We start from the raw sequence: 72,089 nt of genomic DNA, 5'->3' as shown, positions 1-72,089 counted from the left end.
GCTTCCAATCGAACCAGATTAGGATATGATTTCTCTTCTCCTAGTATTACTACTACTAGTTCTACTATTTTTTTTTCCTCCTACTAATAATGTTGAAATTGAGAACACTAATGTCAAAATTGATTTAGCTAATGAGAACATAAACAAGGGTAAATCTATCTTAGGAGCACCTCCTAAGCAAGATAAGAAAGAAGTTAAAAACCCTAGAGCTAAGAAGGCTAACTCTCAAAAGTCTAAATAGAAGAAGCAGCATCTATGTCATCACTGTGGAGCAACCGATCATACTCGACCTAATTGCTATAAGTGGTTAGCCACTCAATAGAGCAACGACGTGATAGCATCGGGAATCCAAAATCAGTTTTCATCCTTTTTTGCTCCTCTTGGAGATCTTCTCAAAGCCCTCATGTTCCTTCGAACTTAAACGGTTTTAATTCTTCCTCCTTACCATCGGATCAAGGGTTTGCTAAACGGAAAGGTTCTTCCAAGGTGTGGAAGGAAAAGGACTCCAAGTGATTTTGTCACTTCTTCTCTCTCTCCTTTCTTGTTTTTGTTTACATTACTTGTGTGTTTTGCTTTACCTTTTTGAGTCAATCTAGTTTTTATGTTTTGCTTTGTTTAACATGTTTTTGTTTGTTTTCAGTTTTTTTTTTCATATAAAAATTTAAAAAAATATATTGAAAAATCAAAAAAATACAAAAATAGTGTCTTTTGTGTACATTGGTACTTGTGTACCTTAGATGACCATTGAAACAAAATTTTCTAAATTTTGTATCTTTTGTAACTTAGATGAACATCTCTATGCACAACTAAGCAAGTGAGCTTTGTAGCTTGTGTTTGTATGAGTAAGATTAAGTTATCTCTTGTACTTAACACTCGTATCACTTTTTTTGATGGGAGAGACTAGAAAATCCTAAGAGAAAGGCATAAATAACCATTTCACCACTATTGCCCGCCAATCATGAATGACATTTGTGTGCTTCGGCATAGCAAAATTGGAATGTCAAATGCTTAACATCATTGGGTATTTCTTTTCTATCTCTTATATGCCCATGCATGATTTTCTTAAAAGAAAAATAAAATATGTAAAGAAAAATAAAAAGCAAAAAGATCAAAATGCTTTATATATGATTGCAAGCGTGTATTCTAGGAGATGTGGGAATTATAGGATGTACCTCGAAGGTAATAGTCTCCATCAAACAATTATGATTGTGTGTGAGTTGAAGTGATTTTCTCATATCTCAAATTGTCATAACATGTATACACTTATGCAATCTTGCGATGTTTTTCACACACAACACGTAATATTCTTTGCTACTCTTGATACATGTGTAGGTACAATGTGATTTGGTCATCACAAGGTTTACATGTGTTAATGTATGCTCACTAAACTGTCTTGACTTATTTTGAAATATAAAATTGATTAGACTTGTTTAGTGTGTGTGTGTGTGTGTGTGTGTGTGTGTGTGTGTGTGTGTGTGTTTTTGGGATCTATGTGCTTAAAATTTATATTGAGAGATGATTTTAAGAGTTCAAAATGTTGATTGGATCCTTGGTTGAGTTGCATGCTTAATTGCATTCATATCTTGTTTTTCCATTCTTGAAAAACTATTTTTAAGCAATCTTTACACCTCCTCAACACCTCTCAATACCTGGCTTATCTATCGAGCTCATCTATTGTTTTTCATCGCAATCTCAACACCTCTCGATAGCTAGGTGGATCGATCAAGAAATCTCCTATCTCCTCGATAGCTCCTCGATCCATCGAGCTTATTTTACTGTGGACACCTCTTGATAGCTACATCTATCGAAGCTTTTAAATCTCGACACCTATCTCGATACCTCTCGACACCTATCTCGATACCTCTCGACACCTCTATCTGTCAAGAATTACTAAACACCTATATAAAGTTTCAAACATGATCCGATCCTCATTTTCTCGATCTCTCTCAATCTGTCCGCGTCTTTTCACCTTCCAAACCTCTCTCACTCACTCCTAACCTCTTCCTCAAGCGATTTTCAAGCTTATTCAAGTTTTTCTTTACTTGGTAAGTCTCTAATCCCTCATTTTCATGCATTTCATGCTTTGTAACCCAAGTTTTTCGGTTTTCTACAAAAATTGGGGTTTTTCAAAATCAAAGAGGTTTTTGTGAAATTTTTGGGATAGGTTTTGAAGATTTAATCTTAAAAACTTCATACATTGCATTCCATGTGCATTACAACTATATTTTCATGCATTTAGATGTGTGTTATATATGTTAAATTGTTTGTGTGTTGGTAGGTTTGGATTGGCTGAGCCCATGATGATATTACTGATGCATATCACATGCGCATGCATATTCATGCATACGTCCTTTCCACTCAAAATATTTCTGTATATTTGAACTGTTTGAGACTTTTCTGAGTGTTTTTTTCTTCCCCCTCACTCTCTAGTTTACGTTAGTGCGTCAATGGCACCAAAACGTAAGTCTGCTCCATCCCAGAACCTTCTTCGTTTCAGAGCATCGTCTTCTTCTGATGCTACCCCCTCTTCTGTTTGGTTCTGTGATGAGGATGCCAGAAAGGACTTCTCGGAGAACTTTTCTCAACGAGATGTTCATTCGAAATACCGAGTCATCTTGTTGGACTTCTCCAACACTGACCTACCTATTGTCATTCACTGTCGAGGTTGGTAGTCACTATGTGACATCCCGGTCACCTATCCATCTGTGCTAATCCAGGAGTTTTACTCCAACATGCATGGACTTGATTCTTCAATACCTCTCTTTCATACTTGCATTCAAGGTATGTGCATAGTTGTCACACTGGAGTTAGTATCCAATGTGCTCCGTGTCCCTAGGGTAGAGCATCCTAACTACCCCGGTTGTGAGCATCTGTAGACTGTGTCCAAAGATGAGATGATTCTGTTTTCTGCGAGCGCCCTTCTGATTGGGGTAATCGTCAGTTACACCATGTTCAACATTTTCTAAAGGTCCTAGATTCATGAACATGGTGATGAATTTTATTTTGCACCCTCTTTCTCACTATAACTCTATCAGAAAGCCTCGTGCTCGATTTTTGCTTTCCCTTCTTGAGCATCTCACTATAGATTTTCCTTCATATTTTATTCTTTCTATTATATATGTGTATAGGGATACAGTGACCTGTGATAAGCTCATCTACCCTTCAGCATCACGCGGATTTTATGCCATTTTTTTGTTCCTTTACCTCGTCCAACCACTTCCCCATTATGTGTGCCATTGACTACGCTACCATTAAAAGAAGTGAGGTGCAGTTTCAATTGAGACGGTCTAGTACGAAAAATCCGCCCACTCCTTCTGCTCCATCCACATCCGCTCCCTCCTCTTCTACAAGCGGTGTGACACTCAAAGACATCATGGGGCAGTTTCAACACATGGATGCTCGCCTCAACACTCTCATTGATGAGTTGTGTCAGGCGAACACTCATGTTGGCCGTATTGCTTGACACTAGGCTGAGATGGGCGGCTACACCATGCCTTCCACTCCTGTGGCCTCTATGAATGAGAGTGATGGTTTCGACGGTGCTGATGATGCTGGTGATGATGATGCTACTGCTTCTGATGATGAGGGTGATGGAGATGCTAGCTCTTCCAGCTCTAACGAGATATCTACTTGACACTCTTACCCTTTGTCACTCATGACAAAAAGGGGGAGAAGTTTTGGTTATGAGAGTAGTCATAGTTAAAGGGAAGGTTAGTATAGGAGATTTTTGTTAGGAAGGAGTGTACATTGAGGGATGTAGTGAGGATTTTATATATCTTTTCTTTTCTTTCTATTTTAGGGACATTGTTCATGTACCTTAGATCTTGTAATCATATTGTGATAGCAAACCTTGTACTTGTTTATATATATACATTTGAGGTTGTTATTACAATTCTTTCATCTATCTCTCCATGTGTTATTCCTTTTCTTTCTTTATACACATGTTTCTTATACTTGTATGCAATCTATTATTTCTGTTTCACACAATGATGCCTTGATGAGTTTTGTTTAAAGTGTTTTAGAAATACAGGTTGTCAAAGTCATTCTTGCCATAGACTCTCTTCTTGCAAAGTTTTTCAAGAGATTGTGTTAGGATAGATTTTATTGTATTCAACAAGTGAATATAAGTTAAGTGATTTATGACTTCTCTCATATCTCATTTGTTTGTTGTGGTTTTGTCATGGATTGCCAAAGGGGGAGATTGTTAGGACATATGTGATTCACTTGTTAGGAACATATGTAACTACTTTATGTAATTGGCTAATCTTTGGACAAAATGCACTTTACTTGTATTTAGGTAGATCTAGGATGTGTTTAATACTTCAAGAAACCTTGTTTCAAGATCAAGTGTTAAAGCCATGCAAGTCTATCCAAGATTCAAGCTGAGAAAGTGTCTATCATTAAATCTCAACAACTAGCATCTGATGAGCTTTAAAAGCTATTCCAGCCCCGTGGCTTGATAGCATCTTAACAAATAGAGCATCTGTCAAGGTTTATGAAGTGTAGTTTTTCAGGACTGTTTTGACTCCAATCCATGATTGTATGTTTGGTTTTTCTTTTCTCACAACCCTAGACATATAAAAGGATTATTTTAAGAGTCGTCAAAGGTAACACAAGTTGCACAAGTGTCAAACAAAGTTTGTTTAAGCAAATTGTGATCAGAGACAAAATTTGCCCTAGTTCATCATTCTTATGAAGAAGTTGTTGTGTTTGTACACCGTTAGATTTTGTGACCAAGCATCTTCTTTATCTTCATAATTTGAAGAACTTTACAACCAATAACCTTCTCTAAGTGGTGATTGAAGTCACGTACTGGGATCCGCGCAATTGGTTAGTCACGTACTGGAAGCCGTGCATTACAAGGAGAAATTGTCACTACAGAACAAGTCCAATTGGGTATTGGGGTAAGGGTTCAACTGTAAGTTGGTATAAGGTACTGGGATTCCTTTACTTGTAACCGCTTGTTGTGATAATAGTGGATTCTCGGGATTGGTGACCTTAAAATCACCCGGTGGGGTTTTTGCCATGTTGGTTTTCCCCATTCGTAAACAAATCACTGTATCAATTTATTTTCCGCTGCATGCTTAGTTTAATTGGTGATTTATTTGTACTACCATGCTTTTGTATGTTAATTTGATTAATTATTAAACTTGGCTAATTAATCAATTAATTCATCATAAGGAGTCAATACATTTTCAGTCTATCAATTACATTTGCTCCCATTTAGACTGTCCTGCTTTCAGTCTAAACTGAATTCTACTACTACTCCACAGATCCACGACTGCTTCCAAACTGAATTGAAATTTCTATCACCTTAAGTAAAAAATCCATACTAGAATTTTATGGCAATGATATTTCCATTTGATATTGTACTGATTTTTTTTTTTTTTTTTTGGTTGAATGAGTGTTGGGTGAGTACATTGGTGTGATTTTGGTTGTTTGTTGTAGTAAATTTTAACAAATCATCATTGCTTAAATCTAAGAAGTCTAAAATATCTTTATCATCATCTAAAGTAGTAATTTCATTAATAGACTTGATGGCTCGCTCTTGCACCTTCCCTGATAGATATTTCCTAGCCTTTTGGACTGCATAAAAATGGTCTAGTTTCCTTTGCATTTGATTGTTCTCCCATTCAAGACAAGTAAGTATGTTGGTAGGTTCATCTCTAGGTAACTCAGCTGACCGTGCCTTAGGAACTCATAACCCATGCCATCAACAGTACACCTCCAACTCACACCTCTTCTTGTATAGCTCTGACCATGGTTGTTTTGCTGTGGTGAACTCTATTGTGGTGGTATCTGTACTCAGTTGTGCAGGTCTGCCAACCATGATGTGTTTGATGCTTCCTAGACTCTCGTATATGTATATTAGAATATTAACGAAATCTCTTTTCTTTCCAACCCATTTCCTTCCATAGTGGTTTGTGTATGTCTATGGTTGTTGCTCTGCTGGAACTTGTGACGATGCATTTGTTGAAGTAGATCCAAACTTGTTTCGCATCGTTGATTTTGAGATTGAGGCGTTGCGACTCATAGCTTAGTTAGTCGAAAAAGTTAGTGGGATAGAAATAATCCATTCAGTATTGTGGTGCATTTATAAGCTCATCTCATTGTCCAAATATCATTAAAAAAAAAAAATATATATATATATACAAGTATCAGGGTTTGTCATGTTAGTACAGGCTGGAAAAACAATACATGAATGGGAGTACCCATACTCCCATTGTTACAGTATATTTCCACATGTGTACAGTATTATAAGTCAATTATATTTGCATAGTTGCAGTGTGCTTGACTAAATCCTCATTTCTGATTCACACAATGCCATGCATTATTCGTCATTATACAATTATTCTTTTGTTTATGTTATGGACCATATGATAGATCTAGCATGTAAAACTACATCAATTTAGAATTATCTTAGTCATGTACCATGTTATACAGCTATACATTATTTACTAATAGTTGATGCACATTATTAACTCAATCTTTTGATGTTATTGTAGTCAGCGTCAATGGGTGACCCTTATCTCTACAGGCCATACGATGTGTTCACTGCGATGGGTCGTTGCTGGGTACTAGAAGATGAATTCAACTATCCAATAAATCCCAACCTATGAAATAGTGCACAGGTCCATGATACCATGAGGGCGGAGTGGGACTGGTTACTCCATGAACAGGAGATGTTTTATGATGAGATGGTTGGTTATAAGCTGTCAGTGCCTCGGCGACTCGCGTCGTAAATGCCAAGAGACACTATAGACGAACTTCATAGAGCATTGTGCCGCATAAGAGAATAAAATAATCAAATGAAGATACGTCTCAATCGATATCAGACTCAGGTGGAGATTCAAGAATTAGTGGAGTGTAAGTTGTATGAGCATGTACGATACATGCAATCACTTCTTGTAATAGACATTTATCAGCCGGACATGGAGATGTCAGATGAAAAGTAATCGTGTTATGGTCCACTCACACTTTGATGTATAACTATTATCCTTAATTATGTTTTAGATGTACGTGTGTCACTGTTTTTGTATTCCTACTTTGTAGGGAACAGTGTTTATGGTTAGGGGTTTATGTAAACCTCATTTGCACAAATATGCACGTCTGATGCATAATCCTGAATAACTACTTATAACAATTAGGCAAATTATTAGATGCATAACACATACAACATACATATTCTTACATAGGATACCATCAATATGCATGACCTGCATATCGACCAACTGGCATTACCAACATTGATAACATAATTCTAGAGATAGTACGCACCCCACATAGAACCTAGCTAGGCGATGTAGTACATAGATATTCATTCTGACAGGTAGTCCTCATAGTTGAGGACACTATTACATTCCGCTGAGGTAAGCTACCTATTGGTTGCAGCAACCTACTCTTCTGCAAGTTGCAGCAGGTGATACCTGCACCTACGAAGGAACATCAGGTTTTTTCCTTTTGGATTTTGGCCACGGCCTATCTACATTGCTCCTTGTTTCCCCTTGGCATTGTTAACGAGACTCAGTCCACCAAAGGTACCCCGAGTAGAAGGAGATCATTATGTAGAGAATTGGATTTGTTAATGCGGTACTCCCATTCTCACCGCAGTCCTGCATAATATTCCCTCTCATCGTTATCTCTCTCCCTCCTATAGTTATCAAGAAAATGGGGAAGAAGCTAGTTGTGCATCGTTATTACAAAAGGTGAATTTAACTGAGGTATATCTAGATGTGATGCTTACACAACTATATATAGAAGGCATGGGCAACTATATAACATGGTAGTGTCGGCCATGTGCAAGTTCAGCTAATAGTAATTGGTACATGAGTCAACTTAATTGATTGATATGACTACACTAAGTGCAGCAGTTCATAATTGGTATAGGAGTAAGTTCAACTGCATAATAGTAATTAGTACATGTAGGTTGTTCACTTGATATGACTAGACTTGGTGCAGCAATTCCGAGCTGATGTAGTGAAGTGCATCAGGTAATAGAAGTATACACGTGAGAACAATAGTAGGGCTTGTGTTTGATCTAACTAGATAGGGCGGAACAGTGATGGGATGTCAAACAGTACACACATAATTGAGAAAATGACTCGACTCAACCGTAACGTTTGTTGGCATGTGTGGTGTGTCTGATGTGATTGACATGACTGGTCTTGGTGCAACAATGATAGGTCCATGTAGTGTAGTGCAAAAGTATGCGTAATTAATCACGTGAATGTGTTTCTATCTCAATGAGCATGGTGAAACTGTCAGAAGCTGTCATGTAGTAGTGGAAAAGTTGGCTGCATTAGTCATTTGAACTATTCACGTGATTCGGTTTGATATAACTGGAATTAGGGCAATAATAACAGGCTAATAAGGGTACTGTGAGAAATTTTGCGTACATATTCACAACATGTAGAGATTACTCACGTGAAGCAGTTTGATAGGACTAGACTTGGTGCAAAAGTAGCTGGCGGATCAAGTTACTCTATTTTTTTTGGGGACTGATATTATTTCTGCTCTTTAAGTTCGGTGGGAATTTAAAGTTATCATGTGAGTTACCCCTTTGTAGTTATTATTACTATTATAGTTATTATGACTATTACTAGTTGCTAACCTGTGCGATGCATGGACCAATTGAACAACACGATGAAGAAATGATAGTGAATAGCATTATAAGACTTCTATAAGATTAACATTCATATACTCCATTCCAGTAGCGCGAAAGTAAAACAATCAATATTTCATAAAATAAATAAATAAATAAAACCCTTAGACCTAATGCGGGAGTGCATAAGGTCGTGCCAAGTGTCATTCTATTTTTTTTTTTTTTTTTTTTTTTTACAGTTACGCAAAGCATGACCTAAACATATTTTACTGTTATATCATTAATTGTGTAATTCGACCTAATGTGGGAGTGCATAAGGTCGTGTCAAGTGTCACTCTATTTTTATTATTATTATTTTTTTTTTTTTTTACTATTACACAAAGCATGACCTAAACATATTTTACTGTTATCTCATTAATTGTGTAAACTGACTGCACTGCAAGGGTTCATCAATAAATTTCGTAATGAAAATATGATGCATGAGGTATAGTCCATATGAGAACCAAATTCAGAATAATATAAATGTTGATTTAAGAGGGAAAATAATATCCAATATTAAACCCATACATAAAAAATGAGAGGTCAATCAGTAGAAAATACATGACTGAAAAGCAAAACCTGCAATAAATATAGTTGCCTGAACTTCCTTGGCTAGCTTGAGCCATTGCTCCAAGGAAAATCTCCTAGGTGGTTCATCGACAATATCAAACCCTGTAAACCAACTATGCTTTCACAAGCCTTCAATTTGTATTAATAATTACTATAATTTAATAACACGTAAACGCTATAAAGAATTATGAAATAAATCTTATTTACATTTTTGGATCTACTTAATATTATATAGAATCACATAATAACATAAAAAAAAAAAAAATTATAATACTAATAATAATAATGATGAGCATGAAACTAACCATCATATTAATATATTAAATTACTTTCTACAGATACCATGTTCTTCAAACTGCCACTAAAATAACAAAATATACAACTGGCTGAAAGTCACTACATAGAACTGTCATACAATTCTCCAAATATGCTACAGCAACTACAAAAACTTCGTCTCCCTCTTGGGTACAATGGCCAATGGAGATCATCAAGAGTCAAATGGTGGAAAAGGTGGAACAGGACGTCTATAGTTAGCTAAGTCCGCTCGCATAGCTGAAACCTTGGCAAGAAGACCATTTAGAAGCTGCCCATGGGCTACCTGAGTTGTCATAACGGTCTCCATCATAGCATGAAGAGAGGGAGGAGAAGGGCCTATATGCGCTGTAACAGCAATGTGAACATCTACCTCATCATCACCATCCTCAACAACAGCAACTATGGGATCCCCATGCATGTCCTCATCTAGAACATCTCCAGCAGTAGAACATACTCGTGGTCTCTTGGATGAACCAACACTGGGGTCGACAAACTTCTTTTGGGCACTTCGCTATTTCAGAATTTTGGCTCCTATAGGGGCAAGGATGTGGACCAACTCTTGGGAAGGAAAGTTTTGTAATCCTAAGTATTTGAGGACCCTATGGATGATAACTGGAAAGAACAGACCATGCCTCTTATACTTGCTCCTACGCACCTCCACAATGGTTTTAATGAAAAGGGAAGGAAAACAAATGGAACTATCGGTGACGAAGGCGTAAAGAAAGAAACACCTTTCTATAGGGATTGTATGGACATGAGAGATAGGGAAGATGTTGTGATAAGCTATCCTAAAGAAGATATAATTAAGCTCAATTAACTTACTTGAGCTAATACTTGGGTTAGAACCCCGAGTGACTGATCCTCCACAAAAAACATCCATAATATCATCAATACGAGGAGACTCAGAGTATGGATAAGTAGGTCTACAAACACAAGGTACATCAAGAGCATCGGATACGATGTCCCTAGTTATTGTAAACCTTACACCACATATCCACAATGTCAAGTAATGACCATTGCGAACATCCTCATACACCAAGAGATTCGAATAGAATTCTCTAATCAAGTCAGCTAAAGGGGGTTGTATATTTGTACACTGAGACAGCTAATGCCTGGACTGTAGATTCCCATAGACAAAAGGATGTGAGTCATCTAGATTGATTTGCCTTTCTCCCCAAATAGACTTATACTTAATCAAAATTTCAAAGGTTTGCTCATCTGCGTGCGTTTCAAACCTTAACTAATCAAACACCACTTCAGGTTTGGATGCAGCCCCATGTACTCTTCTGGCTTTGGATTTTCCCCTCTTAGCCGTCGTCGGAGTCATACCTAACTGGTGGTCAGCAATGGAAACACGATCAGCTCACAAAAAAAAAAACCAAAAACTGCATTACGAAGAGATAAACACAACACCCACATTCTAATCCTCCTACTGCATAAGATGCATAGACACGCATTATGCATTAAGTACTACTTCGGTAAACCCTAAATATATTCGGGAGTCATCTTGATTAGGAAACAATACTAATCAAAGTCTTAAACAATTATTAACAATAGCTTAAAGGGGGAAAACTACTTCCAAAAATACTCATCAAAGTAACAATGAATGTTTCAGCACTAAATACTCATTTCCCAACTTCGTTTAAATTTGTTCATACTTTCTCACCTACCAACACACAAACAGCCACAGGGACAAATATATACACGTACTCATTTCCCAACTGTACCTTCCTATATTATATTTTTTTTATTTTCGTCTTGATTTTCCTAATCCATCAACAGTACATAATATGCTGAAACAAACCCAACTATTAAATCCATGAAAGGTATAGAAACTATCAACAACTAAGTTTGCAATGATAGGTATGGAACAAAACACCCACGTTCATGAAAATCCCCAATTTCGCATGCAAACCCACATTCTAATCCTTCAACTTCTGTATTTCATTAGATACCATGACATTTTTCAATGAGATGTATAAAACTAGTTGACAAAATGCATACACAAGGGCCCATTAACCAGTTCTGACATTTGCACCCACAATCATAAATCCCCAAATTGCCAAGCATGCATTATTAGCTCTAGATTTTTAGTTTTCAACAAAACCTAATGTACTTTTTTCAACTACTGAGTATTAAACAGGCAAACAACATTCATACTACCTAATCCATTAAGCATTTCAGAGCCAAACACCCAATTTCATCACAATCTACATAGACAATGAAGTTTAAAATTGAGAACAAAACTCGGAGAATAACGCACCACCATGTGTAATTTTAAAGACAATAACGGTTAAAAGAGTCTTACTGCATAAAATCTTCGAAAAATTTTCACGGGAAATTGTCGATTCTAGCCAAATGTGTCGAGAGCAATCGAAAAGTTGCACCTCAATTGCTGCAAATTCTATAAAATGGTGAACTTATCATCGTAGGTTAGGGCATAACTCGATTTATAAGTCATCGAGTTGCTATAAGTAACTCGATTATTGAAGAATCGAGTTACTAAGTAACTCGATAACAACAAAATCGAGTAATGCCCTTTTGGATCCAGGTCCAGTCCAAAACTTTGGACTGATCCAGATGTAATCTAGGAGGAATCCAAGTGTCCAATGCGGTATTGTGCATAACTTGATTTCTCTATAATCAAGTTACATGCAATATAACTCAATAACTACAAAATCGAGTTATGCCCTATTGGATCCAGGTATTGTGCATAACTTTGGACCGATCCAGATGCAATCTAGGAAGAATCCAAGTGTCCAAGGGAGTATTGTGCATAACTCGATTTTGCTATAATCAAGTTACATGCAATGTAACTCGATAACAACAAAATCGAGTTATGCCCTTTTGGATCTAGGTATTATGCATAACTTTAGACTGATCTAGATGCAATCCAGGAGGAATCCAAGTGTCCAAGGGGGTATTGTGCATAACTCAATTTCTCTATAATCGAGTTACATGAAATGTAACTCAATAACAACAAAATCTAGTTATGCCCTTTTGGATCCAGGTGCATTCCAAAACTTCCAAATGCAATCCAAGAGGAATCCAAGTGTCCAGAGGGATATTGTACATAACTCGATTTCCCTATAATCAGGTTACGTGCAATGTAACTTGATAACTAGAATATCGAGTTATGCATGTGTTTGAAGCATGCATAACACCTTAAACTAAAAACTCATGCAACTGTTCACAACCATACAAATTAGCAAGTTTATTCATCATAAAATGTTTGGGAATTGATTCTAGAGTGCAATAAAGTTAATATAACATCTTAATAAAATAGTTTCAAGAACATGGAAAGAGTTCTACTTCCAAAATAAAAAAGGAAGAAAAAAAAAGAGAAAAATAAAACATCTTCAACAACATTAGCTGAAGACATGGGTAAAAACAACATCTTGTGATTAAGATAGCACATCAATGCTCCTAGACCTTAACTGCATGTTCTGGATGCATTTCACAATAAGAAGGCTCCTATCCGTATAATGCCAAGCACATTTTGTAAGGCAACTAGATTCACTGGAACTGAACTTGCTCCCTGGTGTACTAGTGATGCATTTGTCCCAACAGACATTTGTGATCTTTATCACCATCTCACCAACCTTGGATCTCTGCTCTTCTTGCTACAAAGGCATTACAAACTTATTCAGTCAAATCACATAAATTGAACATAAATCTTGCTACTAACACGACTTACTATTATCAACAAAATAATGACTACCACCCTATAATAGCTGTTACACCTTAAATTCCATGGTAAATTACCCCAGGAATCTTAATTACAATTTATATAATTTAATATCTACAAATGTAGGGGAACACTAAATTCGCCAATTAAAAATCAACTCCTTCGTCCATTAGGAAAACCAACAGATGAAGAGAAATAACAAGACTAATTGACAACATATGATGAGAATAACTTATGATATATCCTCCCTTGTTACTATGACTTGTAATTGTTACCTACTATGTAGCACCACGACTTGTCGATTCCACATTTTGAGTCAGACATGTATGATGGTTATGCCCCTCTTGGTGACACAACCCACACCTCAACTTCGGTCCGTTCTCAATCCACAAAGAGGTTGGCAACTCCCTATCCTGCTCATCCATCTCATTGCGAAGTCTCATGGATTTAGGCCAACCTTTCTCTTGGATCAACCATGGGTTTGGCATCACTGTTCTCCTTTCTTCCGGATCTAGCCATTCTAACCTATCTTTCAATGGTTGGAATATCGGCTCATAATTGTGGTATTGTTCAAACACGCGGTAGAAAGGATCCATAAACTTCGTCGCATCGTGTTTATACTTAGCACAAACTGCTATCATCGTAGTTAAATCCTCAAAGGTTTTTTTGCTATGAAACGGTTTGTTTTATCAGTTTTTCTAAGTCTCCATATTGTTTTTTTTCAGTTATTTATGCTGTAATTATTATTCTATTGCTTTATTAGTGACATATTTAATTTGTGGCAATTAACCTAGAAATTAATTTGAATTCCTAACTAATTAATTATTTGAAGTTAATTAATTTTGCCGCAAAATCAAACAAGAGGTCTAAAAACTCTAATACTTTTGCAATTTGACTTTTAAGAACTAATTATTTTTTGTTGGATGGATAATTAGTAATTACTCACTAAGAAAATATGAACATGTACATACCTAAAATGTGCAAATACAGCTCCAACACTACATTTTTATATCAACAATGACAATACAAACATACTAGCCAATTTGAATCTCATTAAGGAGTTTTTTTTTTTTTCTTCTTCTTCTTCTTCTTCTTCTTCTTCTTATAGGTCGAATTCGGGTAATGCTACCCAAACCAAAAATTCGGATTTTTGCCCAAACCCAACCCGATTCACTTTACCAATGATAGATCAAGTTATATCCGTAAATTTGGAATTGGGCTAGGTACCCGTTATCCATGGATTTGATCATCCGTATCCATAACTTGTCTATTTGCTTGAAGGTACTTGCTACACCTACTAAATTGCAAATGACTGTCCCAGAGCATACTGTTTTAATTGTTTCTACGCAAAACTTATGACATGTTTGGTGTTCATATTGGCATCGAACGGCAGTAATAGGGCAATGACAATGAATAGTCTTTAAAACAATTATATTTTGCTTAATTTTTAAGCCAGACAATTAATTTTTACGCAAAACTTATGACACCTTTCTAGATGCAAGGTGTTGCAAAGGAATAGGTTTCATGTATAGGTTGATGGAAATAGGAAGATAAAAGGAAAATGAGGTTCTGATCCTAGTCCAAAAGAAGAAAAGAGGTCTTTAACAAAAAGGCTTTGACCATCCCAGTTCAAAGGAACATGAAGTAAGTTTTCTTAGGGCCAAATTGGACTAATTATCCTCCAAGAAAATTATTTCAATCACTGGAAGTGGGGACAAGTTATCTCAATTCTTTTTAGAGTCTCGTAGCCATTCTAATTGCTTATGAGAACAAGGAAAATTACTTGGGTTGGAGAAAGATATTTCTTTTGCAACCACTGGTACCCATTCATTTAAATAATTATGGGGAAACTATACTTTATCCTCTAAACCATACCGGTATACTCCCTTTTATAATTACCCTACTAAACCAAGTTAAAACAACAATTAGCACAAACTGCTATTAAGTGTGAACAGGGGATCTTGTATGCTTCCCATTTCCTGCATGTGCACTCATCTTTCTAACGATATGGAGTTTCACCTTCTCTTGATTTGCCTTGAACTTGTCATAGGCTTATTTGCAACATTCTTGCCCCTTTTCCATATGCTCTAGGGTTTTGTTACGACGATCATTAAAGTACGAGTTTACCTTATAAAATGTGAACTTCACCATTTCAGTTAAGTATCCCATTGAAGCACTCTGACAGGTTGGTTGTCATTGCCCCATATCGATGCCCATGGTCATGTGCAAGTGTCCACTTTTCCTTCTCTTCAGCCTTAAGATAGTCGTACGCTGCCGGATTGACATTCTTGATTAAATCCATTGTGTTTTCAAACTTCCTAACTTGATTCGCAGTTTCTGCCTTCCATACCAAGTTCTTCAACGCCAGACTATTGAACCTAATGTTAACATTGCTTACTAAATGGCGGAGGCAATACCGGTGATGGGTTAAAGGTGCTTGCAAATAGCCCCTAGTGATGTCATCGAAGCATGATTTTATCCCACAATGCCTGTCAGAGATTATACACATATTGGTCTGATCCATAACATAGGTCAACAGGCATGCCAAGAACCATCCCCATGTCTCTGTGCTCTCGCTTTTAACAACGGCAAACGCGAATGGATAAACCTCATTGTTAACATATGTTGCCATTGCTATCAATAGCTTTCCTTTGTACTTTCCATAGAGGTGCATTGCATCTATGCTTATCACCAGTCTGCAATGCCTGAACCCTCTAATACACAGACCAAAAGCCCAAAATGCGGAGTTGAATATACAAGTCCCCAGGACATAAGGATTGCACTTTAACAAAGTTACAGTGTCTGGATCTGCATCGTCCAATGCCGAATTGACCACAGACATGCATCATGTATGCACCGCACTACCAGCCTATTGGAGTCAGATGATGTACTTGTATTACTTATTATTCTCCACAGAGTACAGGGTCAACACATATTGAACAGAGGCTTTGTTCTTGAATAGCATCCCCTTCGCCGGCTGGTCACCTTTATGCCAACTTGTAAGATGTCCTGTATCCATAAAAGGTGATGGGTCATTAATATTGTCCGATGTGTTTGATGTGAACCATTCTGGGATAGGAACTGTATTAAGGAAAGCCTTCTCATTGTGTTCGACATGTAGTTCATCTAAAACCTCCAAATTGTCCACCGGTCCATCATTATCAATGAACTCTTCGTACACATCTCAGCTGGCATCAATATCAAGTCTCCTATCCATATAGGCTTAAACATGTTCATATGCGCGACTAGACCCTCCCACGTCATGTGTCTGGGTGGCGCCCAACACTTCGGCTTCTTCAGTGTTATCCAAATCATCAACCGCATTACATGGTTGAGTGTTGTAGAGCAAAGGCATGGCATCGACAACGGAAGGATACACATCAAACGGAGATAAGTGTGGTTCTTCCACCCCACTAGCATGCTACAAACTTACACCAACATGGAACCCAATCACCTCAATAGTTACATATAAGTTGGACGCTATGAACTGGGGGGGTCTGCTTAATCATTGTCTACATCATGTCCACGTCATCATCGCAACACAATGGATTTGAGTTGTAAAAAACCTGAGTATTCACAAGTAGCTAAGGAGCACGATACACGATGGATATCTTATGTGACTCCCTGTCCAACCCTAGAGCTGCCATTATCTTCTGGTGCATTTTTCTCAAGTGTGTTCTGCATTTCAATTTAATGAAATTCTGCTTCTGTGACTGGCCTCTATAGGACAGCCCTTGCAAGTCACGGTAATATGCCTCACCATCATAGTAAACATAGAAGTAATGATGACCCATGGCAGACCTGGATAAGGATAATTAATTGTGATTCATTTAGAGTACCAATGAATAACCCTCATTGATTTGGGTATCAGAATACCAATAAGTAACCCCCATTGGTTTGGGTATCAAAATACTAATAAATAACCCCCATTGGCTGGGTATCAGAGTACCAATGAATAACTCTCATTGGTTTGGGTATCAAAGTACCAATGAATAACCCCCATTGGTTGGGTATCAGAATAAATTCATAATCATATATATGAAATCATAGTTTCTAACAAAAATATATCTTATTCAAATACATATATATATAATCATATATTCAATATTCAAATCTATTTGTGATATTTCTATAATTCTTTACTTTAAATCAATATAGCTAAAAAAAACAATTAAATAAAACACATCATACATTCAGTAATCAGATATATTTGTGATAATTCTTTACTTGAAATCAGTAATACAATAGAAATAAAATTGTAATAATTGTAAACAATTTTCAATAATTAAAATACGCAAAATAAAACTAATTAGGATAAAGTTACTTACCTCCAAAAGCTATTCCAAATGAAACTTTTCCCTAATACTTCCTCTAAAATTCTTAGATATCACCTAGAACAATTTTCAAATATTTTTACTCATTACTCAAATAATTTAAAATATATAATAACTTATAACGGTACCCGACCAACAGAGACTACTAAAATATCCAATAATTTCACTTTATTATCTCAAAATAAATAAATAAAAAATCAATGAATTCAATAAATATATATACATACTCTACTGCCACTAAAAAAGCCTAGGATAGCTAACATCATTTAGAGTCAAAAGCACTGCCTATACCATCTTCTATAGTTCTACACGTGTTCTTTTTTTTCTTTTTTTTCTACTGCCACTGCCGCCTCTAGTTTTCTCTTTGCATGAGGACAATTCTCTGACACAAGATTTTATTGAACTTTATAGTCTATTCTTCATCTACCAAGTCAATAAACAAATAATAATATATTAGAAAGAAATTGACATTCCTTCTCTACGTCAAGCATTTTTTTTTTTTTTTTCATCCATCCGATTCAATTCCTTTAAGAAAATTTCATAGAACACACCCATGCGGCCATGGCTAAAGAAAGTCTCACTATTGGCTAAAATACTCACATAAGAAAATATTCTAATACCTCATAAAGTCTAAATTTAACAAAAGAATAAGATTTCTTAAGCTCTTACCTCAAGAGTGTAGTCAATTCTTCTCTACTTCAGTCCTTTGAGAAGTCTTCTCTCTCAAAACATCTGTCAGTATACACTAACTTAAAATTAGACTATATAAACTAGGGTTTCAACCTTATTTTCTAAAAAACCCCTTAGTAATATTAATTATAAAAGTTGACCCCATAAATAAATTTACTTAAATACCCCTCCTTTTATTTTTATTTTTTTCCGGATATTACATTCTCCCCCCCCCCCCCCCCCCTTAAAAGAATTTTAGTCCTCTAAACTTGACATACCTGAGTCCTCAAAAAGATATAGGTATTTCTCCTTCATTTCATCTTCTAACTCCCATGTAGCCTCTCTCACAGACTGATTCCTCCATTGAACCTTGACATAATGTATGGTACGACGCTTCAACTCTTGCTCCCTCTTGTCCATAATTTTAACTGATTGCTCTTCATAAGTTAAATCATCTCTTAATTTTAGAGGCTCATAATCCACTACATGACTGAGGTCTAGAACATATTTCTTCAACATTGAGATATGGAAAAGATTATGTACCCCTGATAAAGAAGGTGGTAAGGCAAGCCTATAAGCAACTTTACCCATCCTCTCCAAGACTTCAAAAGGTCCTACAAAACGAGGGCTCAACTTACCTCGAAAGCCAAATCTCATAACTCCTTTGCTAGGTGAAATCCTCAAGAATACATGATCACCCACTTGGAACTCTAATTTCCTTCTTCTAACGTCTGCATAACTCTTTTGCCTACTCTAAGCTGTTTGGAGCGGCTCTTTAATCACTTGAATTTTATCTACTTTTTGCTGTACAATCTCAGGACTCAACAATCTTCTTTCTCCAACATCATCCCAACATATAGGAGACCTACACTTCCTACCATACAGAGCCTCATATGGTGCTGCTTTAATACTTGCTTGGTAGCTATTATTATATGCAAACTCCACCAAAGGTAGATGTTCATCCCATGAACCTTTGAAATCAATGACACAAGCTCTCAGCATATCTTCCAATGTTTGTATAGTTCTTTCTAAAAGTCCATCTGTTTAAGGGTGAAAGGTTGTGCTAAACTTCAAGTTAGTACCCATTGCCTTATGCACGCTCTCCCAAAATTGAGACACAAATCTTCGGTCTCTATCAGACACAATGGATACAGGTGCACCATGCAATCTCACTATTTCATTAATATACAATCTAGCTAACCTTTCGAGTGAGAAGTCCACCCTAATGGCCAAAAAGTGTGCAAATCTTGTCAACCGATCCGCAATCACCCAAATTGCATCTTTACCGGTAGGGGTTCTAGGCAGCCCCGTCACAAAGTCCATAGTAATTTCCTCCCACTTCCGTTCTGGAATGGGAAGAGGTTGCAAAAATCCAGTTGGTCTTTGATGCTCCATCTTGACTTGTTGACACACTAGGCATTGAGCAACATATTGAGCAATCTCCCTCTTCATGTTGTTCCACCAAAAAGTCTCCCTTAAATCCCGATACATCTTAGTGCCTCCTAGGTGTATCGTGTAACTCGTGTTATGAGCCTCCTTTAGAATTTCTGCCTTAAGGTCTGGATCATTTGGTACACAAAGCCGATTACCAAACCTCAAGGATCCATCCTCATGAATGCAAAACTCAGATTGAGAGCCTAGATTTATCAAATCTCTTATCTTTTGCAACTGTGGATCATTACTTTATGCAATCTTTATCCTTTCAATCAAGGTAGGCTGAACTCTAAGGTTTGCCAGATGTGCCTCTGCTTCATGAAACCGTACTTCTATCCTCATTTTCCTCAAATCTTCTAGGATGTGTTTTTTTGTAGTCAACAATGCTGCCAAATTTCCTACAAACTTCCTACTTAAGGCATCAGCTACCACATTGGCTTTTCCAGGCTGGTAACTAATAGTCAGGTCATAGTCCTTTAATAGCTCCAACCATCTTCTTTGTCTCATATTCAACTCTTTTTGAGTAAAAAGGTACTTGAGGCTCTTGTGGTCAGTGAATATCTCACACTGTTCTCCATACAAATAGTGCCTCCAAATTTTTAGAGCAAAAACCACTGCAGCTAACTCCAAGTCATGTGTGGGATAATTTTGCCCATAATGTTTCAACTGTCTAGAGGCATAAGCCACTACCTTCCCATGCTACGTAAGAACACACCCCAAGCCTTTCCTAGAGGCATCACTATAAATGGTGATACCCCCACTACCTAAAGGTATGGTAAGAATGGGTGCTGACACCAACCTTCTCTTCAATTCCTGGAAGATTTCTTCACACTTTCCGGTCCATTCAAACTTAGCTCCCTTTTGGGTCAAGCGAGTCAAAGGCATGGCTAAGTGAGAAAATCCTTCAACAAACCTCCTGTAATAACTAGCCAATCCCAAAAAGCTATGAACCTCTGTCACACTGTTCGGTCTATTCCATTCTACTACTGCTTCCATTTTCTTAGGGTCAACAGCAATCCCATCTTTAGATACAACATGCCCAAGGAATGCAACACTGTCTAGCCAAAATTCACATTTTTTAAGCTTTGCATACAACTTCTTCTCCTGCAATAGTTGTAGTACAAGCCTCAAGTGATTCTCATGCTCCTCCACACTCTTGGAATATATCAAGATATCATCAATAAAAACCACAACAAATTTATCTAAGAAGGGTTTAAACACCCTATTCATCAAGTCCATAAAGGCTACCGATGCATTGGTTAAGCCAAAAGGCATCACCAAAAATTCATAATGACCATATCTTGTACGGAAGGCTGTCTTGGGCACATCAACATTCTTAATCTTCAATTGATGGTAACCAGAACAAAGATCAATCTTAGAGAAAACTTGTGCTCCTTGGAGTTGATCAAACAAATCCTCTATCCTTGGTAAAGGGTGTTTATCCTCAATAAAACAATTCTCAAAAGATCTCCAAATAATAATCTTCTAACATAAAATAAAAATAAACTAAATCCTTTAAATCTAAAGGACTACACAAATGGTAATCTTAAACATAAAAGTTCAAATCTTATTCCATTGATTTCCTAAACTTCATTCATGCGCACATCCCAGCGGAAGCCCAAACATATGCTACTCTTCCTGATCAAAATCTGAAAGGAGGAAGAGGGGAGGTGAGTTGACAACTCAATAAGTAACCAAAATCCAAATAAGTTTTATCCAGCAATAGATTTGTAAAGTAATAAGATGTAATATGAATCTTCAAGTTATAATATGCTATTAGTTTTCAAAAATAGCTAAAGAAGTTTCATACTATGGAAATAATACTTTGCAAAAAGATCACAAATTTTAATCTTACAATTATATCATAGATGGTTCAGAAAGTAGTTAGTTTTCCATATATCAAAAGCTATAACTTACAATAGGTTCCAACAAATGCATAAGTAGTTTTAATGACTCAAAATAGTTAAATATTCAAACATAATTCATATTCTTAAAAATCTTATGACTATGGTCACGTTATATCCCCGTGACTGGGCATCAGAGTACCAATGAATAACCTCCATTAGTTTGGGTATTAGAATACCAATGAATAACCTCGATTGGCTGGGTATCAGAGTACCAATGAATAACCCCATTGATTTAGGTATCAGAGTACCAATGAATAACCCCCATTGACTGGGTATCAGAATAAATTCATAGTCAAATTGTTCATAATCATATATATGAAGTCATAGTTTCTAACAAAAATATATCTTATTCAAATACATATATATATATATAATCATATATTCAATATTCAAATCTATTTGTGATATTTCTATAATTCTTTACTTTAAATCAATATAGCTAAAAAAAAATTAAATAAAATACATCATACATTCAGTAATCAAATATATTTGTAATAATTCTTTACTTGAAATCAGTAATACAATAGAAATAAAATTGTAATAATTGTAAACAATTTTCAATAATTAAAATATGCAAAATAAAACTAATTAGGATAAGGTTACTTACCTCCAAAAGCTATTCCAAAAGAAACTTTTCCCTAACACTTCCTCTAAAATTCTTAGATATCACCTAGAACAATTTTCAAATATTTTTACTCAATAATCAAATAATTTTAAAAAAAAATAACTTATAACGGTACCCGACCAACAGAGACTACTAAAATATCCAATAATTTCACTTTATTATCTCAGAATAAAAAAATCCATGAATTCAATATATATATATACTCTACTGCCACTAAAAAAGCCTAGGATAGCTAAACATCATTTAGAGTCAAAAGCACTGCCTAGACCATCTTCTATAGTTCTACACGTGTTCTTTTTTTTTTTTTTTCTACTGCCACTGCCGCCTCTAGTTTTCTCTTTGCATGAGGACAATTCTCTGACACAAGATTTTATTGAACTCTATAGTCTATTCTTCATCTACCAAGTCAATAAACAAATAATAATATATTAGAAAGAAATTGGCATTCCTTCTCGTCAAGCGTTTTTTTTTTTCATCCATCCGATTCAATTCCTTTAAGAAAATTTCGTAGAACACACCCATGCGGCCATGGCTAAAGAAAGTCTCACTATTGGCTAAAATACTCATATAAGAAAATATTTTAACATCTCATAAAGTCTAAATTTGACAAAAGAATAAGATTTCTTAAGCTCTTACCTCAAGAGTGTAGTCAATTATTCTCTACTTCAGTCCTTTGAGAAGTCTTCTCTTTCAAAACATCTGTCAGTATACGCTGACTTAAAATTAGACTATATAAACTAGGGTTTCAACCTTATTTTCTAAAAAAACCCTTAGTAATATTAATTATAAAAGTTGACCCCATAAATAAATTTACTTAAATACCCCTCCTTTTATTTTTATTTTTTTTCAGGTATTACAATATTGTATCCTTGAATTTTTAACCACTCATTATTTTTCTATAATTTTGATGATTAGACCTTAATCATCAAAATATATGTTGGAATTAAACATGCATGTGGCATACACCCACACACACGTAGCATGATCTTCAATTAAAAAATGTTTACATAACTTTGAATTAGAATAAAATTGGAAAATAAATAATATAGATATTTGTATTATTTTGCTTTAAAGTGTGGCAAAAAATTATCGACTCAATAATTTATTTCACTTGTCCATATCCTAAACTAGTTGGATTGGACAATATCATACAAAAATATACTGAAATACATAAATATTCTATTAAATTAGAAAATCGCAAAAAGAAGGGTAAAATAACTTATATAGTCTTTCTTTTATTATCAATATTTCTTTTCTTTTTTCTTTTTTTTTTGAGAATCGTATCAATATTTCATTTAATTCAATGATGTACACAAACAGATTCCAATTTATGAGTTTTCATTTCCATTTTTATGCTAAATTTAATACATTTTTTAAAAGCCATAAACATATCCATTTTATGAATAATGATTCTATATAGAATATGTAGAACAACCCAATGGGGTTCTTAAAATTCTAACCATTTATAGCTAAATGAAGGGTTTAGATTTTACTAAAATTTCTTCTTCTTTTTAAATGGATCTAACTCAAAGAGTGGTAGGGCATGGATGTGACTACCATTAGATGTGCTTATTATAGCTTATGGAAGTCAACGGTTTCTAGTTCATTTAACTAGAATCATTACACATTCCATGACACTCACTACATGCCTATATATTGCCTTGTAATCAATGAAAGTTAGAAATCAAACCAGTAATAAAATCACCACTCTTAGTGTTCATTAGCCTACCTTGATAATGACCCATGCACATACAGATATTAGCTAAGATGGAAGGTTGTTTTATGACAAATAGTACTCATCAGAAATCATCATCATCAAAATGGAAATCATGCTAACAAATTTAAATGATGAGAAAGAGAGACACATCTGCACTTTGTGGAGAGTGAACTATGAAATTAGTTCTCATCTTACCTAACAGCCTGTCCCTCTTCCTTCTTAAACATCCAACTACTATGTAATTGTCATCCAAAGACTCTTTTCTTAGTTGCCTTTAGACTCAAGACAAAGAAGCATTCACATGTTCATCCTTTAAAGTCACACCCAAATAACCCACAAATACAAGTAATATTTAAACCTACAATCATGCAAGCAAGATACAACTAATACACATCTTCCATTTTACCACTGAAACATATGAGTGACTTAGTGACTTAACCATGGATCATTTGAAGCATAGTACATTGCTCAACAACCTTTTTAAGTATAACATAAACATCACATACTCATCATAACTACAATATTCACATACAGAGAGATGGTTTAAACAAAGTAAATGACTACACGAACTGAAAGATCTTACAACATCATTTTAGTTGCATCTGTGCAATCTTACAAGCATATGCCTCAAATCACAACAACCAGCACAGATGCATTTCCACCATCAATTCAAGCATACCGGGTGAGAGATTAACAGTTCATGCATATTCAACCAAGGATTGGTGTTTCAGTGGCAGTCCACAAAAGTTGGCTTGGCACCCAACTGTACTAGGCCAAACTCACATGTGATATACACAACACAAGCGATCAAACTTTTTGGAGATTTTTCAATTTTTATGGGTTTTTGAATTTTTGAACACACTCAAAAACATAACAAGTAAGATCAACAAAAACAACAAGTACAAAACAAAACTTGTAAAAGAAACATGCTATAAATTGGAAGCAGTGACACAAGATGATTATGTATGTCATGATGCAAGAACCTATGACCCTAAACATCGGAAGTATTAATGCATGGGCATAGAGAGTGATCATGCATAAGAACCCTTCTTCACCCACTCTTTACGAGTATTTTGGGTGAGAGCCTTAGATGGCGGGGTACGACCAACATAACTCTCAAACCTCTGAGTGAAGTTAGCAAGGCACAGTGATATGTTCTTCAACATCTCCATAACGTCTCCAATGAGATATCCCTCACTATCTCCCTTAACTTGTGCTCCCTTTGGTCTTCTCGTTGAAATTTCTTGGCCACGCATAGAGTCAACCTTCTTGAGTTTACAAAGCTTGAAACAAGTCATCCTTGTGTGCCCTTGTACACCACAGTGATGACACACATGCTTCACTTGAGGCCCCCTTTGATTTTTGGGTAATGACTTCCCTTTTTCCTTTGGTTTTGCACCAATTGTTCTTTTTACAACAGCAGGGGTCTCAATCTCAGGCTTCACTTCTTTGAGCTTCTCGTCATTCTTGGCTGATACGAACCTTACTTCCTTGCTTGAACTTCCTTCTCCGGTATAGCCCAAACTGGTCTTATCATGTGAAGATTTTTGAAAGGACAACACATTGTCAAGCTTCTTGGTGGAGATGTGCTCAACCTTGACATTAGCTTGAATAATTTCAAGTTCAAGAAACTTGATCTTAGAGTAAGCTTCAACCAATTCTCCCTTGAGTCCTGCTACTTCACACTTTGCTTCCTTGAGTTGCACAAGTATACACCTATGTTCTTCTTCAACCTTTTTCATCTTTTTCATAGCAAGGTTTGCAACTTTGGCATATTTTCCACAATCTTCCAACAGAGAATCATAAGCTTCTTGAAGGTTGTTCTCGCCTTCATTTTGGTATACGTCTTCATCTTCCGATTCTTCAACTTCCTCATCCTCAGGAAAATCACCATGTTCATCAACCAAATTGCTCAAATCATCCTTTGAATCAATGAAGGCCATTGTCATGAAGGCTCTATAGTTTCCTTCACTGTCACATTCTCCTTCCGTGTCTAAATTTGAGCTTTCAGAATCACTAAGGATAGTGGCAAACACTTTACCCTTCCCTCTCAAATAGTTGGGACACTCCTTCTTGAGATGTCCATGACCATTGCATTTGTTCTAACAACCCAAGGAAAAGCGCTAGCCACATCTGCACTATACCTCAAAAGGACTAGTCACAATTGAGGCTCCTTGTAGTTGTTAATAAAGCCTAGATCTACCCAGTAAATACCCGATGTGGGACTCATCACACACCCACACACATCACACAATCAATCAAATTGGGGCATCACAATCTCCCCTACTTAAATCCTTAACGTCCTCGTTAGGGCCCACTTTGTGAGGTACTGTCTTCGAGCCCACACGGGGTTACCAGGCCAGTTCTGATACCATCTGTAACAACCTCACCCCAACTGTGTAGATATTGTCCACTTAGGGGCCCATACCCACTCAAGGTTTTGTTCTTTCCTAGGTTGCGCTGGGGAAAAGGCCTCTACACATTAAAGGGAGGTCATTCCTTATAAACACATTCTCATGTGCTTCCCTAGGCAATGTGGGATTCCATGGAATGCAAAACCCCTTTTTTGGGTCACTACAATCCACCCCCTTATGGGCACACGTGTCCTTGCGTGTGAGGCCCACACTTCCGGCTAGGACATGGCTTTGATACCATATGTAACAACCCAAGAAAAAGCGCTAGCCACATCTGCGCTATACCTCAAAAGGACTAGTCACAATTGAGGCTCCTTGTAATTGTTAATAAAGCCTAGATCTACTTAGTAAATACCCAATGTGGGACTCATCACACACCCACACACATCACACAATCAATTTTACCGCTTCGGGAAAGTGTATAACCTACCCGTGCTCATCCACATTTCACAAGCAATTGATGAGTGGCTTTTGCTCTTTGGCCTTCTGTTTATTGATTGATTGATTGTATGATGTGTGTGGGTGTGTGGTGAGTCCCACATCGGGTATTTACTAGGTTGAACTGGGTTTTATTAACAACTGTAAGAAGCTTCAATTGTGACTAGTCCTTTTGAGGTATAGCGCAGATGTGGCTAGCGCTTTCCTTAGGTCGTTACATTTGTAACACACAATTCCTTGAGGGGATTGAAAATCATTCCCATCTTTCTTCTTGAACTCCTTCCTATCACCTTTGGAGGATGAAAACTTCCATTTACTAAATGGCTTCCCACTGTTTTTCATCTTCAGAAATTTTCGGAAGTTCTTTGCAAGGAATGCTACCTCCTTCTCCACATCATCTTCTTCGTAGGAGTCATCCATTCTCTCGGTGATGGTTTTGAGAGCAAGAGATTTGCTCGTCTTGTGAGAAGGCAGTCCCAGGTCATATGTTTGGAGAGATCCAATGAGTTCTTGCATTTTGATTTCATCCAAATCTTTACTTTCCTCTATAGTTGTGACCTTTGCACGGAAGCTTTCCGATAAGGACCTCAAAATCTTTCTCACCACCTTAGCATCCTCAATCTTCTTTCCGAGATTTAGCTTAGCAATTACGATTTCATTGAGCTTCCCATAGAAGGAATCAAAAGACTCATCGTCACCCATCTTGAGCTCTTCAAATTTGGTGGTAAGCATCTGGAGCTTTGTGTCCTTAACTTTCTCGATACCCTCATAGGTAGTCTCAAGAATTGTCCAAGCTTCCTTGGCTATCTCCACATGCAATATCCTATGAAATTCATCAGTAGACACACCACAGAATATAGCGTTAATAGTCTTACTGTTTGCATTAGCCAAAGCAAGAGCTGCCTTGTCCTACTCAAACTTGGTTGTCGTGGGTTTAACATACCCATTCTCGACAGAGTCCCATACCGACTCATCTATAGCACACAAGAAAGCCCTCATGCGGACTTTCCAAAACACATAGTTGCTCCCATCAATGAATGGTGGAGCATTGAGCGATTGTGATTGGTCCATCACAAGAAGGTCAAGGATCACACTTAGGTAATAAAATCACAGTGAGTGTACCCGCTCTGATACCAATTGAAAGATCGAAAATGTGTTAAAAACACAAGAGCTATTTAGACCCCTAAATTAAAAATTATGGCTCGATTGATTTTATTCTAACTTATACTAAGTGCGGAATAGAGTAAATGTGAGTAGACAAACAAAATAACTACTCTACACCATATTCATTAAAGCACAGCAGTAAAATGAAAGCTAAAAGAGTAGGGAAGAAGAATGCAAACACAAGATAACACGCCAATGCGTTATCGAAGAGGAAATCGAAGAACTCGGCGAAAAACATTCAATAAATTCGATCTTTCTTATATTTTGACTCTTCTTCTCCCCCATTTTATTTTGTATAAATTCGATATCGTTTCTCAGATTCAATCCATATTTTTCCAACAACAAAAAAGTGAGTACTTTCTCTCTCTCTCTTTTCTTTTGGTAGATTTTTGTTGTTTCTTATAACTCTGATTAAGGGTGATGGTTTTTAATAATAAAAAAAAAAAAATGTGTTTTGGTATTGTGTTTTTTAAAATTTCTCATCACAAAGTCTTCTCTCCCTTGTTTATTGCTTTGGTTAAATTTTGGTTTGGGTTAATACTTAGTTTTGTTGGAAATAGGAATTTGAGTTTATATCAAAGCACAATCTACATGGCTATGAATTTGAATATGTCTACCAACTGTTTGAGTAATAAATTATTATAAAGTCTATCTTTTATTCCTTTGATTTCATTTTAATTTTGATTAAGATAACATTGTAATTTTGTGATGAATTTTTATTATTACGAAAATCTCCTTTTTCCTTAAGAGGCGAGAAATTGGAATAATAAATTTGAAACTTATAAAGTTTTGTTGTATATTAGGCAAATATAACACACTACAACAAAAGTTAGAAGAAGGATATGGTTCATTTTAAAAAACAAATATTAATCAAACATACAAAAAATAATAATATGATATATTTGTAAAGATAAAATGATAAATAAAAAATTATAGAAATCTTTGTTTTTAAATAGATAATACTTGAAGTAATTGTTACTTTTTATATATTACACCCCATTACTTAATATTATATATTTACATGCATCACGTGGGTCTACTATTATTTTTTCTGGAATTTTCCAATAACAAAGTAGAACAACATGTAAAGTAAATTCTTTTAGCAATTTGCTATTGGGTATGTTTTAAAATTTAAGCCCATGATATTTTGTTGTAAAGCCCAAGCCCATGCTCTAGAATTTTCCTTGGCTGGCGTGGGAATTTTTGGCAGCAAACAAAACCCTCAACCTTCTCATATTTCCTTATAAAATAGTTAGCTGCACCTTCCCATGTTTTGCAAAGAATACATAGCGGCTTGTGACATCAATGGGAAAGAAAATTCCTTTGTTTTTGCCTTTCCTTTTTCACTCTAATCATCTTTAGCTATTTCCTTTTTTTCTTTTTAGAGCTCTAAGACCATCAAAATTCTACATATATGATATTAGTTGAAAACAATATATAAATAAAAATTACTATTTTTTTGATATTCTAGCTACTTTGTTTTTTGCTGAAAATTTGCTCTTGGGCATTTGTGACAAGTTCAAAACTCTGTTTGTAAGTGCACATTAACAAAGTTGCTGTTGTATCCTGAAGAGCGACCGCCTAAGCCATTTGCATCGACGGATTCATTCCAGTGGGGGCGAAATTGCTTCTTAAGGACAGTGGATTTAGTTCCATGCCTTGGCGATAAGTTTTACTTAATCCTTAATTTTATACGCTTTTGTACTTGTCTATTTTACTTATAAGTTAATTTGAGCATATCTTGTTTTATTGATATATTATTGATATTGCTTTGTAACTTTGTTAATCAACTTGGACAATTTTCAAACTATACTTCCAACATTTGGACCAATTCACCAGCAAAAAATTGTTAAGTCATGGCCTCAAGACAAGAAGAAGGTACAGAATAGCACCTATTTTGATTAAGCCTTCAAACATCGCACATAAACGGTATTATTCTTTTATGCTTCTATTCAAGCTTCACAAACATGAGGTCAATATGTTATTAAAAAAAAAAGTGTGTTACGTCATAACAAACCGAAAGTGTTAAAAGGCTTAGGAGTCATTCTAGCTAACACTTTCTTCGTCTTTATCATCTTCATCTTTATTATCGGAGTTCAAAGCCTGAAATGCGGCAAAGCAGAAGTCCCATCAAAGCCTTTTTCATTGAAGTAGTTACAATAGTCTCTCACTGTGGTTTCCCTATACTTTGGAGGATTGTCTTCTGACAATAACTCCTTGACGGGTCCGTAAAGTTTTGGGGATGGCTGAAGACCTGTGCAAAAAAAGCATGCCACAGATACTCTTGGACCAACCTGGTTTGCCAATACTCTGTGTTCAGCGCTTTTAAACCTATCATTTGTTATAAGCTGAAAACACCAAACGGTAAAATTTTGTAAATTAGCTACAACAATAAGAATCCTTGTTGATATTGGAGCATCAAAATTGAGAAATACATAAGAAATTTATCTGCACCTGCACCTGCACCTGCCCCACATGGGCCACACCGCGGAAACAAAAACAAGCTTGATAGTTTTTCATATCATTAATACTTAAGTTCATGTATTCCTTTTGTTTGGACATGTTGTGCAAATAGTACCTCAGGACTCAAATCAATAACAATAAATAAGTGGAAATTAAATAAAAAAACACACAAAGAATATAAAAATTTACGTGGTTCAGCAAACTGCCTACCTCCACAGAGACAACAAAGAAATTTCACTATAAAAATAGAGAGATACAATAGTACACAAGAACACTCTCAATTTAGACCCCGGTTGATAGAATTAACAAGTTTTAAACTCAAGCTATTAATTAGATTTATTATGAATAAAACTTGTTAAAACAAACAAACATCAATATCATGTCAAAATCATGCAGCAAAAAAATAAATAAGACAAGATATGATGACCTAGGAAAACCAATGAAACAACCTAGTTTCACAGTAAAAAACCTAAGGGGAAACCTTCCCAAAAAGAAATTCACTATAGTAAAGAGAAAATTCAAATCTAGTACAAAACATTTGTCCTTAGACTCTACAATCCCCATAGATGAACTCACAGCAGAAACCTTCTACCGCTTCAGAACCTTTGAACTCTTCAATATATGAATGCCACCCTTTTTGCACGGATCCCAATACATGACTAACCAATAATGCACGGCTTCCAGTACGTGACTAACACACCAACTAGAAGAAGATGTTGGCTGCAAAGTTCTTCACTTCATCAACGATGAAGATCAAGAAGCACTTGGTTACAAAACCCTAAGGCGCAAAAGACGCAGTAGCTTCTTTCAGAGAGAATAAGACATCGGTCACTTTTTATATATGTTCTCCTTGTATTCTCTTATGCAATGGCCTCTGAAATAAGCCTTATATATGTCTAGGGTTGTGAGAAAAGAAACCCTAAACATACATGTCAGCATGGGCCGAAAATCAGATCTAGAAATCTGAATTTCGTAATTCTCGATCGATCGAGGAGGTGTTGAACAGGTGTCGAGGGGACAGAAATTTGCTCGATTGATCGACCTAGCTATCGAGAGGTGTCGAGATTGTGATAAGAAGCAACTGAAGAGCTCAACAAATAAGCTAGGTGTCAAGCAACTATCGAGTCTTAAAATTCAGCACTTTCTCACTTGATTCTTGGACAAACTTGCATGGTTTTAACACTTGAACTTGAAACAAGGTTTCTTGAAGTATTAAACACATCCTAGATCAACCCAAATACAAGTAAAGTGCGTTTTGTCAAAGGATTATTCAATTACATAAAATAGTGACATATGTTCCTAACAAGTGAATCACATATGTCCTAACATCTTCAAAGCCATATCTTTGTGGTGCTTTGTGAACCTACTTCTCTCTGCCTTTAGCAATTGAATAAGACTCTTCTTGTTGCTACTGTGGATCAATCCCAGCATCACTCTTATCACTGGGTGAACTATTCTCGTCAAACTCCACCTCAATAGTTAATTTCTCCTGTGGACTATCATCACATGTCTCTACTTCATTCTGTTTCAACATAAAGGCTTCATCAAATATGACATCTCTATTGATCACCATTTTCTTTGAGATTGGATCCCAAAACCTGTAGCCTTTAACACCTTTTTCAAAACCAAGAAATACGCATTTTCTTGACTTCGAATTCAATTTAGCACATGCACATAAGCTGGACAACCAAATATTTTTAGACTCAAATAATCAACTGGTCCACCTGACCAAACCTCTTCTAGAATCTTGAAATCTATGGCTGATGATGGAGATCTATTAATAATAAAGCTTGCTGTGTTAACTGTCTCTGCCCAGATCACCTTAGGTAACCTTGCATTCAATCTCATGCATCTGGCTCTTTCTACTAAGGTTCTATTCATTCTCTCTGCAACCCCATTCTGCTATGGAGTTCCTTTTACTGTGAAGTGACGAGTAATGCCTTCTAATTCACAAAATCTTATGAATTCTTTATCTCTATACTTTAGTCCATTATCTATTCTAAGGTATTTTATTTTCCTGCCAATCTGATTCTCAACCTGTGCTTTCCTTTTTTTTAAATATGCCAAACACATCAAACTTATGCTTCATAAAATAAATCCATAACTTTTTAAAGTAATCATCAATGAAACTGACGAAATACTGATCATCGCTATGAGAAGAAACTGATACTAGACCCCAAACATCTGAATGAATGTAGTCAAGAACACCCTTACTTGTATGAGAGCCTGTCTTGAAACTGACTCTATGCTGGGAATACACACAATACTTGTAAAAGTCTAGCTTGAATGTCTTCACGCCCTTCAATAAATTTCTTTTGTGTAACTCTAACATACCACATTCACCAATATGGCCAAGTCGCATATGCCATAATTTCGTCAGTGCCGGACTCCACCGGAGTGGTGACTGCAACTCTTCCTACAACTGTGTTTCCAATCAATCTGTAAAGCATGCTTACTTTCTGTGCCTTCATCACCATCCAAGCACCTTTGGTAATCTTCATGATTCCACCCTTTGATGAGTATGAATAGCCCAAATCATCCAATACACCTAAAGAAATTAAATTCTTTCTAAGATCTGGAACATGTCTGACATTACTAAGAACTCTCACAACTCCATTCAATATCTTGATCTTCACGGTACCAATTCCAATAACCGGGCATGTAGCATCATTACCCATTTGGACCATACCACCGTTGTAAGGCTTATACGTGTCAAACCAATCTTTCTTTGAAGTCATATGATATGAGCATGCTGAATCTAAAACCCAAGATTCTAATAGAACACTGTTACCTAATGAAACTGAAAGTCTATCTGCACCAACTTCACTGTCATCTGATGTTTCTTCAGCAACACTAGCTGATTCTAGGAGCTTCTTTCCATTCTTCTTCTCCTGTAAATGCTCTTTCAACTCTAACACTGATTCTTGCAGTGCCCTTTCTTGTGACAATAAAAGCACTCTACATCTTTCTTTGCATGTGATTTAGACTATGATCTATTCCTGTTGGAGTCCCGTCCTCTTGACCTGCTTCTACCCTTATTGCTTGACTCAAACTTTACAATAAGTCCATCAGCCTGAGAACCATCACCATCTTATTTCATCTTTATGTGTGACAAGAGAGCACTAGTCACCTCCTCGAGTACTATAGTCTCTTTCCCGTATATCAACGTAGTCACTAGATGATCAAAAGAAGTAGGAAGCGATGCTAATAAGAGTAACGCTTTATCTTCATCCTCATAATTCACCCTAAAACTTAACAGTTGGGTGTTCAACATATTAAATGTGTTGAGATGCTCCAACAGATTAGAACCCTCCTTCATATGCAAACTATACAATTGCTTCTTCACGTACAACTTGTTCATCAGATTCTTTCTCATATAAAGACCTTCTTGTTTTTCCCAAACCTTCTTTGCGGTCTTTGCTTCTAGGATGTTGTGAATGATCTCATCACCTAGGTTCAGACGAATAGCGCTAGCTGCTTTCTCATCCATCTCTACCCATTCTACATCCTTCATTGTTTCCAGTTTCTTCTCCTTCCCAAGCAAGACCTTGTGAACTCCTTGTTGAATTAGGAGATCCTTCATCCACCTTTGCCAAAGTGAAAAATTTCCCTTACCACAAAACTTCTCTACATCATACTTTGTGCTTGACATCTTTACGGTATCCAAAAGATTGAATCCTAACCTAGCTCTGATACCACTTGTGCAAATAGCACCTCAAGACTCAAATCAATAACAGTAAATAAGTGGAAATTAAATAACAAGCACACACAAAGAACAAAAGAATTTACGTGGTTCGGCAAACTACCTACCTCCACGGCAATGACGGAGAAATTTCACTATAAAAATAGAAAGATACAATAGTGCACAAGAACACTCTCAATAAACCCAAATCCCAATTACACCCTAACTCTCTCTTACCCACAAGACAAGAAAGCTCTATTCTTCTTCTTATGCGGCTGCTGCTAGGTTTTAGGAATTCTCAATTTTTTTTCACTATTTAGTGCCGCAGATAACAACATATATATATATATGTGTGTGTGTGTGTGTGTGTGTGTGTGTGTGTTATTAACCAAGTCGGCAGGAGCATTCCTTTTATAATTTGGATTCGGTCAACTAAGGTGACCAAATTTGGGCTTGGCACTTCAAGCCACACGGGCCCAATATCAACAGGACATAAATGATCCTTCCAACATGCAAGTGAAATTTACTCTTTGGCAAATGGCTAAATCTGGAGTCTCGTCATTCTCACATAGACCAACAGGTCATTAAAAGTTTTTGTAATATGATTATATTATGCACTACCATAAAACAATTTATTTTAAGAGTTGCTCTTAAATTACCTATTATCCCAAAAGGTTAAACTGTTAGGATATAGTAAATTTAATCATTTAACCAGACAATTCTAACACTCCCCTTCACATGTGGGCCAAGCTAAATTTAATCATTTAACCACACAATTTTAACACACTCTCTCATGTGTGGACCAAGCTACCTTTTTAATAAGTGAGGCTCAACACATGAGATTTTAAATGTAAGGTAGAGTGGAGAAGACAATGATCGAACTCAGGATCTTATACTCTGATACCTTGTGAGGCCTCCACTTATTAAGGGGAAGTTTAGGCCACATGTGAGGGGGGTGTTAGAATTAGGTTAAGTGATTAAATTTACCATATCCCAAGAGTTTAAACTTTTGAGACAATCGGTAAGTTAACATGGTATTAGAGCATAAGATCAATAAGTTCGATCCATGTAATGTATTGCTAAATATGTAAGTGTCCTTGCCAAAATTGATTGTCAATAATGATTTAGTCTATGTAATTGGATCCAACAATATTATATAAACTACTTATTCTTACCATTGTTACACAATGTTAGACTTTATCCTTAACTAACCACATTACTCACATGTTAATATAATAATATTCCATTAGAAAATGTGAAGACTTACTTGAAGAAGATCTCCAATGTTAACCACCAGAGCCCCTGGCACGGGAGTGATATCAATCCACTTGTTCTGATGCAGAATTTGGAGGCCACCAATATGGTCTTGTAGAAGCACAGTGAAGAAGTCATTGTCAGCATGCTTGCTTGTGCCTAATGTTAGATCAGGTTGTGGGCAAGCGGGATAATAGTGACACAAAACCGCAAGCCCTTCAGCGCAATCAATGTCATTTAGGTGGTTTGAATTCAAACCAAGGGCCTCCGATAATAACTCAAAAAGTAAAATCCCCAATTTCATTACTTGCTTAGAGTACTCTGCAAGTATATCTCTGCGAGTAATTATATAAGAGCAAAATTTAGCTACAAAATTGTTTGTAGCCTAAGGCTACAATCTTACTCAATAAAATAAACATTATAACATATTTTGAAATTTTAACTATTGAATTGCATGTTCTTTACGCTCTTAATACACATGTCAAATTTTGTGTCAATCAGATATTATTAACCATATTATCTATAAGTTTATATTTTATGCATAATTTTAAACTACAAAAACTTGCAATTTAAACAATTTATTGATGACATAGATATTAATTTTTAATTTTCTAAAAATTTTGCTAGCATAGAGGATATAAGAAAAATATGTAATCCAATAGTGGATTAATTGGTCAAAAATCAGCTCTAATAAGAAGATATTAAGTAAGGTTGTAACCTTAGGTTACAACTAATTTTGTAACTAAATTTTATATCTAGAGTTTTAGACAACTATTTTAATATTTGTATAGAAGATAAAACCACTATTGTGATTACTGATTATTTATCTTTTGCCCAATAATGTTAGTAAAATAATTTCGGTCGATTATGAATTGTAAATCACATACCTGCACGAAACTGGCAAGTCTTGTAGCCTTGGAGGATTAGGAGCCATCATACAAAGAAATGTATCCCTCCAATTGGTCGCGGCTCCACTGTACAAATCAAAGTTGCTGTTGTACAACACCGGTCTCATGGGGTCACGTGTATATAACTCTTTCTTAACCTCAGTATCTTGCTCATAAAATCTACGCACTCCTTCCTTTATCTCCTCCAAAACACTCACAGGGATCCCATGATTGACTACCTGAAAGAAGCCCCATATCTCTGATGCTTCACCAACTCTTTCAACAATCTCCTTGCGTTTAATTACATCTTTGTCTATGCCTTCGAGGTCTATGACAGGAATATTGAACTGGGTATCACCGGTAGTGGCTGAGGTGTTGTCCAAACTATCTGGTGGGTGATGGAATATACGAGGGATCTCAGTAACCCCAGCATCTACAAGTCCTTTAACACCAGCTTTTGTGTCATCAAAAGCCTTCAAATCACTCGCTCTATCATAGTCTGGCACTTCATTTCTGCTGGTAACAACCATATTTCTTTTCTTTAATGGGGTAGCTGAGGAAGTTCTGCTCAAACGGAACAATATATGCTAGGAGCAACATGTGAGTGATAGAATAGAACACAGAATATCCTTTTTTTTATTATAATTAATTAATTGTGACAGTGAAAAGAAATCTAAAGAAAGCAATTTCACGGCTATATCCAGGGCAGTCAAGTAGTGCCGAGTCCACTGACTTTTAACAAGATTTGGAATTTAAAAGCCAATAATGTGTGTGAGATGATCCATCATTATCAGCTATCAATAGCTAACTTTGAAGAATCTATCTATATATATATATATATATATATATATAATAGTTAAAGCTAAAAGAAACTCAAATTAAAATTCTAATTTTGCGTCATATGTTTTAAATTATTTATTCTTAAAGAGTTTTATTTCTTAATTTTAGAATCAAATGCGAGACCACATCATAAATATTTATCCAAATAAGTTATTAAATACAAAAATCAAAGAATCTAGAATAAATGAATGGTATAAAAAAATAAAAATAAATAAATAAATAAAAGTGCTTCACGATAATTTAAAAGAAAAAATAACATGGACAATTTACATTTTATACCTAATAATATTTTTACAAAATTTTTTAAATAGTTAAGAAAATATAAAGATGACTATCAATAATATTTAAATTATATATACAGGAATTATATTATGCATCTTATTGTATATCTTTGAGTATATCTATGCATATGCATGGAGTTACAAGCTAGTATTTATAAGATATGTTCATCTATTTTGTCTGAATTTGTGGACTTGGTTAGTGCTAATTTGGCAAATATCTAATAATATGACAGACATGATTCTCTTTTTTTTTTTTTTTAATTATTTGAATATATATAGTATTTTTGCAGTTCTTGAGATTTTAGTTGTAGTGTAAAAGAATACAGCATCTGCAAAACTTCTTCTCTACCCACTACATGACTACTATTTTGCATCCAATTGATTTGTGTTTATAGAAGGTGGAAACTGATGAAGCAGAGATCGTCAGTCAAGTAGACTCGTCCAGTCAGCAACCTCGTTCTTGTGCCTGCAATCGCCGTTGAGGGCCTTCCTTAGGTGGTCATCGATGTGGTGTTTGCCACAAGGTCTCTGATGATAAAATTAGCATGTGAAAGCTTCTTCAAAAAATATCCAAATAATGGCATATTAGCATATCGAAAATGTGTACCTTGTTTTGGTTCTGAAGAGTGTTTATATATGGTTTCACAGCATCTAGCCATTGTGGCCTTTATTGTGGCTTTAATGCCTCTTTTGGTAACACCTTTAGGCTTAATAATGTAGGCTTTGATGAGCCTCCAACGGTATATACAGCTGGTCTTGTAACCATCCATGGTATTGAATACTTTATTAAATGGTTTGTCTCCATTCGTCAGTGATGTGGAGTGGTGGACGGAGGTGTCTACTGAGTTCGTCTGAGCCAAGGGGTACGTCGGTTCCATCAGCTGCCCCCCCCCAAGTTATGTGATCATCCTCGTGTGCCATGATGACTACCAGAAGGTGAAGGGTTTCTTGCTCAAACGTGACTCTTGAGGTTTCATTCCGCATTTAATGCGTAGTGGCAGCGCCAGACATGTCGTGGCCACGTGGCGTGTTCTGAGTGGTGGATTTAATGCTCCACTTCGTGTGACTCTTGGGTTTTTCGCTTTTTTCAGTTTTCTGTACTTAGTTTTTAAACTTCCTTCCTTTTCTCTTTCTTCTTCACTTTTTGCTTTTTTTTGCCATTGCTGTTCTGTGCTTTCTCTTCTCCAAGATACTATTCTCCCTACAATTTCCTGCATTCTACCCTCTTTGGGGTTGCATTTTTGAGGTACGGCTTCTTCTCCCTTTGGTTCGCTCTTCATAGAGTAGATAATTTGTATCTGATAGGCCAAAAACATATTGACCCCTTGTGATAAATTAACCAATTAATTTAGTCAAGTGAAATTAATTAGGTTCAATTACATGCAATGAGCGTGGTAGCACAAACAAATCACCAATTAAACTAAGTATGTAGCGGAAATTAAATTGACACGATGATTTGTTTACGAATGGGGAAAACCTACATGGCAAAAACCCCACCGGGTGATTTTAAGGTCACCACTCCCAAAATTCTACTATTATCACAACAAGCGGTTACAAGTAAAGGAATCTCAGTACCTTATACCAACCTACAGTTGAACCCTTACCCTAATACCCAATTGGACTTGTTCTGTAGTGACAATTTCTTCTTTCAATGCACGGCTCTCAGTACGTGACTAACCAATTGCGCGAATCCCAGTACACGACTTTAATCATCAACTAAAGAAGGTTGTTGGCTGCAAAGTTTTTTAGTTCATCCCAACGATGAAGATTAAAAAGATGCTTGGTCACAAAACCCTACAGTGTACAAACACGGCAACTTCTTCACAAGAATGATGAATTAGGGTAAATTCTGTCTCCAATCACAATTTGCTTGAACAAACTTTTGCTCAACACTTGTGCAACTTGTGAACTCTTTGACGACCCTTAAAATAATCTTTTTATATGTCTAAGGTTGTGAGAAAAGAAAACCCAAAAACATAATCACAAATTGGAGTCAAAACAGAAGTGAAAATCTGTTTTTCATAAACCTCAACAAATACCCTATCGTCAAGCCACGGGGCTGAACAGCTCTTTAAGCTCAATAAATGGCTAGCTCTCAAGCTTTAATGATAGGCACCTTTCAGCTTGAATCTTGGACAGACTTGCATGGTTTCAACACTTGATCTTGAAACAAAGTTTCTTGAAATATTAAACACATCATAGATCTATCCAAATATAAGTAAAGTGAGTTTTGTCAAAGGATTAGCCAATTACATAAAATAGTGTCATATGTTCCTAACAACTGAATCACATATGTCCTAACAGTATGGGTTTCTGATTTTCTCCTTTTTCCTTCTTCTTTTTGTGTTTTTGGTTTCTTTAGGATCTTGTCCCTCCTCTTTTTGCTTTTTTGAGTTCCATGGCTAGTAGTTCCGAAGTGAGGACCCTTTGCCCTTCTGTTTCATTCCTTTTTACGCGTTTGGGGGCTTCTCTAAGAAGTTCTAGCACTTTCTATCCTTTAGTTGAAGGTTTTATGTGTGGGGAAAATAGTTTAAATCTAGTATTAGCTGATCTGTTCCCTTTACCTCACCAATCCGTTGATTGGTTTGAGGATCTAGTGGGTGATCGGAGAGTGGTGTCAAGGTAAGATCCAGTGAGTTAGAGACAGTATTATCTTCTAGCAACGACCCTGTGGAGGAAGATACTGCGGCCTCAACCCTGAGGGTGTTTAGGGATTTTTTTGCCCTCAATAAGGAGTGTGGTCTGGATGCTGAGACCCTTTCCATTTCCAGATTTAGTGATAGGTTTCAGTTTCCTAAGAGGGTTAGGGTTCGTCTTCCTCGTAAAGAGGAACGAGCTTGCCATTTTTCAACTGGAGAAGTGTGCTTCTATGAAGCTACCTTCCAAAGCAGGCTTAGGTTTCTCGTCCACTCCTTTATCATGGAGCTCCTGAATCACTTCAATATTGCTTCTAGGCAACTTATGCCCAACTCATGGAGGATTGTAATTAGTTGTATGGAGATTTGGTTGGCATCCACAGAGGGGGATATGATTAGGGTGGACGAATTTGCGTATTTGTATCGTCTAAATAAGTCCAAGGAGTACGGGTACTACGAGCTTGTGCCCTGGGACAAGAAGGCTAGGATCGTCACTAACCTACCCTCATCCTTCAGATACTGGAAATCCTAGTTTTTCTTTGTGTCCAGGGATGATTGGGAGACTCTTCCTGATGAAATTTGGGGTGACGTCCCTAGGTTGCTCCGTCAGTGGAGAGCCCTGAGTCTAGGTGCGTCATTTCTCCGCAAGTCCATTTTCACTTTTTAATTTGCTCTTTTACACACTTTTTTTTTTTATCATTGCTAACTTTTGTGTTTTGTTCAGTCAAGGAGCATCCGAGGCTCAAGAGCAAGTATAGGGGTCGCGTCAAGGCAACTATAAAGTACGCAAAAACGATTGACAATTTTGATGACCTAGTTGACCTGCGGACTTTGGCTTGTCACTGTCTTGGTCCTAAGCCCTTTGCCTTCATTCTACGTGCCATAGCGATTGAAGAGAAGAGTGAGTACCTATTTCCTTCGTCGCTCCCACCTTTTCCTTCCTTCTATTTTTTTTACTAAGTGTTTTTCACCTGCAAAGATGAAGACAAAGTTTAATAAGGATATGTACACCAGGATGAGGGTGAAAAAGATGAGGGTGAAAAAGAACGAGCCTCTTTTTTCCCTCGGAAAAAGGGTGGTTCGAGTGGTGGATCAAGGGACTCTGGCCACTCCTACTACTTCCGTCCTTGAGACAACGAGGGTGCCTTCCCCGGCGACTTCAGTGGAAGAGCTTATGTCATGCACGAAGAAGCCTCGCGTGGCTGATAAAGGGAAGGAGAAGGCTTCCTCGCAGTCGTCCAGCATTCGGGACAATGCTAGCCTTGCTCTAATGAGGGAACAGGACCTCTTTAATGCTGACGAGCTCAAAGTACTCTCTAAAGTGCCCTCCAATGAGATGGTGGGTCATCATGTCCATAAACTCATCCAGGTAATATCCTTGTGTAATCTGCTTTTCACTTTCTTTCTTCTTTACATGGTTTTGAAAGTTGGTTCTTCCTTTAAGGTTTTGGGAGAGACCATCCACATAACCTCAAAGTATCTAAGTCAGGAGGCTAGGGCCTCATTTGCGGAGTCCAAGGTGAAGGGCTTGGAGAGGGACTATGCCAAGCTGAGGAGGGATCTCATCGTGGCTATGGATGAGGTTAATAATCTTAAGGAGAAGGTGAAGGTCTTGTCAGATGACCTTAGGGCAGAGAGGCAACTGACGCTGGAGAAGGATGAGCAGCTCCAGGCTGCAAAGGAAAGGGTGAAAACGATCACCATCGAGGCCTTCCAATAGACTAAGAGTACAATACCATGCTCTTCAGCTGGAACTACAAAGGCTTCGATCTCTTACGGCGATACCTTATCAAGCACCTTGCTAGCGTGGATCTGGAGGACTTGGACTTCGAAGCTATGGACAAAGAGATAGCCACAGACGATGCTGCCCAGGCGTCTCAAGCTACCCAAGCTACAGTCGTTGCTCTTGAGGGAGGTGTTCCAGAGTCTGCTAAAGCTGACAGTGGAGAGGCTAGTGTTTAATCCTACAAATACTTTTTTTTTTTTTTGGGTGCCCAGTGTGTTTTTAGGCTTTTTCATTCCAATGATAGAAAAATATCTTGCTTTTAATTCTAATGTTGAAACAATACTGGTTGCCAGGTGTTTTTGGGCTTGCAATTCTATTGATTATTTCATGCTTACTTGTTTATTTTCTTGCATCATTGTGCTTGATTAGGATCTATCAATGACTTGTATCCGTCAGTAGTTTATATCTGTCTAGGCAGAATTTCATTACTTGGTCAATTTTTAGGTGACTTACACCCATTCAAGGGATCTCGTCATTTGACTTTATCAATAACTTACATCCGTCTAGACGGAATCTTGTTACTCAGCCAATTTTTGGTAACTTACACCCATTTGAGGGATCTTGTCCTTTGGCTTTGTCAGTAACTTACATCTGTCTAGGAGGAATCTTGTTACTTAGCCAATTTTTGGTGACTTACACCCATTTAAGGGATCTTGTCCTTTGGCTTCGTTAGTAACTTACATCCATCTAGGTGGAATCTTTTTACTTAGCCAATTTTTGGTGACTTACACCCATTTAAAGGATCTTATTATTTGGCTTCGTCAGCAACTTACATCCATCTAGGCAGAATCTTGTTACTTAGCCAATTTTTGGTGAATTATACTAATTTAAGGGATCTTGTCATTTGGCTTCGTCAGTAACTTACATCTATCTAGGCGGAATCTTCTTACTTAGCCAATTTTTGGGTTTCAGGCTTCTAGATTTGTGTGCATTACATGGGACCATTGGCTGAATAGTTCTTTTATTGCTTTACTTCAAATACGAGTACAATTGTCTGTTACATCTATTAATGGTACTTCTTCAAATGCTCAATGTTCCATAGACGTGGCAGCTTCTTCCCGTCCAAGGTCTCTAGGTGATAGCTACCTTGTCTAGAGTAATGGGTGACTTTGTAGGGCCCTTCCCAGGTTGGGCCAAGCTTCCCTTAGGCCAGATCTTTGGTAGCCAAGGTGACTTTGCGTAGGACGAGGTCCCCTATCTCGAGTCGCCTAAGCTTCACTCTCTTGTTGTAATACTCAACCATCTTTTGCTGGTACTTCGCCATCCTATGAGAAGCTCCGTCACTAACTTCATCCAAGCAATCCAAGTTGACCTTCAGCTAATTGTCGTTGTTATCTTCATGGAAGACCTCTCGTCTTACACTAGTGATCCCCACTTCGACTGGGATTACTGTCTCAGTGCCATAAGTGAGCCTGAAGGGGGTTTCTCTTGTCGAAATTCTTGCTGTAGTCCTGTATGCCCACAGGACCTTGGGTAATTCTTTCGGCCAAGCACCCTTAGCATCATCCAGCTGAGCTTTAATGATCCTGAGAAATGTCTAGTTCGTCACTTCTGTCTGTCCATTCACTTGTGGGTGTCCTGGGGGTGAGAATTGGTTCTTGATCCCTAGGCCTGAACAAAAGTCCCTGAAGCCTTGATTGTCAAACGATCGCCTGTTGTTTAATACAATCGTCTGTGGTATCCCGAATCTGAAAATTATGTTCTTCCATACGAAGTTCTGGATCTTTGCCTTTGTGATGGTTGATAATGCTTCTGCTTCAACCCATTTTGTGAAATAGTCAATAGCGACCAGTAAAAATTTTACATGTCTCTTACCTTGGGGTAATAGGCTGACGATGTCAATCCCCCACTTTGCAAACGGCCATGGGAAGGCTATCGACGTCAGTCTCTCTACTGGGAGGCGCTGAATATTCCGAAACCTTTGGCATTTGTCACATCTCTTGACGAACTCCCTTACGTCTATCTATAAAGTAGGCCAGAAGTAACTTGTTCTGATAACTTTGCTTACCAGGGATCTTGGGCCTACATGGTCTCTGCAAATTCCTTCATGGATCTCTTCCAGAATGTATTTAGCCTCCTCCTCATCGACACACTTCAGGTAAGGCATGGAGAAGCCTCTCTTGTATAGGGTGTCATTCAAGATCGTGAACCTGGCTACTCTTTTCCTGACTTTCCTGGCCTCCTCAGCGTCTTATGGAAGCCGTCCGTCCTGGAGGAAGGACAGGATTGGGGTCATTTAGCTGCTTCCACTCTGGATTGCAAAGGTGGGGACTTCTTCAATGCTGGGGCATTTCTGGACCTCGATCTTCAAGTCCATACTCATTGGTCCTACTTCTGATGATGCCTGCTTCATGAGCTCATCTGCCTCTATATTTTGGCTTCTAGGGATCTATGCAAATTCCACCCGATCAAATTTCTGTGCTAAATGCTTCGTCAACCTGAGGTATTTTTTTCATTCTTTCCTCCTTTGCTTCATATTCTTCTTTTATCTGCCCCACAACCAGTTTTAAATCACTATAGAGGAGCAAGATTTTAGCTTCTAGTGCCTTCCCGACCCTCAGCACCGTCAGTATTCCTTCATACTCAGCTTCATTATTGGTGGCCAAGAACGTTAGCTGAACTCTGTATTTGAGCGTCTCTCCTTTTAGGGTGATGATAATGACCCCTACTCCGCCCCTCTTTCAAGCTAACGAGCCGTTAATTTGAATCGTCCATCTTTCAGCTCCATCAGGTGCCCCATCCTCATCTGAGATGGTGAATTCGACGATGAATTCTGCTAATGCCTGCGCCTTAATAGCTATTTTGGGGTGGTACTCCATGTCAAACTGGCTAAGTTTGATTGCCCACTAGACCATCCTTCCCGTAACCTCGAGCTTGTTCTTAGACTTCTTTATAGGTTGGTCCGTCATTACCAAGATGGGGTTCACTTGGAAGTAAGGACACAGCTTGCGTGAGGCTACAATCAATGCGAATGCAATCTTCTCGATCTGTGGGTACTTGGCTTCTACCCCTTGGAAGGCCTGACTGATATAGTAAACTGGGAGCTACGTTTTGTCCTCTTCTTGAACTAAGGCTACGCTCACAGCTGTGGCCGACACTGCTAAATATAAATACAGGTTTTCTCCCTCTTTTGACAGGCTTAGGAGTGGTGGATTGCTCAAGTAATGCTTGAGCTCCTAGAAAACTTTTTCACATTCGTCAATCCAGCAAAGGCCTGCTTCATTATCTTGAAGAAGGACAAGCATTTGTCCGTTGCTTTAAAGACGAACCTGTTGAGTGCTGCTATCCTTCCTGTGAGCTTCTAGACTTCTTTTACAGTCTTGGGCAACATCATCTCAAGTATGGCTCGCACCTTCTCTAGTTTTGCTTCTATCCCTCTTTGGGACACCATGAACCCTAAGAACTTCCTTGACTCTACCCCAAAGGCGCATTTACTAGGGTTTAACTTCATTTGGTACTGCCTGAGGGTGGTGAACGTCTCTTGGAGATCGTCCAGGTGAGCAGACTCTTCCTTTCTCTTGACAAGCATGTCATCCACGTACACTTCCATGTTCCCCCCAATTTGCTTGCTGAACATTTTGTTTACTAACCTTTGGTAGGTTGGTCCTGCGTTCTTTAATTCGTAGGGCATTACCTTGTAGTAGTAGAGCCCTTGGCTTGTGATGAAGGTTGTTTTCTCCTGATCCTCTTCTACCATTTTTATTTGATTGTACCTCGAGAATGCATCCATGAACGTCAATAGCTTATATCCTGTTATGGAATCCATCAGCTGATCTATCCTTGGCAGAGGGAAACTGTCCTTTGGGTAGGCCTTGTTTAAGTCCGTGAAGTCTACGCACATCCTCTATTTCCCGTTTGCTTTCTTTACCAGGACGACGTTGGCGAGCCAGTCTAGGTAGTAGACCTCACGGATAAAGTCAGCTGCTAGCAATTTGTTGACCTCATCTGTGGTATCTTGGTTCTGTTCTGAAGCAAAGACTCGTCGTCTCTGCTGGACAGACTTTTTCTTGGGGTCCATGTTTAGCCTATATTGGATGACTTTTATGGATATGTTTGGCATGTCCTCGTGGCTCCATATGAAAATGTCTAGGTTCTCCTTGAGGAATTGGACTAGTCTCATCCTTATCTCGAAACTCAGGGTCGTCCTGATCCTAGTCATCTTCATTGGTTCTCCGTCTACCAACTCCACCATTTCCAGGGCTTCCACTTTCTCTTCTTCTTTTTCCTCGATCATCCACGTATGGTTTTCCTTTATAGCTAACACCGCTTGGTAGCACTCTTTGAGCAGCACTTGATCTTCTTTTACCTCGCCTACACCATATTCTGTCAAGAATTTTACCTTCAGGCAATAGGTGGATGTAGCTGCCTTCCAACGATTAAGCGTGGGCCTCCTGATGATCATATTGTATGATGAGGGACAGTCTACCACCAGGAAGTCCAGTTGATGAGTCAGTTGTCGTGGGTAAGCTCCCACTGTGACCGTTAGTGTCACTATAACTTTAAGATATTCTTTGTCTCCACTGAAGCTAACAAGCGGAGACTCAAAGGGACGTAGCCTCTCAGGGGCCACCTTCAACTGTTGAAAAGCGGAAAGGAAGATGATGTTCGCAAAGCTGCCGTTGTATACAAGGCTTCTCCTAGTATTGAACCCTTCTATCATAAGCATGATAACTAAGGGATTGTCATGCGGCTGCTTCAATCCTCTGACATCTTCTTCTGAGAACAGGATATCCATGTCCATCCATCTTTGCTTCAAGGGTGGTATCCTATGGATGCTATTCACCTGCTTCTAGTATGACTTCTTGAGAGATCTGAACGACCCCCCTGTGGATGGTCCTCCTGTGATCATCTTTATTTCCCCTATGGAAGTCCAGTTGATGAGTCAGTTGTCGTGGGTAAGCTCCCACTGTGACCGTTAGTGTCACTATAACTTTAAGATATTCTTTGTCTCCACTGAAGCTAACAAGCGGAGACTCAAAGGGACGTAGCCTCTCAGGGGCCACCTTCAACTGTTGAAAAGCGGAAAGGAAGATGATGTTCGCAAAGCTGCCGTTGTATACAAGGCTTCTCCTAGTATTGAACCCTTCTATCATAAGCATGATAACTAAGGGATTGTCATGCGGCTGCTTCAATCCTCTGACATCTTCTTCTGAGAACAGGATATCCATGTCCATCCATCTTTGCTTCAAGGGTGGTATCCTATGGATGCTATTCACCTGCTTCTAGTATGACTTCTTGAGAGATCTGAACGACCCCCCTGTGGATGGTCCTCCTGTGATCATCTTTATTTCCCCTTATAAAGTTGTGATTTACAACTATGTTTTATGTTGGTTTTATTCCATGGCAAAAAGTATTGTAATTGCATTAATTTATTTCCTTATATTTTGTGAGATTTTATTGTATTGAGTTTAGTATTAAGTTGGTGAAGAATTGAGCATAAAATGAAGAATCAGTGGATTTCGCGAGTATCCTGCTAGAAGCTTACCCGCAAAAGAGCCATGTGAGAAGCACATGACTGGAAGCTGAAAAGTCGTACCAGGCTATCAGTTTTGCGAGTGTATCACAGGTAAGGCCTTCCCACGAGATAGTCACGAAACATTCTGCCTGATGGATTTTTAAATGTGACTTTCTTACCCTTCACCCATACTATATATGCCTTCATTACCCACAAATTGTAAAGGAGGCCATTCAGAGAGAAAAACCCTAGATAGGTTTTCTACAACACACACCCCCATCTTTTAGAGAGAGAGCTACACATCCTTAGAGAGAAATCATTCTAGCATTTTCTCCTTCCCTCTCCCATTGTCATACCTTGAAAGGAGATTTGTACCCAAATGGAACCCACACCTATTTAGAGTGTAGAGTGTGTTTTGGAGCTTAGGAAGCTTTGGGGATTTGCCAAAAGAAGTCAGTGAGGCTTGGCAGATGCAATCGGACATATTGTGAGATCCAAAGAGTTAGACAAGACACTGTTCCAAGAAGCCTTGTTGGAGTAGGAGTTTGGAGGGCTTAGATATATTCGGTAGATTAGGCTTGGAGGGCCTCTTGCTATTCGTGTATCCCAACTTATTGTCTAGTGAATCGATTTACAGCATGGATGGCGGTGGAGAGGTTTTCCGCTGAGTTCTTCAGTTTCCTCTTCCATAACACATCGTCGTGTTATCTTGTGTTTGCATCTCTCCTCCCTTACTTTTGTGCTTTACTTTTATTCTTTGTTGTTCATGTTTATGTACTAGAGTAGTATCGGTTGTTTGCGCTTCATTTACTCTTATTTCCGCACTTAGATAAATTAGAGTAAAAGCAATCTAGCCATAATTTTTAATTAGGGGTCTAAACAAGCTCTTGTGTTTCTTAACACAAATTCAAAGCAGGTACACTTGTTTTAGTTTCATTACCTAAGTGTGATCCTTGACCCCTTGTGTGTATTGCCATGGATAATACTTTGTATGCTTCTATGGATATTGTTGATTGTAACGTGCCATATGTTTGTGAAAATGCCTCTATGAGTGTTTATCCACATGATTGTGATGCCATGTTACATGAATCTTTGGGTGTTTTTAATCTTCCTAACATCAAACTCTTGAAGAAATGAGCTAAGAAGTTTCATAAGAATTTGAGCAAGTTTCGTTGTGAAAAGAATGATTTGATTGCTAAGCTCATTGAATCCAGTAAATTGGTTGAAAAGTATAAGAAGCTTTCTGAAAATTCTCTTGAAAAGTTGAAAGAATTTGAATGTTTGAATATGGACTTGGATGCTAAACTTGTTTTGTCTAACAAACTTGTTGATGATCTTAAATGTGAAAATGAATCTCTTAAGATGCATGCCAAGTGTTTGATTGCTGAACCTGTTGCTAAAAATGAAGAAAATATATGTTGCAATCATGTTGTGGGACCCAATTTTGTGTCTATTGTGTGTTCTATCTCAAAGGACAAATCAGTGTACATTCCTCCACACAAAAGAAATCAAAAGGTGGAGAGAAAGGCTCTTAAGCCTAAACCTTTGTTTAGGTCACATCCTAAGGAATTGAGTGGATCTAAGTTTGTTCCTAAGTGCCACCATTGTGGTGTGATCGGTTATGTAAGACCTCAATACCCTAAGTTAAAGAGAGAACAAACTCATGTTGTTAGATCCCTTCCCAAAAGGCTTAGTGGACCTAAACACATTGTTTGTCACCATTGTGGTTCCTTTGGTCATCTTAGATCTCATTGCTCTAAGTTTCAAGCTCTTAAAAGAATAAAAAGAAAAGAGAAATTTTAGCTTTTTGGAAGTTGCACTATAAAAGCAAAACCGGATTTGGAGGAAAATGGTAAGTTGTTGAAGAAAGTTTTTGATATTCTTATCTCCTTGTCTATGTGCATCTCCGGTTCTCATTCTTCCAACCCCCGTCTCACTTCTCATGAGACACTCATTCCAAACAATCATTTTATTTGGATGAGGAAGGGTTCCTATGGTTGAGCTTATGCTCTTTTTGGTCCTTGATCTAATTCTTTCGATTTTTGTAGGACCCTTCATGGATTAGATGCTTCATTGTCATGCATTTGTGCATCATGCATCTCTTTATATGCATTGTTTTGTTTTTGTTTTTGATCTTACTTTATTGCTTTTGTTTTGTGTGAGTAAAAATCCAAAACCACATAAAAAGTGAAAAACTCAAAAAGTCTAACCGTATATGTTTGAGCACATGTCATATGTGAGTTTCGCCTAGTACCTTCATACTGATGGCGTAGTGCATTTACGAGCTTAGCATGTTATGTATGCACATCTATCTTTGTGGGAAAAATCTTGAAATCTATGTGTGACTGTTATAAATCGATCTTCAAGCTTATCATGAATAATTGGTCAATAGTTTTGTTGGTTTTGATACATGCATAGACTTGTGCCTATATATCTCCCAACACTTTTTATGTTTTTACTTAAAAGGCTCAATAAATGTGAATCTCAAAATGAAAAGAGATAGTGAGCTGCAAAAGCCGTCGTACATACTAGTATTTGATTAGGAAAAAGGGAAAGCGACTTGTATTAAAATGTATGGTGCCCAAAAAGCCAAAGGCTTATTCTCAAAAATGAAATTTCAAAATTTCAAAATGAGATGTATTGTTCAAAAATGATCAAATGTTATGTATTGTAAAGAAGCCAAATGTAAAGCTTCAAAAATATGTAATCATTTTCTTGTGAAAGGTCATATATGTTCATTTCTATAATTGAGATAGACCACTTGACTTAGTACTAGTTGTGTATGACTTGATTAAATTAACCATTGAAGTTTCACTCTAGACTAAGGACTATTCCACATTTGATACACACACACACAATACACAAGTCTAATGTTCAATGAATGCTTATTTCATTTGTGTAATTGTATATGTTCAAATATGATGTATGTGTGCTCAACCATATGTGGATCAAACCAAAAAGTTTTTTGTTCTTTTTGTTTGCTTTTGGAGGTGATTTGTATCACCCATGTTTTTCAAAAAATTTCAAATTGTTTTGAGTGAAAAACATGTTTCCTGGGTGTTTTCGCAAGTAAGGCTTACCCGCAAAAAATTTCGCGAGTAAAGCTCAGTCACGATGTCTGGACAGAGAGTTTCGTGACTATTTCACAAGTAAGACTTACCTGCGAAAAATTTCGCGAGTAATTTCATGAGTAATCTTCCCACGAAAATTTCCATATTAGCTTTTTAAAGGGCATTTCGGGGGACATTTGTTTTAAACGTCTCCCATCTTCTCCCAAACCCCTATTTTAATGTTTCAACATCAAAACCAAACTAATTTTAAGTGTTTTACATTTCATAAACATCCCTAAGGTAATCTTTAACTCTTTTCATTGATTTTGATCCTTAGATTATGTTTTTGGAGGTTTTATGTTCATAGTTGGAATTTTCTCAAATGGGAGTTGGGAAATTTATTTTTTGTCAATCTTTTTTTATTGAGTCTTGTTTTAAATGATGATTTTCTTTGGATGTTGGCCCCTTGTTGCAAAAAATAACATGTATTTAGGTAAGATTTTCATATGTTCATGCATTGTTTATCTTACATGTGTAGTATGTGCACTCTAAGCGTTTGATAAAATGTCCAAATGGCATTTTCTCGTTGTTTTGGACTCCAATGAGTACCAATTTTTGGGGATCACCATAATTATTCATATTTTAATCATTGGTTGTGTGTTTTATACACTTTACCCCTTGAGTGCTTACTCATGTATTGGTCATGCATCTCACATGCACACTAGATGCACCTTTGCTGCACACACTCTAATACTTGACATGTTTTGCATTCACTCATGCTAGTTAAGTCTTTTTAGACCTTTTAGCACATATAACATGTTCTTGTGTCTATGCCAAGCCTAGGTCTATATCATGTTCCATCATCCTTAGCATGTCATGTTTACTTTATGCTTTGTAGCATTGTGTCTTTAAGATGTTTTATCTTTCATTTGAACTTCATTTTCTCATTCATCTTACACCCTTCATGCATCATCTTTTACCTTTGTTCATATCTTATTTTCTTTCCCTCCTTCCTTTTGATTCATTTGTCTATTCGTGACAAAAAAGGGAAGAGTATATCGGAGAGTATACCAATGTGTTTCGTCATTTCTATATGACTCATATGCACATTCTTAGGTGGAGAAATTCTACCTCGTGCACATTCGTAGGGGGAGAAAGCCATAGGGGGAGAAAGCCATAGGGGAGATGCATATACCAAGGGGAAGAAGACATTCTTTATGAGAAAACCTTGTTTTGTTTTGTTTTACTTTATGCTTGTTTTCTCGTTGCTTTATGGTGCTTTAAGTTACATTTAGTATCTATGCTTTGTTGCTCTCATCGCATCGTGTTTATGTGTTGGACATGCATACATCTTATGCTATTGTGCTTTATTAGTTGTATGTTCGGATGATCATTTGCTTTGCTATATGATCATTGTGGTCATTTCCATATGACTGTCACGTGCTTGATCAAGTTGCTCATATGTTTCAGTACATGTTTACTTGATCGCATTTTACTTATTACATTATACTTGTCCTTTTATCACTTGATTTACCTTGAGGGTCTAATGTGTTTTGTGGAAGTGTTTCAAGTTACAGGTATACATGTTCCGAGTTCATTACAGCTTCTAAATTTAGGTGTTAGTGAGTTTTGTCATTGTTCTCAAACTCACGTTTAAGTCTAGAGTCTATTATAGGGTGTTTTGTCATGGAATAGCTAAAGGGGGAGATTGTAAAGTTGTGATTTACAACTATATTTTATGTTGGCTTTATTCCATGACAAAAAGTGTTGTAATTGCATTAATTTATTACCTTATATTTTATGGGATTTTATTGTTGTATTGGGTCTAGTATTAAGTTGGTGTAGAATCGAGCATAAAATGAAGAATAAGTGGATTTCGCGAGTATCTCGCTAGAAGCTAACTCGCAAAAGAGCCATGTGAGAAGCACATTAATGGAAGCTGAAGAGTCATGCCAGGCTGTCAATTTCACGAGTGTCTCGCGAGTAAGGCCTTCCCGCGATATAGTCGCGAAACATTCTGCCTGGAGGATTTTTAAGTATGACTTTCTTACTCTTCACCCATACTATATATACCCTCATTACCCACAATTGTAAAGGAGACCATTCAGAGAGAAAAACCCTAGATAGGTTTCTACAATACACACACCCATCTTTTAGAGAATGAGCTAAACATTCTTAGAGAGAAATCATTCTAGCCTCTTCTCCTTCCCTCTCCCATTGTCATACCTTGAGAGGAGATTTGTACCCAAACACAACCCATACATATTCAAAGTGTAGAAAGTGTTTTGGAGTTTGGGAAGCTTTGGGGATTTGCCAAAAGAAGCCGGTAAGGCTTGGCAGATGCAATCGGGCATATTGCGGGATCCGGAGAGTTAGACAAGACACGGTTCCGAAAAGTCTTGCTGGTGTAGGAGCTTAGAGGGTATAGGTATATTGGGTAGATTCGGTTTAGAGGGTATCTTGCTATTCATGTGTCCTAACTTATTGTCTAGTGGATCGATTTACCGCTTGGAGGGCGGCGGATAGGTTTTTTACCGAGTTCTTTGATTTCCTCTTCGATAACACATCACCGTGTTATCTTGTGTTTGCATCTCTCTTCCCTTACTCTTGTACTTTACTTTTATTGTTTGTTATTCATGTTTATGCACTAGAGTAGTATCGGTTGTTTGTGCTTCATTTACTCTTGTTTTTGCATTTAGATAAGTTAAAGTAAAAACAATCTAGCCGTAATTTTTAATTGGGGGTCTAAACAAGCTCTTGTTTTTTTTAACACAAATTCGAGCTTTCACCCTTATTACACTCTGTTGACAATTTGACTTGTCGTCTTCGTCTCTCGAAGAGGCTTCGGGCTTGTCCCTATTATCTTCCCTGAACCTGCTGGAATCTCCTTTTTTTACAAATTTTTGCAACTTCCCTATTTGTATGAGTTCCTCTATATGCTCCTTCAGGTCTCTATAGTCTTCTATATAATGGCCATGATCTTTATGGAAACGGCAGTATTTCCTCTTGTCACGAACATTGGGTGACGAGTGTAACGACCTTGGCCACTTGAGGTAGTGCTCATCTTTAATCTATGCTAGAATTTTATCAACAGGCATAACTAAAGGAGTGATCTTACCATCCGAATGGTTTTATCGTCTTTCCTTTTATTCCCATCAGCATTTTGACGATCTGTCCGCTCCCTTTTTCATCATCTCCAATCGTTGCCCTTTCTTTCCCTCTCATTGGGCTTTTCTACTTCTTCAATTGCTGCTAGGGCATCCTCAGCGTTCATGTACTTCTACGCCTTTAGAAGCATTTCTGCAATCGTCCATGGGGGAATCTTCGCGAGCAAGACCACGAACTCCTTGGACTTCAACCTGGTTTTAAAGGCCATCAACTACACTTTGTCATCCGCTTCATCCACCTCTAAAGTTTATCGAGTGAAACATTTCACATACGACCTCAAGGTCTCCTTTTCTCCTTATTTAATTGTAAGCAGGTGGTCTGCCAGCCTTTTTGGGCATTGTCCTCCGACGAAGTGGCATAAGAAGGAGTTGCTCAGCTGCTCGAAGTCGTCGATGGACGACGTTGGTAACTTTATGAACCACTCCCTCGCAGCTTCTTTAAGGGTAGTAGGGAAAAAGCGGCATAATATCTCGTTAGGGGGCTGCTAAAGATCCAAAGTTGTCTTGAAGGTGTTGAGGTGATCCAAAGGATCCTTCAGCTCGTCAAACGGCTCAAGCTGTGGTAGGCGAAACTTTGAGGGCATTGGGCACTCCAGGACTGCGTGGTAAAGGGTGAATCTGTCCTCCTAACCATACGGTCTAAGTTTCGGTCTGTTTTTCCTTGATTGCACTCCTCAGTTCTCCATCTCCTTTCTCATTTCCCTAAGAAAATCCGAGCTCGGTTCTTATGGAGTGGCAGGTCGTCGGTGTTCGTCCCTTCTTTGGCTGTCCCCATCGTCATCCTGGTTGATCCCAGACCGGTTCTCCTCTTGCTATAGCCCCAATCTCATTTCTTGGTTTTGTTGTGAAAGCTCGAATTTGTGTTAAAAAACACAAGAGCTTGTTTAGAACCCCAATTAAAAATTATGGCTAGATTGCTTTTACTCTAACTTAGCTAAATGCGAAAATAAGAATAAATGAAGCGCAAACAACCGATACTACTCTAGTGCATAAAGATGAACAACAAACAATAAAACTAAAGTACAAGAGTAAGGGAAGAGAAATGCAAACACAAGATAACACGGTGATGTGTTATCAAAGAGGGAACCGAAGAACTCAGAGAAAAATCTCTCTGCCGCCGTCCAAGCGGTAAATCAATCCACTAGACAATAAGTTAGGATACACAAATAGCAAGAGACCCTCCAAGCCTAATCTACCCAATATACCTAAGCCTTCCAAGCTCCTACTCCAACAAATCTTCGGAACCGTGTCTTGTCTAGCTCTCCAGACCCCGCAATATGCCCGATTGCATCCACCAAGCCTCACCAGCTTCTTTTGGCAAATTCCCAAAGCTTCCCATACTCCAAAACACTTTCTACACTTTGAATAGGTGTGGGTTGTGTTTGGGTACAAATCTCCTCTCAAGGTATGACAATGGGAGAGGGAAGAAGAAGAGACTAGAATGATTTCTCTCTAAGAATGTGTAGCTCTCTCTCTAAAAGATGTGTGTGTGTGTGTTGTAGAAAACCTATCTAGGGTTTTTCTCTCTGAATGGCCTCCTTTACAATTTGTGGATAATGAGGGTATATATAGTATGGATGAAGGGTAAGAAAGTCACACTTAAAAATCCTCCAAGCGGAATATTTCGCGACTATCTCGCGGGAAAGCCTTACCCGTGAGACACTCGCGAAACTGAGAACCTAGTACGACTCTTCAGCTTCCAGTCATGTGCTTCTCACATGGCTCTTTTGCGGGTTAGCTTCTAGCGAGACACTCGCGAAATCCACTGATTCTTCATTTTATGCTCAATTCTTCACCAACTTAATACTAAACCCAATACAATAAAATCTCACAAAATACAAGAAAATAAATTAATGCAATTACAACACTTTTTGTCCTGGAATAAAGCCAACATAAAACATAGTTGTCAATCACAACTTTACATGTCGGGTAAGCTCTTCCACGCTAGCCGTGAGTGTTTGGATTTGCAGAGCTAATGTTGTAGAATCCTAGGGAGTGTTGGGCTCCATTTGGACTTATGAGTTGAATGGAATTACGTTCCCGAACCTAGGTACGAAAATTTCATCCCCACAAATAGCGCCAAACTGATGAAGCAGAGATCGTCAGTCAAGTAGACTCATCCAGATGAGTCAGCAACCTCGTTCCTGTGCCTGCAATCGTCGTTAAGGGCCTTCCTTAGGTGGTCATCGGTGTGGTGCCTGCCACAGGGTTTCCAATGATAAAGTTAGTGTGTGATAACTTCTTCAGAAAATATCCAAATAATGGCGTATTAGCATATAAGAAATGTGTACCTTGTTTTGGTTCTGAAGAGTGTTTATATATGGTTTCACAACATCTAGACGTTGTGGCCTTTATTTTAGCCTTAATGCCTCTTTTGGTAACGCCTTTAGGCTCAGTAATGTAGGCTTTAATGAGCCTCCAATGGTCTATACAGTTAGTCTTGTAACCGTCTGAGGTATTGAATACTTCATTAAATGGCTCGTCTCCATTCGTCAGTGATGTGGAGTGGTGGACGGAGGTGTCTACTGAGTTCGTCTGAGCCAAGGGGTTCGTTGGTCCCATCAAAAACCACTTATTAAATTTTTACAATGCCAAAATTGGGGATCAAGATATAGGGGTTACCCTCTAACCCACTGGTCCAGTCTACAAAAAATTGAAACTCTACGCGGTTGGTGAAGGTTCTTGATACGACAACTTTACTCTTTGATCTTCAATTCCAATGTCGATGACTTTTACTTGGTACAAAACCCTTGGTGCACTGATGTCATAGCAAAATCTCCTTCACAAAGTGTTCCTCCTTATATCTATGGGTCATGTTAATGAGTATTTTTAGAGTATTAGTTAACAATCCAATTAATGTTTTAACAGTTTTTTTTTATTTTTCACAAAAATTATGTCAAAACTTTTCTAAAATGAATTGTTAACCAATGCTCTAAGAGCACTTATTAACATTTTCCTATATCTATAATGACCTATTGTGAAGTTAAATTCGTCCTAAAACTCTGTTAGTCATCATATTCGTAGGCCGTAACTTGAGAAAACTATATTCTCAAGTCTGGATTGGTTAACTGAGTTGAGCTTTAATGATGCGATAAGAGTTGACCTCTTTTTTATTTACTTATGAAAAAGCAATAGAATTTCATTAAATGCAAAATTATACATTGGTAACGAGTAAGGACAAATGGACCTTGAGAGTCGCACGCACTCTAAAATGACACTCCTGAACCCCTTCAAATTGCAAAATGAATGCATTGTATATTAATGATTTATTTTATATCGTTACTCTTGGCAAGTCATATATAAAATATTTTGTAGACGGGTTCAGATGGCAATAAAATTTGTATAATAGAATAAGCTGAGAATTTTTAATTATATTTTATCTGGGGTAACCAAATTTTCATTTTTTTTCATGTATGTATATGAAGTCAATAATCTTGGAGTTATTGACACATTTTGCCACACTTTGACACAATTTACACATTTGTCAATACGTGATTAGATTAAATTACTTACACATAGAGACCACCATTAATAATTGTGAAAATTAATCAAATCGCTACTTGACATATGTACCAATTGTGACGAAGTGTATGCAAGAATATACAATTTCCTTTGATGAAAGAACATCATATCAATAAAGTTACACATTTTTTATGTGATGAATTTCAAAAGATCTAATGATTAAAAGAATACCTATTGCTTTCTTCACTCGTTCGCCTAATAACAATTTTTTTTTCCTTTCTCCTTATTTATTACTTTTCTTCCATCGGATATCAATACATTTTCTTTTTTCCTTTTAAGCCAATGGCTCTATCCAGAGAGGGGGGGGTGGGGGCGCAATTGACCCGCCTGACTCCTCTAAAAGTTTCTGCACTCTACCTATTTAATGCCAAAAGTTTGCTTCTTTGCCCCACCTGAAATAGAAAAGAACAAAACACACTCCACATCCACACTAACAACTACAAAATATCACTGGAAAATAAAAAGCAACAAAACACTGATTGACACTATTGATAGCATGTCTCTTTAATTTTTATTTTGACCCATTTACCTCTATACCCTTCTCACTAAGTAAAATTGTTTTATTTTGTTATTAATACTAATTAAAATTTCCAAATTAATTGCATTTTTAATACTGTCTTTTAATTTTGCCTCCCGAACTTAAATTCTGGCTCCGCCAGGGGCTCTATCTACAGACATTTTTGGTTAAGTTTTTGGACACTAGCTACTAAAAAACACTCTGTTTAGTACTTTCTATAGAAGCTTTAGTTTGGTCAATGGATAAACACACCACTTCAATGAGATAGCATATTTCTTTCTATTTTTTTATCACTTCACTAGCTTGGTTTGAGCTACACATTTGTGTTTTTGTTTTTCTTTTTTAGTATATATATTATATGTGTATTTTGGTTTAGGAGTTGTTAGATACAAAAATTGTCACAATATTTTCACAATTATTAAAGTATTAGTTCCTTATATCTATAAATAAAAAAAGTGAATGCAAGTAACTTCACTAAAATATTTTTAATTTAATTGTTCAATTTGCACTATTTCACTGGTGGTTTTTTTTTTTTTTTTTTGTAAATGTGGTAAAGTTACACTAGGTTTGTTACATTATTTTTAGTTTGTCCAATTCACACTGTTTCACAGTATAATAAAATATTAACATAACAAATTGATACAATATTTTTACAATTGTTGAGATAATAATTCCTTATAAGTAAAAATAAAATAATAAAATATCATACTAAAACCAACCATAACTAAAAATAAGGTATTGTGAAAATGTAAAGACATCTTAACTTTTAAAGCATGTAACTTTGTCTTATATTATGGATATAGTCTGATATTATTTCTAGTTGATTTAAAATTATTCTACATTTAAAACTTCTATTAAAATCTAATCAAATCATATGATAGAATAAATAGTTTCATATAAAAAATACAATTATTAAAAATATCTATTCAAATCAAAAAATATATATCTATTAATAATTTTCATAATATCACATTTAATATTTAAAGGAAAACTTTCATATTTTGTGAAGGGTTTTATATATAAATCCCACGCCTACCTCAAATAATTTTCATAATATCACATTTAATATTTAAAGGAAAATTTTCATATTTTGTGAAGGGTTTTATATATAAATCCCACGCCTACCTCAAAACTCCTAAAACAAATTAGATACTTAATAAACCACCAAAGAACCAAATGAACTAATAATCATAAATTGCAAATCTTTCTGAACCTCAATTGAATGTGCATAAACTAGCGAACTACGAAACATCACACCCTCAAAACAACCTGAATTCCTTCTTTTATCCCAATATAGTAGTACTCTAAACTTTGGAAAGCACTGATACATGCATACAAAACTAGCTCCTGAACAATATTCAGGCATTGTTGGACGGATCAAATAACTGAACCCTCATATTACCAAATGTTCCATTCAAACTGTCTTGGTTTTTGGGGCCTTTTTCCTCGCTTGTCTCCTGGGCAATGAGTTCTTCATACCAATAAAAAACAGCAGTGCCCCAAATAATGCCAAATTCTACAAAAACACAAACAAAAAAGAAAGATTAATTAACAATTTAACAGGAAAAAAAGATTGAACACCCCCCCCCCCCTCTCTCTCTCTCTCTTCTCTTCCTCAGCATCTCCACTTGACAAACCATTTCAAAAGGCACAAAGATTCTAACCTGTGTAAACTTCAGAAAATATTGAGTATACTCTTTCTGCTCAACATCGTAGTTATAGAAATCATACAATATAGGAGTAGCAAATGCCTGATGCAGAAGCTGTGCAAGACAATAACAAACACATCAATTTTTTCAATTCTGGTTGATCTGACAGTACAAAACAGGGAGAGGTGTGCTTATACAAACCAGAAGATAAGCTCCAAGGGAGCTGCCAAATATGAAAAGAAGACCTCCAAGGCCCTTCAATACTATTGCAGCAGCCACTAAATGTTTAATCTGGCAATAACAAATCCAACAGTCAGAATTGAGTTGTTTTTTATTTTAATAAAAAACAAAATGGCAAAGCAAAATAAAATTATCTAGTAATCTCTACAGTAATAAGAAATGAATGCATTTCTTACTTGAACTTCCGGCACTTGCAACCCAGAATGAGTTGACACATGATCTAAGAAAACGTTGAATTTCGGTCTCAGATACTTTGCTGCCGGCCCACCATCAACACCAAAATCATTGAACCTGAAAGAGGAAACAACAAATTCAATCAAAACCAAGCACAGATATTTTATACAAGTATTGATGCTGATAGTATCCAGCTGGACTAGAGGGTTCTCTCCAGCTGGCAGCTGGAATTGTTTATTTAACCATACTGGAAATTTTTGGTTGTTCAGTTCACCATCAACCTAGATCCCAAAAAACCACTAACCCAGTCGGCACAACAAAATTCATTATCCCTTACCAAAAACAAATACCATCTATAATTAATAATGAAAGAGCTATCAAATACAGTGTGTAAACAAAAAGATGGAAGAATGAGCCTTTGACAGGAAATTCACCCTACACCCTACTGTCAAGTAAAGACATGCAATACTAGACCACGACTGTCAGCAACTTAAGACCTTAAAAAAGTATCGCATAGAGAATGAACCAAGTTTTGACAACTGCATCTTATGTCAGGCTACTTACAGAGCAGCAATGGCAGGTTCTGCTTAAAAATATCAAAAAATTTCTTTGAGTCAGTTGAAAAACTTGGGCAGCTTCAACTGTATTGCAAAGATTACTAACATAAAGAATCCATTGGGCCAATCCAAAAACCCACTATCATATTGGAAAGATAATACCTTCCACAAGGTCAACCACAACCTGTTTGAATTGCTCTCCACAATGTCGTGTATGGGCTTCTGTATTATTTGTTACATAACTCTTTATACATAGGAACAGTTCATTTCAAACATCCAACTTATACAATATAAATAATAAACACACTTAACAAGAACAAGTCACATTGTATAGAGAAAAAAACAGTACTAAAAATAGGATGAATGTTCTTTGGGACTTTTTGATAGACCATCCATTCCAATCTTTGACACCAACAATGGATGGTCTAACCAAAAACTCCAAAGAACAGAAGTTTTCCAAACCAAGTATACAATCAAATACAGAGGCCTAAAAACTTAAAAAGCATGGACACAAACACGGACACAACAACCTAGCAATTTTTGAAATATTAGGGCACAGCACAATGGAGATCCAACAAGAAATTGATTATTTAATGTCCTTAGGTGTATTTTATTTTTTTTTAGATATATTTTTTATTTATGTTAAGTTTTCAAAATAAGTAACAACTATCAAAATCTATAGAAACATATCTAAGATATTCTTTTAAATAAAAATTTCAAATTTTCCCCCCAAAACACTGAAGACACATCCAAGAGTGTTCCAGACATATACGCACCAGTGATTTTGGAGTGTTTGTGCTTCTCAACTAACAACTCTAATGCATAATATCATCAACAAGGCTAATATACTACTGCTAAACATTAATACCATTTCTGATCCACTTAGGTTGCTGTCTAAGGGAAAAGTATATAAATCTCAGCATGCAAATCATATTAATCTAAGTTACAGCTAAGGCAAATCTATCAGTCCAATAGATAAACACTCAATGACTGCCTACGTAGGGAAAAGGTCTAATAAAGACTTCAAAAAAAAAAAAAACTTAAATAAGGACTCAAACCCAATCTTATAGTCAATTTCTCTACTCCCCATTACCAACAAAAGGGTTAATAACATAACCACAAATAAGGAATCAGTGTCAATCACCAAATATTTGGTATAAATGGTCTACTCAATTAACTTTTTCTTACTGTCACCAAAAGAGTAATGGCTAAGTCGTGGTCTTGTTGTGATCTAATCGTAACATGCAATCCTGATCAACCTAGAGAATGACCAAGCTACCAGTCAGTCAGACTGTAAATTTCATCTATGCCAACTAATAACTTCAAGTGGCTTTCTGCAATTTCCAAAAAAAAATACGGGACAATTCCATTTACAATTACCCACCAAATTCTCAATACATTTCCCAAACCATCAACAATTTTTTTTCAAGGAAAGATCAAAAAAAAAAAAAAAAAAAAAAAAAAAAAAAAAAAAAAAAACATCATTGAAAATATGAATCTTAAAAAACCGCCATGAGAGCATATCATGGCAAACACCAAGTCAGGCCTTCTGAAGCAAACATTTAAAAACCTATTAAACATAAACACTGCTTAACCTTACAAGATCTACTTATTTAAGCACTTTATAATTGCACAATCACTAAACATCAAAAATACAAAATCTCTTGTTGCTATAAATGAAACCCAAAATTAAATAAAACAAAAAATTAGTTAGCTGTTTCTAAAGTCAAAATCACTAAGCAAAGAAGCAAAATTTACACTCATCTAGTTCTACAATAAAATTTTTAAAATTCCAGTATATATATATGGTTCTTAATTCGTCAAAAAAAATAGGATCAAACTTTCAAATATACCAGATCCAATAGATTCAAAGTTTAAAGTAGCACAAGCAAGCATACACTAAAACCAGTAACGAAAACCCTAGATTTTCCACCTTACTAACTCTAATGCCAAAAAAAAAAAAAAAACGCCCAGTACCAGACCAAATACAACACCTTTTAGTTCCCGAGAAAAAACAGAAGCCCAAAAAACGCAAAAACAGAAAGAAATAACACTGAATATCAGAGTCAAACGCGTTTTCACTTCAAAGTAGCCGCATTAGAGTAGGTTAAGTAAAAAACTCCCACTTTCCCGACTCCCAAACACAGGAAAACTCAGAGATCCAACTTTAAAAGTTTTTCAGCCTCTGTCTTTTTCCCCCCACAGTTTCTCAGCAGCCAAACAGAGCAACAACATCACAGTTCCACGACAGCAAAAACAACAAACATCAAAAGAAGAAAAAGAGCAGATCCAAGGGCTTACTCTTGATAAGCAGCGAGAATGAAGACCGAAGCAAAGAGCACTCTCCCAACGAACGAAACGAAGGCCATGGCTGTACGGACAACAATTCAAATAAACACAAAGAAAACAGAGATTCGAAACTTGTTGGTGATTCGAGAGTGTGTTGTAACACAAAAGGAAAATAAGACCAAAGACACAGAGATATAAGGAGCAAAACAAGGAACGACGTCGTACGATATTTAAAGAGACAGAGAGAGAGAGAGAGACTGACTTTTTTTTGTGTTTTTCGCTTTTGCCGGCTAAATTGGGTCTGAAATTTTCGGCTATACCGCTCTCTCACCGAGTTTAACTTTAATTTAAATATAAAATATTAAACAAAAAATTAAAAGTCTATGAAGGGGTTAGGCGTACTCGCGGGTGTATAGGAAATAGGTGTGAACTCGCTGTGATTGGGTGGCGGTGAAGCGGTGATGTATTAGCCTTGGGTTACACGTATGGTTAGCCAATGGGGTTTGTTGGATTGGATTTAGAGTTGGGTAGGTGGCAATATTAGGGAGCGAGTATGGGATTGGAAAGTGTTGGAGCTGTGGCTTAATAGATTGTTTTTGGGGGGCGGGGGGCAGGGATATGGTGAAGGCGCGCTCATGGTTTTGTCACAAGCTTTCCGTTAAAATCTAGTCAAGGGCATTATTGCATTTAAAAAGTCTAATTTATTCACAAGCATTGATTTTTTTTTCCTTTACTTTTAAGGAATATTTTGAATACAACGTTTGGTATAGATCGGATTCAATTTTTTAATATTCAGTAAAAAAAAGTTAATTCAATTTTTTAATCTAAAGTTTAAAATTATACATTGCTCTCTTAAATTCAGTATCAAAAATAAAATTAAGGTTATCAAAAAAAATTAGGTATAAATTATTTAAAACAAACAATTAATTGCAAGAAAATTTTGAGTTCAAAATTCAAATTCATTTTCCCCCAATTATTCGGGCCCATTTGGTAAAGGAGTTTAAGTAATATTATTTGAGTGTTTTTTTTTTTTGTTTTTAGTTTTTTTTTTGAGTGTTTTTGATATACGTGTGGGTGAAAAAATGTGTTGAAATGTGTATAAAGTTGTTTAAAATGTAAAAATTAGTGTTAGAACTTGCTAACCAAATAGGGTCTTATTAAAAATAAACTATAATCGTCTTTTTCAAAAAGTAAATATATAAAACAAATAATGACTTCATTAGAATATTAATACTAAATACTTCATCTGTTTTAATTTTTTTGTCTTGTTTTAAAAATTAAACTTCTTAAGGGAATATTATTTATTATCTTATAAAAATATATAAGTTTTTAAAACTACCCTTAAATAAATTTATAAAAAAATTGGATTGTTAAATCTGAAATTACTATGTAAAGAAGAGTAATGATCATTTTGAAAAGAATAATATGGAAAGAAGAGTAAAGGGTTGCCAAGCGTGAAAAGTGAAATGAGTACAAACTATAATCAAAAAATGACTATTAAAGAGGTAAATAAGGACATGGGCCACATGGGCGAAAAGCATAAAAGTATTAAATTAAATGACTCTAATCAGTGAACACTAATTAAAATTTTGTTCCCTCTCAAAAAAAGATTAAAATTTTTTTTTTAAATAAATATAATAGGACTTGAACCTATAACATATGTTACATTATGATAATTCTTTATCATCATATTAATATATCAATGAATTTTTTTTGTTTTTATGTAAATTGGATTTGATCATAAGCTCTTTTTTAGATTTAAACTCTAAATATCTTACTCGAAGTTTAATTGTGTTAAATATAAAGTATAATATCTCTAATGAGTTCAATAAAAGTTTATTAAAATCTTGAATGAACCTTATAAAATATATATATATAAATATATATATATATATATCTCTCTCTCTCTCTCTTAAATGAACAGCATTTATAAAGCATCAAATTTTATATCCACATTCCATAAATTTGACTCGTAGGATCACTTTTCACCCCACCCAACTAAGGGCATCTCTTAAAAATGGTCTGAAATGCACAACTAGAAAGAACCTTACAGGAATTTATAACTAAACAACCGCACGTTAGCCTTTTTCTTTATAGTTATATTAATATTGATATTAGTGTTTTGCGCTAGCGCCCTTCTGCGTGTTTTCCTTTCATTCTTCATGCTTTTCTTTTTTTTCTTTTTTTTTTTGGTAAGCATGCTTTTCTGGTCTATTGCAACTAATGAAGTCATTCTTCGACCAGTCAATTATAAATTTGAATGTCAATTAAAGTTCAAAGATGTGCAATTTCCAATTGGTGGATTGAATCGATTGATAAACAAGGTTGATAGAAGTTGGAATTTCTTTCATGACTGAACGAACGTGATTAATAAGTTGATCCAACAGCCAAGCTTCATCGATTAAATCCGGGTCATTACTATTTACTACTTACTAGTAATGCTGGATTCTCAAAAAAAACAAAAAAAAAACTTACTAGTAATGCTTACATTTTCCATCAAGAACCGAACCCGATGGAAACTATGGATGATTCTCATTCGGCTGTTGTAATATGTAAGGGAGTATAAATGCTTCAAAGGTATCAATGACACCTGCAGTTTGGTGGCATCTAACTTTAGACAAATAAAATTAAAGCTAAAAAAAATGTTATAATATTCGCATAGTTGGGTCGCAGATGGACGAATATATGGTTGAATTCTGATCAACTTGTACATATATAAATGTAGCCAAAATGGCATTTTAGTATATAGTATTTGTGGTGATGGGAGCATGTACACGATCAGATCAAATGCCACATCACCTGGGGTTGAAGGTGAATAAAATTTTCTTTATAAGAAAATGACTGGGCAAAGGCAAGCCAATGGGAGAGAAAGGAAGGTTTAGAACAAGCCAACCTCTCCAGATCTCAATAATTATAAACAAGCAAAGAGTGGTAAAGGAAAAAAAGAAAAGTTGCCAATTCATATGCACTTGTAAAGAATTTGCAAGATTGAATTCTAAGTCAACTCAATACAAAAGCAATGAACAAGTAAGGTCAGGCATGCATGTTCCTACAGGAACAGAACCCTGTTATTCAATTAAGTTAAGCTCGTGGCTGACTTGGGTATTTCTTTTCCTTCCTTTTGCTTTCCCTGTATTTTTATGTGTTTTCTAGATCAGAAACTCTAGAAATGCAGAGTAACATGCTTCACACCACGTTATAAAAGATGCAGTTGCACGTGAATATTACAACTCACCTAAATGATATATAGAAGATTAAATGCATGCAATATCCGATGCTATGTTCAAAATCTGTTCCAATATTAAATATTGTGTGTACATAGAGAAGACAGTTATGAAGTATGGTATGGACAGTTAATTAATCGCATCGCATGGTCCAATACCATCCAAATGTATTCATTGTTACTTTGAGTAGTAGATGGCTTTTGGATGAGATATTAATGATAGTAAATACAAGTTAGTAATCATTTACTCTTAATGTATAAGAAAACCTCTGTGAATTTATATTAATTCTATAATAAGATGGTGGGAGACACTATAGCCTATAGACAGCTCTTAACTTGGATCCAACTTCACCGTCTTTTATTTATACTTTAACTGTTTGGATTGAGAGGAGGGGAGTAGAGTAGAGTATAGTATATTTAGTCCAAAATTAGCTTATTTTCCGCTAACTCTACCCTACTCCCCTCCACTCCTCTTCCTTCTCCCCTCCATCTAAACGGGAGGTAAAAGTACATAGTTGAGTAAGAATTACACATCTATATATATTACTTTGTGGCATTTTCAATGGTAGAAACTCCAAGCTGATTGATTCTCAGCCAAAAAAAAAAACTCCAAGCTAAGAGGCAAGTACATATTAGTGACCTGTTCTTCTAAGTCGGCTAAACAAATGGTCACATTGGAAGGTTGAATCTTCGATAAACTATGAAATCAATTATTGCAAGTCTACTTTTCAAGTTTCAACTTTCAACTCAATGTATGCGATCGTTGTTCCCATGGTACCAGATTATGATGTCAATATGATAGAAAACACGCCTATATGCCAAATCCCATGGTATCAGATTACGATGTGTACAATTCAGAGCATAGTCCATACCAAATCCGCCCCCGGGTCCCCCTTTCCTTTTTTCCTAGCCCAAAATCTCTCAATAATGTCACGATGCAATCTGTACCATAATTATTGATATGTTCAATACAATCCAAACTAAAATAGATTGTACCATTATTATGGATATATTCAATATAATAAAAACAGAAGTTTCAACATCACCAGTTAGAACAGAGTTTAATGTTTTCAATTTAGGGTTGTAAAGAACACATTTGGGTTAGTGTCAAAGTTTTAAAGCTAAAGGCAAAGAAAAGAAGAAGGTTTAGTAGAAAGATGCTGGTGCACAACAGTGAAGCTGTAAACGACAGATAGCTTTGGTAGTAAAGCTACAAGTAGTTTTAGTGAGTAGTTTAGATATTTAGGAGATGTTTGGATTTGTTGTTTCCATAACTCATAACTCTATTTCTATAACTCATAACTCAAAATATGTGGGTCCCACAAAAAAACTCTGTTTGGATTTGTTTCTATTTTTTGTTTCCATCACTCAATTCTTTGATTTTTGAGTGACAAGTTATGGAAACTGAAAACACCCCAATAGCATTTTGGTAATTAAACACACACTGAAGGACCCACTAGTCAGAGGTCAGCCGCCACCTTTGACCCTTTTTTTTTTCACTAAGTTTGGTTTCACACTGGTCTGTTTCTTCTTTTTTTCTTTTTCCTTTCACACTAGTCTTCTTCTTCTTCTTCTTTTTCTTTTTCTTTTCCCTTTCACGCTGGGTCTAGTCCGGTCTTCTTCATCTTCCTTTTTCTCTTCTTTTTTTTTCTTCTTCTTTTCTTTCCTTTTCACACGGCTTCATATCCAAAACCAACATCATACCTTCATCCAAAAATGCAACATCAATCTTCTATTTAACATCAAAATCCATAATCCCCTTAAGGAAATCCAAATCCAAAATCCATAATCAAAAATCAAAAAAATGGGCCTTCACTAAAGCATTAATCTAAACCCAAAACCCACACAAGCAAAACCCATAAAGGACTAGTCTTCAACTGCCGTCGCCGCCGTCGCGTTCAGACTTCAGGGATTTGTCGCCACCTTCACCGTTACCATCGCTGCCGAGAGATGGGAGAAAGGAGAGCATTGAAAGATGAAAGAAACATTAGGTAAGAGGCAGAGAGAACAAAGATGAGAGGCAGAGAAAGATGAGAGTCAGGGGAAAAAAAAAAAAAAAAAAAAAAAAAAAAAAAAAAAAGGAGAGAGAAAAGGAAATGACATTGGGTCAGTGTGTGGGTCCCATTTTTTTTAGTTTTTTGGTTGACAACATAACTGAGTGATGGTGCCAAACAGGTGGGGAGTGAGGAGTTGGGGTATTTTAAGTGATGAGTGATGAATGACGAAAATTGAGTGAGGAGTGATGAGTGATAAAAAATAATAAAATAAAAACCAAATAGCCCCTTATCAGCTCACAAATGTAAACATAAGTGGATAGACCACACGTGTAGTAACTAACTTAGGCTACGTTTGGCAAGATGTAAAATATTTTCAGGTGAAAATATTTTCAAGTGTTTGGTTGCATGTTGAAAATTGATTTGGAAAATGTTTTCAGGTTTTTGGTTGCATGCTGAAAATGCTATTTTTCTACTAGTTTCTCACATTTTCTCAGCTTCCAAACAAATTTTATAATAGAAAATTTCAATATATAAACTTAATTAAATAAAAATCAAAACAAAACCTTTCATTAAACTTAAAAATTCAGTCAAACTAAGAGAGGGAGGAAGAACAAGTGAGAGACTAAAGGAAAGAGAGAGCTAGATCAAGAAAGAGGCAAAGATTGGTCATGGGCGGGTAGATCTAGAGGCAGCGATGATGATTTTTAGGCAAAGACGATGAGATCGGATATGGGTGTGTCGATCTAGAGGGCAACGACGACAATATCGAGTGGAGGAGGAGACGATCTCAAATAGGCGACGATGACGAGATTGAGAGGACAAGAGTTCGATCTAGAGGGCGGCGGCGACGTGCTTCAGGAGGAGACAATCTCAGATAGGCGGCAGTGACGAGATTGAGGGGACGAGAGTTCGATCTAGAGGGCGGCAGCGACTTGCTTTAGGCAACGACATGCTTCAAGCGGTGGCGATGTGCTTCAAGCGGTAGCAGGCTTCATGTTCCAAGTTCAAGCTTTCTCTCTCTCTCTCGGTTCAAATAGACATAGGAAATGGTTCGAAGGTAAATCTAAAGTGTAAACCATTTTACAATTCAAACCCACCTATTTTATGGTCAAACCAGTTCATTTTTGGGTTGACTAAATTTTCAGCCCAAACCAAACACTCTTCCTCATGTAAAATATTTTCTCAATTTCCATTATACCCGAAAGAAACATAGCCTTAGATTTCAGTCTGTTATCCCTGTTCTAGTTGTGTATAACAGATTCTTTTTGTGTAGTTTTTCATTCATTCAATGAAATTCACTCTAATAATCCAAAACCCTTTCTAGCTTTCTTCAATTCTAATATGGTATCAGAGCTCGAGCTTTAATGGCGTCAAATTCTAATCCAAGCTCAAACACAACTCATTTTCTCATCGTGTTATTTCACCTATGGAAGATCCAAGCAATCCATTCTTCCTACATCAAGGTGAAACACCTAGAGCTATAATTGTTCCACATCCTCTGGTTGGCGATAATTTCCTTACTTGGGCGAGAGCCATGAAAATGGCAATGGATGCTAAAAGCAAGCTTGGCTTCGTCGATGGAAGCATCACTGCTGCAATGGCAGTCACTCCACTTAAGAAGCAAGCTTGGTTAAAATGCAATTCGATGATTTCTTCTTGGATTCTAAACTCAAATTCATCTCAAATCTCTACTAGTGTTATCTATAGAGACACAACATTTGAGGTATGGAATGTACTCAAGAATCATTTTTCACTAGCTAATGGTCCTAGAATTTCGCAATTGCAAAAGCAAATCTCTGGAATTATGCAAGGAGATTCAACAGTGACCAATTACTTCAGAAATCTTTAAGTATTGTGGGATCAATTGCTGAATTTCAGGCCAATGTCATGTTGTTCTTGTGGCAAGTGTGTTTATGGTGTCAATGAGAAGATCAATAATCTGCAACATCAAGATTCTATTATGCAATTCATCAATGGTCTAAATGAGTCACACTACCAATTGATAGGGCTATTTCTTTGGCTATTCAAGAAGAAAGACAAAGGTCTTTGGGATTCAATGTCTCTTCTTCAATTGAAACCACAACCCTTGCTATCAAGAATCAAGGATCTAATTGCAATGGTAATCAAGGTAGCAACAATGGAAAGAATTTTAAAGGAAATACTAGAAAAGGCATACCATTATACAGTCATTGTGGCAAACTTGGACATATAATGAAGAAGTGTTATAAGTAAAAAGTGATCCATTCAGCCAATTCTACAATGAATCCCAATGCTCTTTCAAGTAATATACTATCTTGTGACCCATTTTCATATTCAACATGTCTAAGTATGCAACATTCTATATTTGCTGTCAATCCTATCAATAAAACTACCTATGGAAATGAAATTTGGGTTTTGGACACTGGTGCAATAGATCACATAGTCCACTCCATTACCTTATTCACCAAAATCACTACTTCTACTTCTACTTTTGTTCAGTTACCTAATGATGAAAAGGCAATTGTCACACACATGGGCACAATTCAAGTGATATCCACACTAGTTCTTGAAAATGTGCTTTGTGTACCTTCTTTTACCTTCAACCTTATTTCGGTTAGCAATTTGACCAAATCTCTATCCTGTTGTGTTGTTTTTCTTTCATCCTGCATGAAAAACAATTGGAGTGGGTAATTTGCACAATAAGCTTTACTTGCTGCAAGATTCTACAAATTGCATAACTATTTCTCCTATTTTACAGTCTATCTTCTAGTCCCTTGTAAATTCAGTTTCTTCCAATGTTTTAAAACCATATCTGTGGCATATGGGATTAGGTCATGTGTTTGATAATAAAATGATAACTTTGCAATCTATCATTCTTGATGTACTCAATTTCCAAAGTAATAAAGATTGTCTTGTTTGTCCCATTGCCAAACAAAAATGATTTTTTTTTTCCTTCTCTTAATCATGTCTTTTTTTGTCTTTGATCTTATATATTGTGATGTTTGGGATCCTTTTGCTTAAACCACACAAGATGGTTTCAGATATTTTCTTTCTATAGTAGATGATTCTACCAGATCAACATGGATTTATCTCATGAAATATAAATCTAAAACTAGGTTTCTTTTAAAATATTTCTATAACATGATTTGTACTCAATTCAACACAAAAATTAAGGTCATTAGAACTGATAATGCGCAATAATTTTTTATGAAAGATTTCTTTGCCACTCATGGTATAATACATTAGCATTCTTGTGTTGCTACTTCACAACAAAATTTAGTTATAGAGCTCTTAAATTTCAATCTAATGTGCCATTATATTTGTGCAGTGAATGTTGCCTAACTGCTGTACATATCATTAATAGATTACCCTTACCAATTCTTCAAAACAAAATCACCCTATGAGAAATTATATAACGAAATACTTTTATACTCTCATATCAAAGTTTTTTGTTGCTCATATTTTGTATCAACCTTAAGTCATAATAGATCCAATTCAGACCTAGGTCCAAACCTTTGCTTTCTTTGGATATCCTTTTGGTGTAAAAGGATATAAACTCTTAAATCTGACTATCAAACAAAATTTCCTATCAAAGATGCAACATTTTTTATGAAGCTACATTCCCTTTCATTCCTTCCAATTCTTCATTCTAATCACCTTCTTCAATTCCTTTACCTCACATATTTCCTACTTCTGATACATCTTTTGATTCCTATATAATGGATAATACCATTCTAGATACTATGGATACTACACTTGCTAATATTGCAATTGAAGCAGTACCTTCTGATAATGTTACCTTTACAACTAATGTAGATACTACAGATAGTATAATTGTTGTAGGTTCTGATTCCATTGCAAATACTGCAAATGATACTAATATTGTTTCACTCAATCCTACCCAATCTTCTATTCCACCCTTAAGGAAATCACAAAAACAATCTAAACTACTATCTTATTTGCAGTCTTATAAGTGCAACTCTATTACTTATGCTAAGCAAACTCAGTCCAATTCTTCCATTATGTTGTGAAATTTTAAAGTACTCGCAAATGTACGAACCGTACCGAAGTATAGTTAGACAAGAACGAGGTCGAACCCACAAGAACTTGTATGAACGTAGGAAAATTAATTAAACCTTAACCAAATTAATCCTAATCTAATTTAATAAAAATTGGTTTTTTGCAATTAAATATACTAAACAAATAATAAAATTAAGCAAATAGTTAAATTAAGCAAAAGATATAAAGCAATAAAAAGATGTAAACAATCAAGAGAAAGGAATTAAGGTTTTGGAATCCACCTTGTAAGTTATATTAGCATATATTTATGATCATTAATTTTTCCCAACTCACTACATGATAATCTAGAAATCAATCTTGCTATTATGAATAATATCATCATTTAAACCCTTATTTTAAAAATCAAAAGCATGTTCTTCTTCGCTTCTTAAGTATAAAACCAAATCATCAATTGTATCCGTAGCCAAACAAATCACAAGATATATACAATTCTAAAAATCAAATC

At 36.5% G+C, this 72,089-nt stretch overlaps 2 protein-coding genes across 3 annotated transcripts; both read right to left on the bottom strand.

Annotated features, from left to right (window-relative positions):
* Nucleotides 1-29,795: 29,795 nt before the first annotated feature.
* LOC115994498 (1-aminocyclopropane-1-carboxylate oxidase homolog 1-like) lies at nt 29,796-36,797 on the bottom strand. The gene is made up of 3 exons (XM_031118670.1): nt 36,203-36,797; nt 35,329-35,650; nt 29,796-30,264 (listed from the first exon to the last, which is right to left on the bottom strand). Exons 1-3 carry the CDS (start codon nt 36,730-36,732, stop codon nt 30,013-30,015), a joined length of 1,104 nt encoding a protein of 367 aa, XP_030974530.1. The 5' UTR covers nt 36,733-36,797; the 3' UTR covers nt 29,796-30,012.
* A 21,827-nt stretch (nt 36,798-58,624) lies between these two features.
* Nucleotides 58,625-62,712, bottom strand: LOC115993544. Of its 2 annotated transcripts, XM_031117484.1 has the most exons (6): nt 62,628-62,712; nt 62,378-62,447; nt 59,522-59,636; nt 59,307-59,396; nt 59,121-59,219; nt 58,625-58,972 (listed from the first exon to the last, which is right to left on the bottom strand). In XM_031117484.1, the coding sequence occupies exons 2-6, from the start codon at nt 62,443-62,445 to the stop codon at nt 58,871-58,873; spliced, it is 474 nt and encodes a 157-aa protein (XP_030973344.1). In that variant the 5' UTR covers nt 62,446-62,447; nt 62,628-62,712; the 3' UTR covers nt 58,625-58,870. The 2 variants fall into 2 exon arrangements, with proteins under 2 accessions (XP_030973344.1, XP_030973343.1); XM_031117483.1 differs by lacking the exon at nt 62,628-62,712 and having other exon boundaries at nt 62,378-62,615.
* Between the last annotated feature and the right edge of the window lie 9,377 nt (nt 62,713-72,089).

This window comes from Quercus lobata, chromosome 6 (genome assembly GCF_001633185.2).
Source record: "Quercus lobata isolate SW786 chromosome 6, ValleyOak3.0 Primary Assembly, whole genome shotgun sequence".
NCBI lineage: Eukaryota > Viridiplantae > Streptophyta > Magnoliopsida > Fagales > Fagaceae > Quercus > Quercus lobata.
Note: the sequence above shows the minus strand (reverse complement) of the source record. Positions and strands in the feature narration are given on the sequence as shown.

What these genes read in the sequence shown, in the direction of transcription:
- LOC115994498 (XM_031118670.1), bottom strand. Translation starts at nt 36,732, where the DNA reads ATGGTTGTTACCAGCAGAAATGAAGTGCCAGACTATGATAGAGCGAGT. An exon ending in GACTTGCCAGTTTCGTGCAG is followed by an intron (nt 35,651 to 36,202) that starts GTATGTGATTTA and finishes AATTACTCGCAG; the next exon opens with AGATATACTTGCAGAGTACT. An exon ending in ACATTGGAGATCTTCTTCAA is followed by an intron (nt 30,265 to 35,328) that starts GTAAGTCTTCAC and finishes TGGTGTTTTCAG; the next exon opens with CTTATAACAAATGATAGGTT.
- LOC115993544 (XM_031117484.1), bottom strand. Translation starts at nt 62,445, where the DNA reads ATGGCCTTCGTTTCGTTCGTTGGGAGAGTGCTCTTTGCTTCGGTCTTC. An exon ending in ATTCTCGCTGCTTATCAAGA is followed by an intron (nt 59,637 to 62,377) that starts GTAAGCCCTTGG and finishes TTCCTCTTTCAG; the next exon opens with GTTCAATGATTTTGGTGTTG. An exon ending in CCCTTGGAGCTTATCTTCTG is followed by an intron (nt 59,220 to 59,306) that starts GTTTGTATAAGC and finishes TGTCTTGCACAG; the next exon opens with CTTCTGCATCAGGCATTTGC.